Source organism: Cupressus sempervirens, chromosome 2 (genome assembly GCF_028749045.1).
Source record: "Cupressus sempervirens isolate cs-2001-9-10 chromosome 2, ASM2874904v1, whole genome shotgun sequence".
NCBI classification, from domain to species: domain Eukaryota; kingdom Viridiplantae; phylum Streptophyta; class Pinopsida; order Cupressales; family Cupressaceae; genus Cupressus; species Cupressus sempervirens.
Genome location: NC_143119.1, coordinates 290399868 through 290469662, shown reverse-complemented (window position 1 = coordinate 290469662; position 69795 = coordinate 290399868). Strand labels below are relative to the sequence as shown.

Genomic DNA, 69795 nt, shown 5'->3' with positions numbered 1-69795 from the left:
ATAAAGGTTGAATAAAAGTCTGCTATAATAGAATAAATGGAGTCTTTGTTGGAAAACCAAACTTGGGCATTATGTAAGATGCCTACAGGTAAAAAAAAATTTACAAATTAAATGGGTTTATAGGGTGAAATAAGAATATGGGGGTATGAAAAGATTTAAAGTTAGGTTAATTGTAAAGTGATTTACATAGAAAACATGCTTTGATTTTGATGAGATCTTTTCTGTATTTGTTAAAATGACTTCTATTCATATTATTTTAAGTATTGTGACTACTAAATATTTTTATCTGGAACATGTTGATGTTAAAAAATAAAATTATCCATGGTTTTTTGGAAGAAGGATATAAATGGAATCAATCTAATTTAAACTCATGTCCTTATCTTAAGAGATTTGATGATGATGATAGATACATTATTTTATATTTATATGTTGATGATATGATTATATTGGGGTCTAACATAGACCATCTTGCAAATAATTGATCCTTGTATTCAAAGGAAAACTATATATACAATTGAGTTATCATTTCATTTGGTTAGTTTTAGATAATAGAAAACTAAAGCTCGAAAAGATAAATTCAAATGAAAATATAGACGATAAGTTTACAAAAGAAGTGACAAGTGAGAAGATGAATTTCCTTTATCTTCATTTAGTCTTCAAGACTAAAAATAATAAAAGGAGTGATAAAATCCATGGTGCAACACTCTAGTGGGAGGTATAGTAGTAGTGGTATTGGTACATGATCAGTCTCCATGTGGGAGGTGGGTTACTATGGAGCTTGATTATTCCTAGAGTAAGATTTTTGGTTTATGGTGACTAATTAGACAAGTGTTGTATTCTCTACATTTATTATTTGGTTAACATGTCAAACATTTTTGGATTGACTTATCAAGCATTTCCCTAGGCTGTCATCAAGTATGCTTTTAGGGTTTACTTATTAGATGGCATTGTAAAACTATGTAAAGGGATTGAAGTAAATTGTAGTGTAATATAAAATGTATAAGATTATATTTTTCTCTTTAGTGGATAATATTATTAGGCTCTTTGTTGGGTGGACATAGCCCAACATTGGGTGAACCACATTAAATCTTTATGTCTTGTATTATGCTTAGGTTCTCTTTTTCTTTTTCTTTATTGGTTATAGGGTATGTACAATGTGTGTGCATGAATATGGTTTACAAAAAAAGTGGACACAACAAAAAAAGAAAAAGAAAAAAAATGTCAATAACTTGATCAGGTTATGAATAACTTGATCAAATTATTTGAAATTTGAAAAAGCTGTTAGACTTGGTAACCAAGGTTGGCCAAATTTTATTTAAAAAAAAGCTTGATCAGGTTTTAGATGTTCAAACAATCTTATCTTTTTATGAAAATTTTAAAAAGTACATTCAAAACTTTATCGGGATTTAAAACTCGGTCAAGTTTTGAAGAACTAAAAATGAGCTTTACTTTAGAGGCCATAACTTTCATATCCAAAGTCTAATTAATTCTGTTCAAATTGATTTGGAAATGTATTGAAGATGTTTATAACCTAATGGAACAAATATTGTTATTAAAAATTAATATTTTTCTTTCTATCAATTTAAATTAAACTTGATCTAAAATAGGTGGTAAGAGATAAAGCCTAGGAGTCAGTGAGTGAGTGTGCATTTAAGAGTGAGAGTGAGATATAGGGTTGGTTGGGGGGTTAAGGGTTAGTGTGAGAGAGGGTAGACTTAGGAGCTATTCACAAAGAGAGGTTATTATATAGTGAGAGAATGATAAGGTTAGGAGTTAGAGAGAGAGAGAGAGAGTATGAGAGAGGTTATGAATTAGTGAGGGATTGAGTGAGCTTGGTTTTTGTATTTTTTGACTGTGTGTGTGTGTGTGTGTGTGTGTGTGTGTGTGTGTGTGTGTGTGAGAGAGAGAGAGAGAGAGAGAGAGAGAGAGAGAGAGAGATGTGGGTTAGAGTTTAGCATGAGAGGGATTATAGGTTAGTTAAAGAGAGGAAGGTGAAAGGTTATGAGTTATGAGTTAAACAGATGTTGTTAGTGAGAGAATTAGAGAGGTTAGGAGTTTGTGTGTGTGTGTGTGTGTGTGTGGGAGAGAGAGAGAGAGAGAGAGAGAGAGAGAGAGAGAGAGAGAGAGGTTACTCAAGGTGATACAAAGGTTAAGGGTAAAATGTTAAAGAGAGAGAGGTAAGGAGTTAGTAAGAGAATGAGAGAAGTAAGGATTTAGTAGGATAGATATTTCTGGAGGGAGTGAGTGTGTGTTTGAGAGAGGAGGATAGGGTTTACTCAAAGAAAGATAGAGCTTAAGGGTATCAAATTAGAAAGAGGTTATGAGTTAGTGAGAGAATGATAGAGGTGAGGATTTAATAGGAGAGACATCTTATGAGTTATTTAGTGATTTAATGAGTGAGTGTGTGTGCGTGTGTTTGAGAGAGAGAATTAAAAATATGTTAGCATTTGTGTTTACCTATTGGTTGCATATTTAGAAATAAAAATGATGGAAATAAATTTTTTGATGTCATTGAATTGGTTATCTACATCATGTTGTATATATCTTCAATATCTTTCCAACACATTTTGAATGGAGTCAATGAGAATCTGTATGTGAAAGTTATGGCCTCCAGAGTAGAGCCCATTTTTACTTCTTCAAAACTCAATCGAGATTTTAAAATCTAATTGGGTTTTGAATGTATTTTTTGATTTTCATAGCTTGATTGGTTTATTTGAATCCCAGACACTCAATCAAGTTATTTGAATCCTAGAAACCTGATCAGGTTATGGCTTGGTAAAATCCTAGGGAAACAACCTAAAGGCTTGCGAGATTATTTTCCCTCCATTTTTTTCCTTTAGACATTTTTTTATCTGCTTAGATGAATTCTTTCCTTTTCCTTCATCAGGTTTACTAATTGTTAAATGGGTATCTCTAAAATCACCACCATAATCCTACACATCCTCTTAGCTTTCTAACCATATAATTTTTTTAAAAAATTTGGACAACATTATCATTGTAAACTTTCATTATTTTTACTAATGACTTGATAGTCCATTGATGCAGGAGCATCCAGAGGTATAAGGGCAATCTTGTGTCACCCAAAAAAAATACTTAGACTTAGTTTCTATTTCATGTGTTTTCATTTTTGGATACCCATTTGGGTCAAATAAAGGTTCCAACTCTCATAGTTCCACTATCAGTGTTCGTGTAAATCCCGAAAAAAATAGGAGTATATCATTGAGTCATCATTTTGGTGAACTAGGAGGTGTAAATTGGCTAGATGAATGTAATTGTAATTTAGAGCATTCCAGAAAAAGGCCCCATGGTTTGAAAGTTATTGCAATTTTTTGAGTTGTGGAGGCCTCCTAAGAATGCTTCAAATTTAGGTTAGGGGTATTAAATGACCTCAAAAAGGGCTGAAAAATGGGGGACGAGTGAAGCTTGTCTATAGGCTATAGAGCACTTCGAGAGCTTTCCAAAAATGTAAACGGTTCGTCAATCAGAGCTACAATTCAAAAGTTATGCCTCTCGGAAGTTCAGTTACCGTTTCTGGATTCTTCTAGATTTGCATCAACTTCTTACGCAGCTTTTGGAACCTTCTATTTGGCCGGTGGATGCCTACTAGCACTTTCTAGAATGTACTCCTAGTCCTTAACCCTCTGGGGTCTATTTAAGGAGATTTTTGCCATTGTAAAAGGGAGTTCGGAGTGGAGTTTGAGAGGAGGTACTAAAAGGAGAAATTATCTCCACATGTATGCTATTGTAAGCCCTTAGGGCATGTTTTGAAGTTTATTTTCTTTGTACTGAATGTACTAGCTTATTTTTCAGTTAATACAATTTCCCTTTTTTGTTGTGTCCATTTTGTTCTTGGGTTGTGTCCCCATCATCCATATAGACAGATGTCTACCTTTTTATAATAACTTTTAATATAGCTTATCAAATTAAAAATAAATTACATATTATTGTTCTACACTTGAATCTATACAACTTTTTTTTTTTTAAGTTTCCATTTTATTATTATTTAGATGCAAGTTATGCTTAGCACAAAAATAGTTACCAAAATCTCAGGATGTAGTCAGTTCAAAAATTCATTAAAAAAATTACTCATAATTTTTGTTTTTTAAATATACAACTTCTAGGTATCACTCTCAACTATCATCCTACCAAAGGAATTTGTAAAATACAAAATATAACCCTGTCTTTTATGTTGTAGTTGAAAACTACTATGTTTTTTTTTCCTAAAAAAATCAGGATCTAATTTTCATGTGGGAAGGATTTGACCCACCCAATTTTATCCATTTTCAAAAACTCTAGTAGTTTAGAAAGTAGACTAAGAGTGTTGTAATTTATATGTTTCACACATATTGTCATTTTGAGTGGATGCCCACCAAACATCTCGTCCAAGTTTAGGTTTACCCGATTTCAAAATAAAGGTGTCCACTTATACCCCCCTTTTTGTACATCATCTTCATGTGCTTATCCTAAAACATCATGACATACCATCATATGGCCTTGTGTGATAATGAAAAAATAGAAATTAAGGGCTATTCAACCTTATTCAAATATTTGAACATCTTATCAACTTTATGTTGAAAGTAGTAAGAACATAATTTGTAAGAAATTGAATGTAGTTTCTAAACTATTAGGTGTTTTCTGGAAAAAAAAAGTCTCATAGTTGAAAAGTTTAAATGTAATGTAGTTTTATGCAAATTTTAGGAAAAAGATAAAAGTGTATATATGTATGACCACTTTGATCATAATTAAATTGATGATATTTTTTCACAAGATTCTAAATATAAGTAGTAGACCCATGCCTAGAAGTGTTACATATTTTTGTGTATTTGTTTTCCAAATAAATAAATAATTATGAATATTCTTCTATAACTTTTGGAAAAAAAAAAAACTCTCATGTATAACTAGCTTAACTAATTCTAAACTTTACAAAATTGAAAACCATAGAATGTAGCAAATGTTTCTGATTTCAAAAGTTTTGAACCATTCAAAAGTTTTGGTTATTTTTTAATCACTCTATTAACTAGGAATTTAGAGGTAACTACATTAATAAATAAGTAATAATTACATACCAAACCCAAAATTCAACAACAATTATATCAATGGAAAGATGATAATCTTTTTAAGAAATCCCTTTTATTTCATCAATTTTGGGTGAAAGAAATAGCTACATGCTCAAAGTCTAGAGATTAGAGGAACTATGATAAACACATTTTTTGGGTTGACTTTTCATGTTTGACATTGCAAAGCCAAAACTCGATGCAAATATCAGACATGGTAAGCTAATTGAATATCTGATAATATATTAAATATCCAATTTAGCCTAAAATTTTTGAAGTTTCAAAGCTTTCAAATTTCCTATTTAATTTTTGGTTTTTAATTTTTGTTTTTGTCATTATTATTTTTAATAGTATTATTTTATTATTATTTATATTACTATTTTATAATAATGCAATATGAGTATTATAATCAACATAAAATATGACAAATTAGGCTTAAAACGTTATTATTATTTTTATTATATTATATATTTGTATTGCATTGTATTATTAGTAGGAAAGAGAGGGGAAGGGAGAGTACAAGAGAATGTGTTTGTAGGAGAGAGTAGGCGAATTAAGAAGAGGAGGAAAGAGACTACGTAGGAGAGAGGTAGAGAGAAGAAAATGGAAAGAGAGAGAGTTTGTGTGTAAGAGAGAAGGAGAGAGAGGGAGAGGGAGAGACATTAGAAGAGAGGGAGAGAGTATAGGAGTGGGTAGGAGAGAGAAGTGGAGGGTGAGAGAGAGAACTTAGGAGAGAGAGATATAGAAAAGGGGAGGGGAGAGTGGGAGAGAGAAAGTGTTTGCGTTTGTATGAGAGAGAGAGAGAGAGAGAGTAAAACTTACCTAGGAGAGAGAGGGTACCTAAGAGGGGGAGTAGGAGAGAGAGAGGGGCAGAGTGAGAGAGAGGGGGGGAGATAGAAAGAATACATAGGGGACATATTATGGGAGAATTGAAGGGGGAAGAGAGTATAGGAGGGGGAGAGGTAAGGGGAGGGGGTGAGAGTAACTAGAAGGGAGGGGGAGCTCGATAGAACTTAAGAGAGAGGGATATTATAGGACAAAGAGAGAAGGGTAGAGTTGGAGAGAAAGTACCTATAAGGGAGGGGGAAAGAGAGATAAGGGGTATAGAAGGTACCTAGGAGAGACAGATACAGAGAAGGAGAGGGGAGAAAGAGATATAGCTTGGGGGGGAGGGAGAGAGAGAGAGAGAGAGAGAGAGTAGGTGGGAGAGAGTATAGAAGACTAGCAGAGAGAGATACAGAGAAGGAGAGGGGAGAAAGAGATATAACTTGGGGGAGAGAGAGAGAGAGAGAGAGAGAGAGAGAGAGAGAGAGAGAGAGAGAGAGAGAGAGTAGGTGGGAGAGAGTATAGAAGAAAGAGAAATAGAGAGAGCATGAGAGTGGGAGAGAAGGAAAGGGATAAAGAGAGATAGATAATAAGAGAGAGAGTACCTAGAAAGGAGGAGGATAGAGATATATAGAGAAGTGGAGGGTCAAGAGAGAGATAGACAGAAGTTGATGTTAAACCAAATTTTCTCTATGGTGATTTGGAAGAAGGAATATAAATGGAACAACTATGTGGATTTGAGGCCAAAGATGAGGACAATTTAGTTCTTCAATTAAAGAAATGTTTATGTTGTTTGAAGTAAGAATCTCAATAATGCATATTATATTTTACAACTCTATGACTAAGAATGACTGTAGTTGGTGTCAATCAAACCCCTATCCTTATTTCAAGAGGTTTGATGATGATAGATAAATTATTTTATATTTATATGTTGATGACATGATTATATTAGGGTCTAACATAGATCACATTAAGGGGTTGAAGAAATAATTATCACATTCTTTTCCTATGAAGAATTTAAGGGAAGAAAAATAAACCTTTGATATGAAAATTGTAGAGATAGAAAGAAAATAATTAACTATATCTCGAGTTGATCATGTTGAAACGATGTTGATAAATTCTATATGGTGAATGTTAAATATGGCAGCACCCATTTTACTAGTCATTTTAAGTTTTCAAAGGAAATGTGTCCACATATACAAAAGGAGGAAGATAAAATGGAAAAGGTATCTTATGCTTTAGTTATCGATAGTTTAATGCATGCCAAGATATGCATTACACTAGATATTGCACATGTTGGGAAAGTTGTTAGTAGGTATATAAATCATCCTAAAATTGAATACTCGAATGCAATAAAAAAGATTCTCAGATACTTGAGAGGTATGTCTAGATTTTTTTTTAAAATTGGTAGGTCTACTATTGATTTACAAGGCTATGTTTACTTTGATTTAGTAGGGAATTTGGATACTAGGAAGAGTACTACTAGTTATATATTTAATATTGATAGGAAAATAGTAAGTTGGGTTTCTCAATTGTAGAAGGTGAGTTTTTTTACCACCACAAAAGCAAAGTATGTTTCTGCTACATAGGAAACTGAGGAGATGATATGGTTGTGATTATTCATGGAAGAGTTGGGACAATCACAGACTAAAAATTTAGTTGTTTACAAATAATTGGAGTATGATTTAGCTGACAAAAAATTGATGCTTATATTCAAAGGCCAAACATATGTATAGTTGAGTCATCAGTTCATTTGGTCAATTTTGGATAATGTAAAACTAAAGCTTGAAAAGGTACATTTAAATGAAAATATATAGGAAACATTTACAAAGGAAGTGACGAGGGAAAAGATGATTTTACTTTATAATAGTTTGGTCTCCAAGACTGAAAATAATAAAAGGAGCAAAAAAATTTGTAGTACGACATTCTAGTGGGAGGTTAAGTTGTTGTGATGTGGAGCCTAATTAGACTCAGAGGTTTATTCGGCGTAGTTTTTTTCCCATATTATTTCTATAGAGGTTTGGGGGCAGCACCCCAGGTGTGCTCCTTGTCACAGTATAGGGTGTGGTCGAGGGGCAACGGTCCTACAGGGGTTTTCAACAGTAGCATCCCCAAAGCCAAAAATGACCTTATACTATAAAAGGCATCATCTACTATTTTTCTATTATTCTAGCCCTAATTTTGTAAGCAACAAAAAGCTTCTATAAAAGGGTTAGGGTTATGGATTTTTATTATGTGTGATGCAAAAATTGGTTCTTATGTTGGTATTGAGTTGTAGGGGATTATAGATATAATTAGGTTGTAATCATTGGATAATAATAATATTGGACTTGTTGTTGGTGGATGTAGCCCAGGGATTGGGTGAACCACATTAAATCTTGGTGTCTTGTGCTCTCTTATGTGTGATTTATTATTTTTTGATATTGGTAATATTTGCATGTAACTGTTATTTCTGTCTGAGGTTAATCCTAATATAAGCAATAGTGATATTGCTACATGATCAATATCTAAGTGGGAGGTGGTTTACTATGGAGCTTGATTAGTCCCTAAATGAAAAATTGTTTGTTTATGGTGACTAATCATACAAGTGTTGTATGTTCTTCATTTATCATGGGGTTAACTTGTCAAGCATTTTGGTATTAATTTGTCAAGCATATTGCTAGATTGATTCGTTGAGTATTTCTTAAGGGTTTACTTATTATTTGACATTGACAAACTACCTAAAGATATATAAGTAAATTGTAGTGTAATTTTACATGTATATGATTATATTGTTCTCTTCACTAGAGAATACTATTGGGCTCTTTGTTTGGTGGACATAGCCCACTATTTGGTGAACCGCATTAAATCTTTATGAAGTGTATTATACTTATTATCTCTTTATTCCTTTTCTTTATTGGTTATGGGGTATGTACTAGATCATGACATACCAACCTATGGCCTTAAGTGGTAATGAAAAAATAGAAAATCAAGGCTATTCAACCTTATGCAAAAAGTTTAACATCCTATCTTATGTTAGAAAGTCATAAGAAGAAAATCTATAAGAATTTGGATGTAGTTTCTAAATTACTAGCCCTTTTATGAAAAACAATAATCTAATAGTTGATAAGTTTAGATTTCAATGAAGTAGTATGTAAATTTTAGGAAAAAGATAAAAGTATGTGTATGTTTGACCACCTTGATCACAATCAAATGGTGATATTATTTCACAAGATTCTAAATATTAGTAGTAGATTCATGCCTGAATGTGATGCATATTTTTGTGTATTTTTTACAACTAAATAATTAATCATGAATTTTATTCTATAAATTTTGGAAACTTAAAAAACTTTGATGTCTTACTTCCTTAATTAATTCTCAACTTTAAAAAAGTGAAAACTAGTTTTTTTCTTATAGTAGGGGAAGCATAGAATGTAATGCATGTTTCAGATTTCAAAAAGTTTAAACCATTGGAAAGTTATAGTTATTTTTTAGTCAATATATCAATAAAAACTTTATATGTAACTCATTTAATAAATAAGTAGTAATTACTTCCTAAATCCAACATTTTCCATTAGTTATATCGATGGAAACATGATAATCCCTTTTAGAAACCCATTTTATTTCATCAATTTTGGATGAAACAAATGTTGTTAGCTAGACAATCAAAGTCAAGGGATTAGAGGAACTATGTTAGCCATATTTTTTGGGTTGATGTTCATGTTTGTCATTGAAAAGTCGAAACCCATGGAAAAGACCATATGTATTAGGCTAATCAAATATCTAACAATATATCAAATATCCAATTTAGCCTGGAGTTTCTAAATTTACAAAGTTTTCAAGTTTGGTATTTAATTTTTAGTTTTTGAATTTATTTTTTATCATTCGTATTTCTAAACAGTATTATTATTTATATTACTATTGTATAATAATATAACATTAGTATTATAATTAGTGTTAAATATAGTAAATTAGTATTAATCTATTATTATTATTTATATTAAATATATATATTAGAATTGGGTTTTAAAAATTGAGAGAGAGAGAGAGAGAGAGTAGGAGATGTAGGGAAGAGAAGGGAGGGGAAAGAGTACCTGAGAGACAAAGAGTACGTATGTAGTAGAAAAGATGGAGGAGAGAAGGGAAGAGGGAAAGAATACCTAGGGAAGAGAGAATATGAGAGAGCGGGAAGGAAGAGAGAGGAGGGGGAGAGAAGAAAAGAACTTGTACTAGAACAATATGTGAGAAGACATCATGCACCCCAAAAAATTATTGGAGATAAATATTTTGGTGTTCTGACAAGGAAAAAACTCATAAGTGATACATGTTTACTTTGTCAATTTGATCCCAAATCTCTGAAAGATGCTTTGGAGAATGAGGATTGGATACAAGCATTGAATGAAGAAATTAAGTAGATTGAAAAGAACAAAATAGGGACATTGGTACCTAGACCTAAAGACAAAAATGTTATTGGAACAAATTGGCTATTTAGGAACAAGCTGAATGAAAAAGGTGTAGTCACAAGGAACAAGGCTAGACTAGTATGCAAAGGATATGCACAAGAAGAAGGTATTGACGATAGGGAAACATTTTCCCTTGTAGAAAGACTACAAGGTGTTAGAACACTTCTTGCATATTCTTATTAAAAAGGATTTAAGGTATATTAAATGGATGTCAAATTTGAATTTCTAAATAGGATACTTGAAGAATAAATATACATAGAGAAACCTGAAGGATTTTTTGATCCTAGCAAGAATAATATGGTGTACAAGATGCACAAGGCTTTATATGGTTTGAAACAAGCCGTTGGAGCATGGTATGAAAGATTGCACAATTATTTGGTGAAGATTGGTTTTGCAAGAACAAATGATAACAACAATCTATACTTAAACACTGGCAAGAACAATGAGGTGTTATTATCCAAAAAAAATGTTGTTGATATCATATTTGAAGGCAAGGAAGCATTATGCAGATTATTTACTAATGAAATGAAGAAGGAATTTGAAATGTCAATGTTTGGTGAGATAAAATTCTTTGTTGGTTTACAAGTATATCAAATGAAGCAAGGTATCTTCTTTACTCAATCCAAATATATCAAGGAGATACTGAATTTTTTTAGAATGAAAGATTCAAGACCAACTAGTACAGCTATGTTTACTAGAAATAAGTTGTCTAACTACTAATGAGAACTAGACATTATATAGATCAATGATTGGAAAACTATAATATGTTGTTCATAATAAACTTGATATTCCATTAGTAGTTGGGATAGTTACAAGATTTTTTGCAAGTCCTAAGGAGAATCACATGATGGTAGTGTAATGCCCCACCTGGAGATCCTTGGAACAAGGATAAATATAAGCCAAGATTATTTTTTATTTTTTAAAAACAATAATGGATGCGCATGACATTCAACATACAAAGATAACAAAGATCACAATGGAAGACTAAGCAAACCTCCAAATGCCAATGAATCTCCAAACACCACCACTAACCAAAATGACTAATCATAGAGGGATAAAAAAAATATGAACCCAAAAATATACCGAATTCAACATGCAATTTCAAGGTATTTGAGAACACCATAAAGGGTATCCAAAACACCTCACAAAAACTTATAGTCAAATCAAAAAGTGTTTTGTTGTCTGCCTGGACAGGTTTTTCCAAAACCCAGGTAATACTCTGAATCAGCATAGTACAATACATTCTAGTATCATATGACCTTTCTAATGAAGTTGTGCAATACAATTAGGTTTTGGGTGACACTTTTCAAGAAGGTGTGTGATACTTTACAAGTATTGTACAACCTTTCTCCAAGAGACATGTAATACAACAGAGTGTCACACGATAGAGTTTACATGGGCATGCAATACTTTCTAGTATCACAAGATTCTTCTCCTTTGAGTGTATGATACTTTAATGTATCACCCAATGTTAATGCATGGTCACCCAAAGAAAGAAAGAATTACTCTAAGGATCAAAACATGGGATAAAATGGGAAATCAAACCTCCACACCAAGGAGTACTAGATCCACAATTGAGGCAAGGACACTTGAAACAATAGCTACAAGACAAAAAATGCATCTAACCATCTATCATTGTAGTGAAGGGAAAAAATTGAAAGCAACACCATAATGCACTGAAACAACATCACAATAACTAAACATCCAAACTAAGTACGTAGTTCCTCTCAACTATAATAGCATCATGAGACCTCATGGGTCCTATCCATCCCTCACAAGTAACATCCCCTACTACCAACTAGATTGTTAGAGCTGTCTTATGAGGACGTCACTACTAAAATGTGCTACAACATAAGAATAAGGAAATATAACATGCTAAATGTAAAGCATAAGATACTCCTACAAATCAACTCATCATCTAACATATGCTAAATATCATAATACAATAATACATCAATTAAACTAACATCATCTAACATGATAAGAAAGCATTCCAATGAAAGCCTAAATCACAAGATAACATACTCTGAAACCCAAAGTACCAAGTGAAATGCAAGCAACTAGCGTATTGGAATAAAGAACCATCTTTGTACATTGGTCCCTAGTAGTGGTGAAGGTAGCTATACCTCCCAACCACGTGGAACTTGTAGGTCCACTCTTGTCATGTTGATGGAGATCTTGATCTAACCACAAACACATAGAAAGAAAGCATCCATGGCTAACACTCATTCCAGACAGTATGATGACTGAAACCAAGATCATAGACAATGCATAAACTATAGGTCCTAGTTAGACACTCAATGGGCTATTATGTAGGGGTTGACATCATGGAGAGTCGCTTGGCATCAACAAGCCCAATCTCAAATTGTGCATTTCAACTCCTCAATGGAGGGCCCCACACATACATTTTATTATCTTAAGTTTTATCACCATCTAGTATTTTCTTTAGTTATCACTTGATTAAAACTTCCGTTGCCAACCCTTTGGGAAATGGTCACTAGGTTGTGAGATAGAAGCCCCCTCCATATGCTACCCTACCCTACCCATGCTCATCCAATGATGAGTGCCCATAGGCCTACATATTCCCAACCCAACCCCAACCATCATAACTTCCAAAAAGTCTGTAAAATATCAAGCCTCGCAAGTCACCTGAAAAGGTACGCATAGGTACTCATGTGTGGTGCACCACCATCATGAAGATCATAACACAAGGACTGGATGAGAACACAATATAAAAATACACTCAACCAAAAATAGTCTTAGGAGGAAAGATGTGAAATGTATCCTAATGCAACATAAAAGTGCAACAATGGTCTAACTAACATACAAATGGATGATCCAAATCCATGACCATCGTCATGCCAAGAAAACTAGAGAAAATAGGGTGGCATGAAAAATGAGGTAAAAACCCCAAAAATTGGAAAACTTCAAAACTAAAATCCATTTGGTCTTTGGGTATAGAAGCCTAAAAAATCCAATAAAATTTGGGTTCAAACACCGTATGAAAAAATGGCTAGCATAACGATGCAAAACCCCAAACCCTCATCCCAAAAATAAGGAAAATTTTCATACCCGACCAACTAGGAAAAACCAACCAAAAAAAATGGAGGGAAATAGTAGTTCTTAGCCTCCTAACTAACTGGTACTAGAAACAGAAGCTGAAATGAAGAAGAAACAAGAAAATGGCAAAGCCCTACCTAACAGCCAAAAGGGATAAAATGCAAAACAACTAGGTAAAATAAATAACCCATAGATACTACTAAAAACAATAGCAAAGCAATGTCTCCCTGAGATGGGTCCAATGAGTCCGTCCTCGTGAAGATCCCACACCCCTAGCTCTCACAATGAACAGAAGACCAATCCTTCAGAGAAGGATTTCAAAAAAAGCTCTCCAAATTCTAAATTTGCAAAATTGAAAAGTGAGGAATTAAATTCCTCTTTCCATACTTATTCACTTTTCAAGTGAATAATCAATTAGGGAAAATAACTAGCCAACCTAGTTAAACCTTTAGTTGACCCAAATAAAAAAAGTATATTCCTAGAAATAGGAATTCATCTATGGCAAAGCTACCAAAAATTAAATTCAATAAAAATTAAAGCCCAAAAATCCAAAATCACATAAATTTCCTTAACAACTTTCATGAGAATGCAAACCTTTAAATGCATAGACATACTCACTAGTCTAGTCACATAATGCAGATGTAATCACTGAAATGTTTAATTAAACAATTAAATAAGGATATGTTGACCATACAGGGACAATATTGGTAAAATATGAATAGTTGAATCACTAACTTCATGTGCAACTGCTAGGGATATAAATCCTATACACTAAAACACACTATCAAGTAAAATTATATATAATATCATAGTTGAAGCAATAAATGCATTAAATAACTAATTTAACCATTTATTCAATTATACCAAAATAATCCATTTACATCACTCACATTCACATAAAGCATAAAGAGACAAGAATGAAGTAAATAACCATAGCATAAAATCCATCACATAACAGAATCTGAGATATGTCCAAATACCAGATAATCAGATATCATCATAAACCTACGGTCACCTCAAAATGGAATCAACATGCAAATATGATAAACTAAACAACATAGCAGTAAAGCATCTATGGTATTCAAATCAAAGTATAACATCCGGCCCTTAGGTCATCTCAAAGTACAAATAGTAAGAGTATCAAGTATCTCTCGAATCAAAATATAACAAGGTATAGACTACAAACATCAGAGGCACTACATCCTCACCCACTAGAATAGGCTTACTCCTGGAAGCCGACAAAAAGATAGGGATACAATCCTCTCAATCATATAAAATCTTCCTAAGTCATATAGGTCTCATTGCTTGAGTCCCATTGGACCCTTACCTACTCAATGTCCCAACCTCATAAGGTCAGCCTCCGTTGCTATAGGATACGAATAGGCTCCAAAGTAAGCTACTCATCTGCTACCCGCAAAGCATCCCAATCAAGAACATTGGTCACATTGGGAATATGCTATCTCAAAATAGAAACATGAAAGACATCGTGGATGTGTGATAGGCTAGGTAGCAACACTAGTTGATAAGAAGCTAGACCAATCTTCTTGAGGATCTCAAATGGTCTGACAAAACATGGTGCCAACTTAGAGCCTTTACCATAATGAATGGGGCTCTTCCTCGGCCACACTCTCAAAAACACTTGATCACAAAAAAAAAAAATGACAATCCAACCTATTGCCATCTGCATACTTCTTTTGCCTATCTTGAGAAGTAACCAAATCCTCCCTAATACGAACAACCTACTACTCCATATCCTAAAGCATCTCTAGACCTAAAAATACTTAGTCCTCTAAATTATTCAAACTCAAAGGGGTACAACATGGTCTATAGGCCTATAAAGGTGACATACCAAGAGAACTATGATACCCATTGTTGTATGAAAACTCAATAAGGTATAAATAATCCTCCCACTTCACCTACCTATCCATAACATACATGTGAAGCATGTCCTCCTGAACTTGATTAACTCTATCAGTCTGACCATCAGTCTCTAGGTGATAAGCCGAACTAAAATTGAGCTATACACCCAAAGCATGCTAGAGAGATGTCCACAGTGTAGAAGTAAACACTAGATCTCTATCTAAAATAATACAATCATGTCTCCATGATGACATAGGAAACCCTGTGATAAAATCAATGGATATCGTATCCCATTTCCACTTTGCAATGGCATGTGGTTGCAAAAGACCCATCGAATGCTAATGCATTGCCTTTAATCTCTAGAACTCATGACATCAAGAAAAAAAATCAGCAACGTTGAGTCTCATCCCTACCTAAACATACATACGATGCACGATGCACTTCCAACAAAACCAAGGCACAAAGATCACTTGACCCAGGTACATAGATACACCCCAAGAGTTGTATTAGCCCATCAAACTCAAGCATATAACCTAAAAATCTCCTCTCAAGGGTACGTTCAGACTTGATCTCTACCCTCACCTCTTGATACCAAGTGTCACTAGGCAAAGCGTCCAAAATGTGGCTTCGTAAATCCACTCCCAATGACATCACTGATACCTCATGTCACCTCCTACTCAAGGCATCCATGACAACATTCTCCTTCCTTTTAGTGTAATGAACATCAAAGTCATGCTTGCACAGAAACTCCATCCAGTGATGTTGTCGTGCATTCAAGTTTGACTAAGTAAAGATATATTACAAGCTCTTATGATTGCTATACAACTCAAACCTGTGTCCCAAAAGAAAAATGTCTCCAATGAACAAGAGCATGCACCATGGCTACAAGTTCCAAATCATGAGTGGGGTAATTAAGCTCATGGTCTTTGAGCTTCCTCATAAGCAATCACTCAACCATCCTGCATCAACAACACACCCACACCTTCCAACAAAGCATCTGTGCAAACCCTGAAATCACATATAGGATTAGGCACTATAAGGACTAGTGCACTAGTCTAACATCCTTAAAAGTATTAAAGGTTGCCTCACATTGATCCAACCAAACATACTTCTTCCCTTTATGTTTAAGAGAAGTGATGTGATGCACACTCATGACAAATCTTTCACGAAGCAATAGTAGTAACCTGCCAAACCCATGAAACTATGAACTTATGAGACATTAATGGGTACCAACCAATCCATGATAGCACAATTTTTCTCAGGATCCATTGCAATACCATCACCATTGATGATGTATCCTAGATACTTCACCTCTAACTTGAAGAACCCACACTTATGCAAGTTGCCATACAATCAATGGTTTCTCAAGCAATACAATATTTGTCATAAATGGACTTCATGCTCTTCCATAATCTTTGAATAAATCAATATGTCATCTAGGAATACAATGACACATTGATCAAGCTACGTGTGAAATACACTATTCATCAAACTCATAAACATGATGGTGCATTGGTTAACCTGAAGGGTGCAACTATGAACTCATAATGCCCATACCATGCACAAAAAGTTGTTCAATGAATGTTAGCCTCCTAGATACAAAGATGATGGTATCTTGACTTTAGATCAATCTTTGAGAACACTCATGCTCCCTTCATCTGATTGAACAAGTCATTTATCCTTGATAGAGGATACCAGTTGTTCACTATCACCTTATTCAACTGTTGGTAGTCAATGCACAAGTGCAAAGATCCATCCTTCTTCTTCATGAAGATGACTGGTGCGCCCCACAAGGATACACTAGGATGAATGTGGCCCTTGGCCAATAATTCCTCCAACTGCAATCTAGGCTTATTTAACTCTTTAGTAGTTATGCGATAAGGAGCTCATGAAATCAGCTCCACTCCTGGTACAAGATTGATCCAAAAATTAATGTCATGCTATGGTGGCATATGAGTTGTCTCATTAGGAAACACATTTTCATACTCATGGAGGAATGGGTGATCATCAAGTGTCACCATACAACTCTTGGCTTCCTTAAGGTCATAGATAGAAATAAGAAACAACTAACAACCCTTCTGCACACTCTGCTTCAACTAATGAGCTGATATCATCTGAAGTGAGACTAGTTTTGGGACTCCAAAAATTTCCACTTGTCCACCTATGTCATCAACACATTGTATTGTCTTACAATGGCAATTGATATTATCCTGTTGGGTGGCTAACCAATCCATACCCAACACAATGTCATATGATCCCAAAGGTAGAATGCATAGATCCACTATGGTGGTGAAGGTTCCCAAATTCAAAATATAACCACTGACCAAGGAGTCTACAACCACTTTGGAACCTATAGCTAACTCAACCTACCACCTATCTACCTGATGCATTGCCACTAGCCCACATAACTAAATAAGAGATGGTGAAATGAAATAATCTAAAGCACTAGAGTCAAACAAAATTAAAGTTGAAATACCATGCAACGTACCTATACCCTTGACTACTATACCTTGATGCTTAGCTTGATGGTTGTCAACTGTTGTCAAGACTTGATGATTCCTTCTAGCATCTCCCATTGTAGGCTTTGATCTGTTGCAGTCTTACCAGGTTTTGCAGATGGTTTGATCAAACACTCAAAATATTTATGGCCTAACTAGCCACAAGAATAAAAGTTTCCCCCAAAGCTAGAATCTATTCCATGACCACCCTGAGTAGCACTAGGATAAGGTGCACTACCCCTGCTAGAACTTTACTTAGCACTTTGAGGAGGAGGATCCTACTGAGATTTTTGTCCATGGTTTTGGTCCTCTCCCTTCTTCCCTGAGGTATCAGAAGACTATCCATCCTTGGTCCAATACCCCTTATGTCAATCATGATGAGAACCACCCTAAGAGGGGGCTAACTGGGCTTGACCTTTTCTTGAGGGTTGAGTGACTTGTACAAGGTCATGCACTTTGGTTCTAAGAACTTGATCTGCCACTAAACCCCCTAGAAATATTTCTCTTTATGATCCTTTCCTTCTCAATGACAAGTGCAAGTGTCCTTAGTTGATGAGTGCGCGCAAACATCCCCAATGATAGAGTTCCTAAGGCCCCTGACAAAATGTTGAGTGATGAGTGCCTCATCATGCCTATAGCTAGAGTATTGCTTCAACCCAAGGAGTACTACATCAAATGTGTTGATTAGACTATATCACTTCAACCCAAGGGTACTGCATCAAATGTTGTGATTAGACTATCTTACAAATTGATGCAAATTGTCCTACTTTAGGAGTTTCCAAAGGTAGTAATGAGGAAGAAGGAAAGAATGTTGAATTAGTCATACAAAGATGATAGAAAATAAATTCATAACTAATATGAAGATATCTACATAGAAGAGATGCATGAGTTGAAATGTCTTTGGCATTTTTGTCAAAGAGGTAGATAATGAAAATTAGTTACCCATGAAAAAGAGAGAGATATTGTTGTCAACAAAGGGAGAGATTACTAAAATACAAAATTGATGTTGCTAGAAATACATTTGAATCTGATTGATTTTATGACCTAATATAATAGAGGGAGCTTATGTATTGCATATGGATGAGAATAAAAATAAGACTAAAGAAGGAGATTGTTGGACATAAAGATATGAATTAGAATTAAACTAAAAATATTACTAAAGATTTGATAATGTACAAAGAGGGAATTTCTCAAGAAAATTCATGTTTTGGATTGCATGGTAACTAGAGGTCTTTCCATCAATGCCAAAGAGGGAGATTATTGGAAACTACAATTGGAACAATTGTTATATTGTCATTGATGTCAAACCTTGTTGGTAAGATAGTTTTATATCTAATCTAAGTGTTATATCTATTTGATTGATGAAGAAGATTTGAGAATTTGATCATAAAAAAAGTATTTAGAAAGGTTGAGTTATGAAGAGGAAACTAAAAATAGACACTTGATTAGTTGGACTTTGATAAGATAAAATGATTATTTAAATCATGTTGCAAGTGGATAAGACAGTTACACTAAATCCTTGAAGAAAAGATCAAAGATGGACCTAATGCATAGGCTTGACCAAGAAACACAGCAAAAGATTAAGAATTGGAATGATATGCTAGGTGATGCTAGTGTTAACCAAGCCATAGAAACTATCGAAAAGAATTAGTACTGACCGAGCATTAGTATTGTCTAAGTGACAGTATATGTGCCAAGCAAGAAATTTGGTAGTGATTGAATAACCCGATGATTATTGAGTGTCATAACATAGTGTTGGCCGAGGAACATAATTTTAATAGTTAATGAGAAATCATATTTTTTAGCTAATGGAGTTGATTTATTGGAATATGGAAAATGTTTTGAAGATAAGGAAGGATGACCTAGAACATTTAAATCAAGGGAAATCATGTTTACATGTTTCCATGCAAGGATTCAAGGAGAAGTTTCTAGAATACAAAAAGCAAATGAAAGGCAATTGCTTGAAGGGTTGCCAAGTGAAATAGATGCTAAGATGACAATGAAGGCCAGATACTAAAGTGACATTTGAGCCCAAATGAGTATTCTCAAAGTGAGTTGTACTTGACAGATAAAAACATGTTAATTTCTAACAATTGTATAAGTATTTGAAATCCTTTAATCAAGGCTGACCTAACATTTATATGTAAATCCTTTAATCAAGGTGGCATTCTAATGAAATGTTCCAAAGTCCTCTAACAAGGCCACTCCTAATAAGAAAATTAAATCCTTTAACAAGGTCACATTTAACAGTGTGTTTTCTAACCTTTGACAGGGTTGTCTCCTAACAGAGCTCACTTCAGAAGAGTGAAAAATGGGTGACATGTTACTGATGGTTTTTTCCAAATTGTGTTTCCACATTAAATCCTACTTTCAAACTTGTGTAAATTTAATATGTGATTATTTTCTATTAATGTGTACATTCTACAAATCTGTTATATTTAAGACAATGAGTTGCTAGTTGATGTTACTCAAAATTGACTAGAGTAACCGAGCTAATGAATGATAAAGTTTGAAGTTAAGTGTTTATTTATTGAATTGGTATATCTGGACCTTGGATAACTGATTCATCCACCCCCCCCCCCCCCCCGCTCTCAGTTATTCTAAATATTCTAACATTTTTAGACTAGTGATAGGACTACATGGTCTACTAAAGAGTATATTTCAGATCAAGACACCAAGTTTTTTGGAAACTTTTTAACAACATTATGAAATAATTTAAAGACAAATTTAAAATTTATCTAAACATATCATCCAAAAATTGATGGATATATAGAAGTGGTGAATAGGAGTTTGATAAATTTGTTGCAATTCTTTCTTGGAGATAAACCAAAGGGATGAGATCTGATTTTACCATAGAAAAATCACATACACTAATTTTGTCAATAGGAGCACTAGTAGATCACCATTATAGATAATACATGAAAGTTGTCCTAGAAATGCTTTTGAATTAAGGAGGTTAGATAATGGGGAGACAACTAGTGCTAAAGATTAATATTTTGTAGAACACTTGAAGAACATTCATGAGGAAGTGAGGAATATCATTACCAAAATGAATACATAGTACAATGCTAAGGTAGATGAGAAAAGGATATATAATGGATTTAATATTGGATATTAACTCATAGTTCATCTTAGGAAAGAAATATTTCTAGTGGGAAAAATAATAAGTTGAAGATGAAGAAGTTTAGACCATGTAAGATACTAAAGAAGCATGATTTGAGAAATGCCTATAAAGTAGATTTTCTCGATGAACTAAATATTGCACAAGCGTTTAACATTTCAAACTTGACAAAGTATCACAAAGAAGGTGTTGTATATGAGGTCACAAAAGCATAGTCGAATATTCCAACAACTACTTTACGTGTAATGGAGATTGAAGGGATCTTAGATAGACATGTTGGTAGAAGCATAAGAAACATGACAAATAGATAATATTTGGTCTAATGAAAAGGATGACCAATTGAAGATTTATCATGGTTGATAAGGGAGGAGGTGAACCGTCTTTATTTTCCTTTCAACGCCTAAGATGTGAAATGTGTTAGAATGGATAGGATTTTCATTGGACCAAAAGATTGACCCTATCAATGCTTGATAGAACCAACAGTCCTATAGAATCAAATGAAATAGTTAATCCATGTTGCAAGATCATTAGGGACAATGTCCCACTTCTAACATCACTCATCATGACCCTTGGGTTTGAAAACTATGATGAAGCTTAGATAAAAAAGACAAAAAGGGAAGGTTTATCATTGCAACAAAAGATTGACCTTGTCAATGATTGGTACAACCAATAGTCTTATAAAGTTTTAGGAGGTGGTTAAGCCATGTCACAAAACCTACAAGGGATATTAACCCACTTTAAACAACATGGTCACTTTTCAAATTACCTTAGTTGTCAAATGTAGGAGCATCATAGAAGTAAGGGAAATCATGCATCACCCAAAAATATTTTTGATTTGTCTTTCAGTAAGGTTATCTCAGTGCATAATTAGTATTCCTAGATTCTTAATATTTTTACTATGTTGGTTGTTTTAGCTCAAAATATTCTAATTTCATTTATGGTCATTTTAGATATATCATCTTTCTAGTAAATTTTCATTGCAATATCAAGTCTACTTGTGAAGTTATTGAATTTTTAATCTATTAGCAATAGGGTATAAAAACTTTGAACTCAATTTTGAAGACTTTAGGGGCTTTGAAAAGGGGTCAAACCTTGACTTTATAGAGCTTGTGCAAGTCAATAATTGTATACTAGGTTGTGTAATTCATGAAATAGGATCATAGTAGTCAATCAAAGACAATGGTGATGAGTTATGGTATTTGGAAGTTGTGTAAACTAAAATAGGTAAAAATGGTTTTTTTTTTTTTTTTAATTTAAAAGTTTTTAAAGTTGTCTAGGCCTAGCTCATTCATGGGACTGGTAGGGCTTATCCTATGTCAAATAGGGAAAAGGTATGTTGGTCATCACCGGAGGAAGGATGGGTCAAAATAAATTTTGATATGGCTACTAGAGGAAATTTGGGGGTCTCAGGGTGTTGTTATGTTGCAAGAGATTACAAGAGAAACACTCTTACATTTGTGGCCAAACATCAGAATGATGGCACAAATAATGTGGCAGAATGTTGTGCAGCAAAAGAGGCTCTTATGCTAGGAGCTAATCTAGCCATTTGAAAACTCCATCTAGAAGGAGAATTGGAGATCATCATTAATGACATCAAGAAAGGGAGGTTGGAAGCATGGCAACTAGATAAAAATATTTAGCAGATCAAAGGACTACTATTGGAATTTGAATATTTCAAGGTCTCCCACACCTATTGAGAAGCAAATAAGGTGGTAGACATGTTGGCAAACATGGGAATAAATACTGCCACGGGAACTCAATGAAATTTTTGAGGACCTCATATTTTCCATATTAGATTAAAGAGAGAAATATATGATTTGACCACACTAAAACAATAATTTTTCATCCTAGCTAAGAAATTGAGGAAGGCATCATGACTCCAGCCCCAATGGCATTTATCATTCTATAGCACGTAGAGATCCCAATATTTCACACGTGTCTGATTGTTCAATCATTCATCGACACCCTTAGTGGTTACTTGTTTCCAGAGGGTTCAAAACAAGTTAAACTCAAGAGAAAGCCAAGGCAAAGCACATAAGTTTTCAAAGAAAATGGATATAGAGGGAAATTTTTCTTTAGGCTCTGAGAAGTAGATGCAATGATACGATGAAAAGATCACTACTGAGCATCTTAAGAACATATTTGTTTTTGAAGAGCCAAATTTCATGGAGGGCCTCCTACAAATATTTGGGTTGGATTACTTGGATGACTAATGGAAGAGGCACTCAAATTTGGACATGGTGTCTCTGTTTGTGGCTCTGGCACTAATAGTAGCTAAGACAAAGGAGGAAGTTTTTTAGGTAGTTGCAACATGTATGGATAGACAGTGGCTGCAGGGGCTGGAAGAAATTCTGGAAAGAGTTGTTTTGGGTGTGGGCATTGAGATGGGTAAGGAGCCTTGGAGATTGATTGGTAGAGGGGAATCGTCAATTCAACCCCTAGTTGTATTGTCCTTTTTAATCCCTAAGGGATTACACATCCCAAAGGCAGAGCAAGGCTAGAAAAATATCCTAGACTTTCTACAAGGGAGAATCTAGGTTTCAGAGGAGAGCGGGTGAGGTTTCATGAAGGCTACACCACTTAAGAGAACGCTAGCTCCAAAGCAAGGCCTATGTCACCAGCTTGAAAAGAAGGAGAAGCAGGAGGGGATAGGATCCTTGACACAAGGAATCTAGGTGGATGCCTCACTACTTGAAGATGAGGGAGGTAGTTGCAATAAGTGTCATCGGGCTAAGTAGGGTTTTTCAAGGTTGATCTTTGTGTAGGACAAACCAATATTCACTCATGAGGAGGAAGCCTATTGGTTTAAAGATTAAAGATTAGTCTCAGGAAATCAATGGTGGAGGTCGATAAGAGTACGTGCACAATTTTTTCTATGGCATTTTGTGTTCTTAGGTTGGTCAATCTATGCTTTTTGCAAAAGTGTTTATACTCTGCTATTTTGTAATGAAATGTGTATGGCCAAGGGAATATGTATAAACAAGATAGTAAGGTTTATGGCCATACTTTCAATTGTATTTCCTCTCTTTTATATCAATATAATATCCATAATGTAGCCTATAAAGAAAAAGTTTTCTAGACCTACTCTAATCTAATAAAATATAAAAATAGTAGTAATTTAGTGTTGGTTCACCTTAGCATCTAGAGTTAAATTTCTAAAACCTTCTTGGGTAGTTGAAAATTGCCTATATAAACAAGGCTCGTAGGTTGTCTTTGACATATCTAGGATGTTGATGGTGGCTTTGTCTTATAGAATATTGTAAGGAAAATACTCATATTTTCATATTTTATTTTGTAATTCCATACATTTAGAGATAGTAAGAATCTAACTTTATGTTCTTGTAACTTGTTCTCATTTCTCTATTCATATTATGTATTTTTATTATTAAATGGAGTACCCCTCATCATACCATGGGCAAAAATAAGATTGAAATTCCTAAGTATCTCATGCACAAAACACTATGCAATTATTATCCTAACTAAACTTAAGATAGAGTGTAATTAAGAACATTAATTACACCAATAAAATGAAGTATGTTTATAAAATCTAGAAAGAAAATAATAATTTAATTTCATGTATTACCATACAAATAATATACCTTAGTGCACATGCATCAATAACACTTTTTTAGGGGAGATCAACCACTGGATCTTCTCCCCTCTAGGAAATGATACCTTTAAGTGAGCTATAGAAAGCTTATGATAAAATCCTATTCAATAAGTAGACAATCATGAATTAATAGAATTTTTTTTATAGGAGAAATTGGGCCATTCACTCTCCTTTCCCAATACCAACACAAGTAATAAAAACAAACATGTAAACATTAAAACCTAGTAGAAAAATAAATATGTTATCATAGCTCTGAACTACTTTTTATTATTTGGATATAAAGTATATCTAGGATATAAAAACAAATATCTAAACTTTAAAAAGAAAGAGTAAGAGATACCTAGGTTTGGTTTGAATATGTTAATGAACCTTCCCCCCAATGCTTATTGATCTCTTGTTGTCGTTAAGGGTTTTCTTTTTAATCTCACATATTCATGTTGCCTCAATGTTATTATTCTAATTAGAGAAAATCCATAATTCATACATAAAATGAGTTATTTTCTCAACCATCCTGCTTCCACTCTCATTGTAACTCATTTCCATTATTTGAGAAGGTAAACCTACTTTTATTTTCTTACATTACAATGAAGTTAAATATAAGGAATTCCCCTCCCTATTTTTAGTGTAGTCATCTCTTGGTGTCTCACTGCACAAGATAGATCAAACAAACATTCCTGTGTGTGCATGTTCACACCTTTGATAGTAAAAGATCTCTAAATCCAGAATGCTTGACCACACAAAGAGTTGTATACAATGCTTTTGAGTCTCCCACTTCATAATCATTTCTTCCTTTGAGTAACTGACAACTAGTTAGAAAAGAGATAAATACTTTAGAAAAATCTAATAATAAAATATATTTTAATATTTTAATATATTTTAGATTTAAGAAATAAATGAAGAAAAAAATTAATTAATGATTTTTTCTATAATAATAAGTTAAATAAGTTATTTATAATCTATAAATGATTATGTGTCTAAGTTATCTTTTTAAATAAAGAATTATTTTCAAATATGTTGTGTGTGTGTGTGTGTGTGTGTGTGTGTGTGTGTGTGTGTGTGAGAGAGAGAGAGAGAGAGAGAGAGAGAATATTTAATGTTCCACAAAATATAAACATGTTTTGTGGAGAAAAATGCAGCATATTTTATGTTCTAAAAATGTCCTTGTATTATGTTGAATACAAGACATGCTCACATTTTGTGTTTCACAAAATAGGGGTGCATTTTTTAATTCAATAGGTTGTGTCCTTTTTATATTTATTAATAAATTTAGATAATAAGACTAAAGGATTGGAAAATTTATTTGTCTCTATTTTCATGTGTTTTTATATTCATTCTTATTTATGAACTTGCATGTCATCAAATTTATACATTATATAACAATATTTAATAAAAATTACTAGGAAAATATCAGGCATCCTAGATTACTAACTATATATGTATGCAAGTGCATGTATGCATATATGTATGTTTTTAAATATTGAATATATTAACATGTTTTCTTTAAGTTTTACTTAACTAACATGTTTATGTTTTATATCCATGATTATCCTTGGTTCTTGGTAATCTTGCATCAACCAAAAATATTTATTGTCAGTTTATTCATATTTAGTTCAATTTTTTTATTTCTCTTGGCTCCCTTGGTATTTTTCTCATTTTCTCTTAAGGATCTTAATGAAAAAATCATATTCTTTTGTTTGATCTTCATTTGGGTTTGCATCTCAATCCAATTCTTCTTGGTGGAGTTCTTTATGATTCTTGGTTTGACTTATTTTTCATTACATTTTGCATCTAGTTAAAGTTTTTTTTTAAAAAAATTGGGAACCATTTTCTTGTCTTGTGGATCTAATTAGAACATCATTCAATATTCACATACTCTTGGCCAAGCTCCCTATGGGATAAGAATTCATTTAAAATCTTGGTGGAGGAGTTCTTCATGATTAAGGATCTTAACCTATTTTCATATCACATTTTCTCACCTTGGGGACTTTGATATTTCATGGATGACTTTGATGTGTTGTGAATAAATTTTATATTGATGTAATTAATCCTTAAGGAGATAGCTTGATAGTAGAGAAAAATATATGCTATTTGAATAGAGGTTATATCTAGATTTCAATCTATAATTAGTGTTGTATGCCTAGTTTATAAGCATGTATGTTTTTTTCCAATTGTATTTAAATGCATTAATCCATTGTCAAAAATAGACAATACTTATAAGGGAGGGGGAGTCAATAAGTATTTCAAAACTTAACCATATGCAACAACAAATTAATTAATTGAGAAGTAGACCGCTAAACAAAAAGAAACTCATAAAAGCATGATTTATTTTTGAGGAAACCCTTACTAAGGGAAATCTCTAGTGGTGATGGTACCCACAACAATGCACTAATCTGATAGTTCTCTATTAGGATATTTTACCCTTTAGGAGTCATTACATACATTTAGTACATTAGTCCTTATGAGAGGACTAGACCATGTTAGAGGTCTCAACCCTATTAGGATTTGTATGAAAATGAGAGTTCACTATTGTACAAAGATATTAGATCGATACAAGAAAATTATAATTACAATGCCAAAATGGCTATATTGGTATCTTCAATATCTAATTAGTCTTATATATACCTTGCATTTGATTCTTCCCATACTACAACAATATGCATCTAACCACAACAACACTATCATAACATCATATATAAATATCACATCACATTTGAATTCTAACAGTATAATTTACATATCTTCTTTATATACCATTTTAGATATAATTTCCAGTGGGCCTTCATGATGAAATGTCTAGCGTCATCCAAAAATAATTACAAAAACTTTCTAACTAAGGGTTAACATCTAGGATGTCATCCCTACATTTCCAAGTAATTAAATTGACAGGGTGATTCAATTACTTAGGTCAAAATGATCGATCTTTGTCTCTTATCTTGTACTCTATAATATAATACTTCTTATTTATCAACCAAAAAATATACTATTTGACATATTAACACTGTAGATCTTATGATATCATATATAGACTTCATTTATCATTATAAAAAAATTGTAGCCAATAATAATAATCCTACTAAGTTCATTAATCATAACATTACGTTTGTTATGGTAATTTTGTTGGTGTAAATATGTATTTACTATTTACACTTAAGTTTACTTAGGTTAATGCATTATTTTATTATTTTATTTTGTGAGACACTTAAGAGTTTGCACACCTTTTTGAGTTGTCATGTTGACAACACAGAAGTACGCAACTCTATTTCAACACATGGTGTCAACAACACTAGAGTTTGTATCATTCACTGAGTTTTCATGTTGACAACACAATTATTTGCACTCCTCTTTTTAGCACATGTTGTCTACAACACTGATTTGCATGTTATGTCCTCGTAGGCTTATCCTCTCATCATCGCACTTACTTTCGTGCTTAATGGAGGATAACCCATATCTGGTGGACATGTGCCTAGTTATATGACTTATCATGTAGCTTATTATGAGGCATTCTAGATGCTTCTCAGAGGCCTTTATATACAGGCACTCCTAGTGTACTCTTCATAACGTTTATTGAATGAATATTTCATCATTCTGATCATACTCTCTCTTTCTGGTCTATAGTTGTGATTTTGTTTGAGTTCTTAGTTCCTGGGTGAATTTTTCCCTAAGGCAAATTCTTATAAGGTATCAGAGGTTGGAGATTTTCTCATCACATAGCCATTCAAGACCATTGTTGCTTCAGCACCTCAACCCAAATCCATAATACTACAAAAATTGAGAGCATCTAGAGCCAAATCTGGCCTCACCATTGTGTTTGAAATGTTGATTCGGTGAAGATTGACTATAAATTTGACTACCTTAGCCCAAAGTCAACTGTAAGGCAAAAAAAATTTACAAATCGGCACATAGAGGCCCCAATTTGCAGTTTGGGTATGGTCATTTTTAGATCTCATTAATTATATTTCGGATCTATAATTTTTTCTATATATTTTTTTACTATATTTTTGGAAAAAAGAAAATTCCTAGTCAGGCAAGTAGTAGAGAAATTTTTTTGTAGGTACTAGGCTACCAGAGCTCGACCTTGCGTAGGGGAATATTCATTTAAGCAAGTACATTAATCCTTTTCAAATTTCGGTTGCTGAACACATATCGGCTAGCTAAACAAATCTAGCGGTTGTACTACATTTCTCGACCAAGCTACACTGTTGAGGCAAGCGAATTTCGGCAAGCCCTCCAATATCTAGCAGGCTCTTTATTTCAGAGTTCACAACCTTGTGTATAAAAAGTGTAGACTATTCTTTGAACCCATGAATGTGGGATAAAAGAATTTGATTTTCGGTGCTGAGAGACAATTTCTTGCCCACATTTAGACTGTCGGTGGTGCAGAATATTCCATCACTTTCAAATATTTTGACACACGGCATTAAAACATTTTCCCACATGTACAACCTTGCACTCCATGTGGACTCACCACGTTGGACCCAGCTGCCTACTACACAGACAACGCAACAACCCAGTAAGCATCCACATATCTATGCTATACCTACCTGTGAGCACATGTCAACCAATTTTGTATAACCACATTAGCATATGGTTTGATACGCTACCTGGACACGTCAACAGCTGACTAATCCTAATTGTACTGCCACGTATCTATCCATATGACCATATGGCCACATCAGCCCAAGTGGTATTTTTTTTGCTAATGTCAGCCAGTCACTAGGTTAAATTTGATGATCATCTAACCATCAAAATAGGGATTTTTTAACTACTGTAATGACTATTTGATCTTCAAAATTAAGATAGCAATTTTCCTTCTAGACCCCTCTCCAGGTTGCTTTTTGATTTGGTAGCCTGACTTTGCGAGATCATAACTTTGACATCTGGACTCCAATTCAGGTGCAATTTTTTTTGAAATTGGGTAGAATTTCTTAAACTTTTCATTGGTGGTGTTGTTTTCTGGTTTGGGTGCAAGAATTTTTTGAAAATTGCATTTTTAGGCAATTGTACTTGCTTAGTGATTGTACCTACTTAATCTTGCATTCTGTAACTTCAAATGTTGCATACCAACTCATCTGGTCACTTTTTCAGGATCTATTTTTTTCTAAGTGCATTATTTTTTTGTCTGCTTTCTAGATCTACAGTCAAGTTCTAGGGTTGTGTGGACAAAATTCTCACTTTCAGAACTAGGGCTTTTTCTACATTGTAAAGCTTTGATTACTTTTCAAAATTGTTGTACATCTCAGCTATAGTGTTTAGTGATAGATTTGGGCCTCAAAAGGCAGTTGTAAAAGCAAAATCAGAAAGTCCACTTTGTTCATTTTGACAAGTGACCCATTGTACACACACTACTTATAAAATGCCAAAAGCGTCTTTTTTGGGGGGGTCTTTTGATTAAGTGAAAAGGGGGGGGGTGTACTATGTTCTTGTGTCTCTCTTTTGTGCTCTTTTCATTTTCTACATCATGGGTTCATTTAAATGTCCACCTCTAACTTTACACAATTATTCTACTTGGAAAGATATTGCATTGAGTAGATTAATAGAAAAAGGTTACAGTCTTTATGTTGATGGTACAATTACCAAACCTACTGATGCTAAAGAACTCATTGAATGGAAAAAACAAGACCAACATGCTCTAGGAATTATCAGGAGTTGTGTGCATAGAGATCTCTTCTTCCACATTTCCAGTTTCATGGTATCCAAACCAGCTGGTGACAAACTTGAATCATTGTATGGTAAGGTGGATGAAGAAAAGAGATTTCAAATTCAGGATGATCTACTTCTCTTGGATCCAAAGAACATTGACACAATTCAAGATTACATCAACAAAGCCAATGAGTATAGAGCACTACTTAAAGATTGTAAAAATCCCATGAAGGATGAAGAGTTGATTCATCACATCCTGAAGAGACTACCTTTAGAGTATGCTTCCTTTGTTTCAAGTTTTAATACTCACAAGTTGACCATGGGAACTGCTTACCAGAAGCCTACATTTGATGCATTTGCAGAGATATTATTTTTTGAACAATCTCACTTGATGGATTTAGGACTTCTCATGACATCAAAGACCAAAGCCTTGGTGGCTAGTGATGAGAACCAATCAATTCAAGGAGGGAAAATTTCTAGCAAAAACAAGAAGAAGCAATGGAAGCAGAAATCACAATCTGAGACACAAAAATCCTCCTCACAGCAAGGCAATCCTTCTTCCAACAAGAAGGGAAGTAATGAAAAGAAGGACAAACTTTTTTGTGCATATTGCAAAAGGCCAAATCATGATGAGCATCATTGCAAGACTAAAAGAATCCATGATTTGGAAAACGTACTCAGGAACAACAAGATTCAAGTGCTAGGTACTTCCAAGGATTCAACTCCAACCTCTTCAAAGGGTAAAGGGCAAGCACTTATGACAAACTCAAGTTCTTCTTCGGAAAGGATACTTGACTTGGGTGCCTCCTATCATATGGGTTCTTCAAAGTGAATTTTTTCTTCATTGAAGTAGTCAAAGGTACCACACATCTTTGTGGGAGATGATACTAAAAGGGAAGTTGAAGGAAAAGGACATGTGGAAATGGAAAATGGAGAATTTAGAGACAATCTCTGTATTCCAAATCTTAGCTCCAATCTCTTATTAGTTTACCAAATCACTCACCTTGGAGATGGTCATAAAGTTGAGTTCCTTCCAGATTCAGTGATGGTGCACAGTCTTAGAGATGATTCATTGGTTGCAATGGGGAAAGTCAATAATAAAAAGAGGCTTTATTCCTTCTCCCACTTTGTGCCTAAGTCTCCTTCTCAAGCCTTGTTGACTCACTCACATTCACACATCAACTTATGGCATGAGCAGTTTGGTCATCTTGCCTTCCACCATCTTTAGCAACTTTTCTCAAAACATATGGTCAAAGGTCTACCCAACATCAACTTTTCCAAGGGTGAGTGTTCATCATGTTCAGTGGATATGCATCTCGAGGAGAAGTATGATAAAGGGAAGTCTTCATGAGCACCAATTGTTCTTCAATTGGTTCACATGATTTTAGCAGGTCCATTTGCAATGACTTTAGTCAGCTAAGGCTGCTACATCCTCACATTTGTTGATGACTTTTCAAGATACACATGGGTCTACTTCCTTCATCACAAGAGTGAAGTGGTTCATAAGCTTCAAGCCTTCAGGACTCTTGTTGAACACAAATCAAGGAAATCCATCAAGATTCTACTAGTGGACAATGAGAACAGATATGTGGATAGAAGACTTAGAGACTTTTGCAGACTTGAGGGAATTGATCTTCAGAATCCACAAGGATCCAGTCTGCACAAGACAGATGTTGCAGCTATGAGGCTTAGAACTCTCAAGACGATGGCAAGTTGCATGATAAAAGGCAAGTCTCTTGATCCTACACTAAAAGTTGAAGCCATTAGTAGTGCTGCTCATATACTTAATAGGTCCCCTTATAATGCCTTAGATGGGAAGACTCCTTTTGAGGCATGATGTGGCAAAAAACTAATTGTGAGTCACTTCGGAGTCTTTGGTTGTCTAGCATGGGAAAACCTATCTTCCAGGAGATGTAAGGCACCAACACCTAGGCCTTGTACTTTCATAGGATATGAAAACAATGCTAAAGCTTATAGACTTATCTATCCAGAGACACACAAGATTTTTGTGGGGAAGGATGTTCACTTTTAGGAAATTTCGCCCAACTTATCCTCTACTCCTCTTCGCACTTCATACATAGTGGAAACTGATAGTGACACCAACGATAGTGCTTCAATAGATTCAAACACATGGGGTTCTATCGACAATTGCAATGAGAGGTCACATCATTAGTATAGTCCACATGCTTACATTGCCATAGTGAAAGGTCCAACATAGCATGGTACATGTTATCTTCTAGCTCCAACTTCTGTTGATGACTACATGGAAAACATTGCAAGTTTGTTCATGGAGTCACACACCATAGATTTGATAGAAAGCCTTGATGAATTACATCTTCTCTTTGATGAAGATGATCCTTCTACAGTTGTTGCAAGGGCTCACTTTGAACCTCATGTCCATTCTCTACATGATCAATCTTCACAGGTTGGCATGATTGTGGATTCTTATGAACAGTAGTTGTTGGAGGTCTCTTTGTTAGTTTAGGAGACAGATGGTTCATTGGAACAGGTTTAACAAACATCCTTGCCAGATCTACATTCGTTCTTTTCAGCACACTTGGAAGGGGTGACCACCAACATCAACAGAGGGATACTTGAGCAAGTTTCAAGACCAACATACATCTTCAGGATTGTACCTTTGCCATTATTTCTTCCAAAGGGGAGGAACATCATCCAATATTCTTAGAGCAACTTCTTCCTTGGAGCAGCTTTCACTAAGAAGCATTCTTTATTTGGGGGGGGGGGGGTGGGACTACCTTGTCTCTCTTCCTCTTCTTTCTTATGGGGGGGACATTTTCCTCTTATGAGGACTTATTCTTCTCATTCTTCACTTATGTATATACTGGATGTATGTCATAATGGGGGGGTCTTGATTACTCCATCCATCCATGCATCCCTTTTCATCTCTCTTTTTGGGGGAGGGTTTTTCCCATGAGGTTTTCCCTCTTTCGTCGTTTTATGAGAGATCTCATTTCATTATGTACATGGGTACTTAACATGGCCTCGTAGTCAAAACCCATTATGCATTTCATCGTCATTTTCGTAAGCTTAAGGGAATTCCCCTAAGTTGCACTTAAGGGGGGTGTTGGTGTAAATGTGTATTTACTATTTACACTTACTTAAGTTTACTTAGGTTAATGCATTATTTTATTATTTTATTTTGTGAGACACTTAGGAGTTTGCGCACCTTTTTGAGTTGTCATGTTGACAACACAGAAGTATGGAACTCTATTGCAATACATGGTGTCTACAACACTAGAGTTTGTATCATTCACTAAGTTGTCATGTTGACAACATAGTTATTCACACTCCTCTTTTTAGCACATCTTATCTACAACACTAATTTGTGTGTTACACTCTTGTAGGCTTATCCTCTCATCATTGCACTTACTTTTGTGCTTAATGGAGGATAACCCATATCTAGTGGACATCTGCCTAGTTGTATGACTTATCATGTAGCTGATTATGAAGCACTCTAGATGCATCTTAGAGGTCTTTATAGATAGGCACTCCTAGTGTACTCTTCATAATGCATATTGAATGAATATATCATCATTTTGATTATACTCTCTCTTTCTGGTCTACAGTTGTGCTTGTGTTTGAGTTCTTAGTTCCTGGGTGAATTTTTTCCTAAGGAAAATTCTTACAAATTTTCCTAAAAGCAAATTTCTCATCAAATCAAAACCAAATACCAATACACTTCCAAAAAACCATACCATATGATAGTGTTTCCATAAATAAAAATATTCATGCCTTCATAAATAATTACTTGCCCATAATCTCCCCCTTTTTCTTTGATGGAACTACTTAGTGAAAAATTGACTAAGTGTCAAAATTTCAAAATATCAAAACCTTCCTTATCAAAATGTTAACCGAATTTTAGAAAACCATTTATATACTTTGATCATGTTGTATTATCCCTTTCTTCTATTTACATACTTGTATTTTACTCCTATTCTTTACTGATAAATACTCTCCCTTTGACATCAATGGAAAAGGAGAGATTACAATATATTGTGTACAAAGAAAAATTGTGTTTTCTCTTAAAAAGCATTTATGCAAACCTCGAAACATATGCAAATTTTCTCCTCAAAATAGAAAATTCAATGTTCCATACCTCTTTCATATTTTTTACTAGCTAAACTATACCATGAATTGTGTAGACTAAAATTTGTAATCCATGAAGGTTTGTGGGCCTCAAGACCTCATAAGTCTTCTTTCAAGATTTCAGTACTTGCAACCATATTTACATTAGTTCTAAGTTAGGTGATAGTAAACTTTGCAGTAAAGAAAATATTCTCAAAACTTTGTCCCTTTCCTTATGAAAAACATTGATTACATCAAATTCTTTACTTACAACTTGTGCCATGTCTGTAACACCTTGTTATGTCTTAGTAACTCCTTTGCAAGATTTTATAGTGTTCCCTCTTCATCCTTAAATCTTTGGCTCACATCTTCAACATATTTTACAAAATTTATACAAGTCTTTTCCTTCTTTAGCAGGTTATTTTATATTCTTGATATATTCATCCACAATTTTTACATCATTCTCTATATTGGTACATACCTTTTGAAATTGTTCTTCAACAAATTCATGTTCTATATTGGCCTTAGTAGATTATACAAATGAAATATAATGTGCATCAAAATCCTCAATGGCACTTGCCATATTTTTGATACTATCATTACCTTCAAAAGTTCTATGATTGGGCAAGGTCTTACAAAGTTTTTCTAGTCCATGACCCAATATCCTTGCATTCTTCTTAGATTTCCTCTCCAATATTTTCTTAGATTTTACAAATGCATCAAAGATATCTTCATTAATACATCTGTATCTTGATCATACCTATCCATCTTGTGATATCATAAATTAGATTTCTTTCCAACAATTATAGTATAGAAAAAGTAGGAGTGACTGATGTAGGATCGATAGCCTTTTCCTTTACCTCTAAAGTCCATGCAATATCTTCTTGTGACATTGTGACTTGTTCTGAAGGTGTACCAAATTGAATTTCATCTTGTGCATCAGTATCAACTATGATAAAATCAAATTTCACCTTCATTGGTCATGGATCTAACTTTTGCTTCTATAATTACCTCATCTATCTTCTTTTCTTTCTTTTCTTTACCTCAATCTTCATCAATACATTCAACTTAATTGGCAGTCTCTATCATTTAGCCTTGGATTTCATCATTTCTTACCACATTGTCATCAAATGTGTTTTGATATTTCTCCTTTTCTCAAGAGTGGTGTTAAGTGTAACTAGAATACTTGTGACAAAGATATATAGTTGTCTAATTGTACTATAAAATTGATTGACTTCTTGAAATCCCTCCTATGGTAGACCTAATTGTTATATGGTTGATATGCCAACTAGTCTATGAGATGATTTAATATCATGTTTTATCCTCATACCAAGTTCATCGACAACTTTTTCAATAGCCTTCTTAGACCTATTATTAACTTCCTCATGTGGGGTATCCATGATTTTGACTAACCTCATCCTTGTCCTCATTTTAGGCCTTTCTTTCTACAAAATTCTCTTCATTTCATCTACTATTACCAAAGTACAAAGCTCACATAGATTCATTTCCCTTATTCTTTGATATTTCTATAATGCAAGTTGTCTTTTAATATCAATATTTCCAAAGATAGAATTTTGAATATTGCCTTTTATCTCTAGTAGCTTCCTTAAGAAGTTCAATCAATACTTAATAATTGAATTTTCTATTATAGTTTGGTCATCCTCAACATACTTGATATAGTACTTCTCAACCCAATCCAAATTGACTTTATTCTTAATCCTAACTATGACCTTTTCGGATATGGTTTCCACATTTTCCTCTCCTTCTCAATTTTTATTTATGTAACCTTTGTTTCTTCTTCCTTTGCATTTTCTTCAATCTTAGCTTGCTCATTCTTCTTACCCTTATCCAAATTTTTTTGAACCCCTAGTTTTCTTTGGAATAGGGCCTTGTCCCTTTACCTTATATCTTCTAGTTCTTATAGGTATTGGTTCAATTGTCTTTTCTTCCTTAACTATGGGAGGAATTCTTTTGGACCTCCTAGTAGCTCTTTAAGGTTAAGTTGTAACATCTTCCTCTTCTACTTCAACAATTGGTTATTTGGCACTTCTACATTTTCTGGAATGTTGTCTCTAACTCATTTTTCACTTGTGCTTCCCAAGTATTCCTTTGAGGGAACTTTGTTTCCCTTTTTCATCAGTATCCATTTCTATTTACTTACTCCATTTTTTCTATATTTTCAAACAATCTATCTTCTTTCCTTTTCCTAGAGCCTCTATATAGCTATTTTCTAACTTGGATGAACTTCTCATTATAGGTTCCCCATGTTTCTACTCCATTGTCTTTAGGGGATGCCAAAATAACTTATTCTTATTATCCAAGAACATCTTGACTAACTTCATATTCAAGAAGGTGAATAAATATCTCTCTTGGCTCAACAAAATCCATACATATAACATAATTTTTATGAATAAAGAATATTGTATCAACTACTTTCCTTGGTATTCTATACCTTTTCTTTATTCCTCTTTTAAATCATTTCAACAAATCAAACATATCACTTGTGATATTTCCTTCATATTACATATATTATAGTGTTCAATGATCAAATCAATGGTAGGTACATCATCATTCCAGGCATATGGATGGATTTTTGGAAACACTTGAATGATATGAAGGAATGTGTATAGTATTAAAGATCCAAACCTAAGAGGTTGAGTGTTGTCATGGTTAATCTTTCTTATATTCTCAAAAACTTAATTCTTGTGTTTATTTCCACTTAGTTCCTATATTTGTAGTGCATCTTGTTGTAATTTCAAATAGTATCATATGTCTCTCATCCCACTTAGTTCATGTATTTGTTTCCACCTCCTTCTTAACCTTATAGCTTATAAATGAGATTATACTAGCATTGTCTAATCTTGTGACTAGTTGAATCATTTCTTTAGTTATCATTACAAGTCTATCACTTACCCAAAATAATTTTTAATGTTTTTTGCTTAGGACTATTTTTATCCACTCTTAGTCATAAAAATCTTCATAATTCATGTATTGTAGGATGTTTATGTTAGAATGAAATTCCCTCAAGATAACTAAGAGGGGAGTGGGGGGTGAATCAAGTATACTCTTAAAACAACTCTCAATATCTTTATTAACTCTCAAATATGTAAAAAATAGATGTAACACCCATAGAAAGATAACCAAGCATGATAAAACCATATATGTTAACTAGGGAAACCCTTAACTAGAGGTCAAACCCTGGTGGGGATGGTACCTACAAAATAATGTACTAATATAAAAGTTCCTTGTGAAATTATAGACCCTATTAGGAGTCAAAGAAATATAATAAGTACATATGAGTTCCTGTTAGGAGACTTTGAATCCCTATTAGGAGACTTTGAATCCCTATTAGGAGATTCCAACCATGTTAGAAATTGAAAGGACAACTAAATACATTTTCTAAATAGCCTCAATTTATTCCTTCTAAATAATACAAGTATGAAACAACAATTGTCAACCAGAAACTTGTCTTGCCAAACACAATTCCTTGTAAGATCAACTTGCTTCAATCACACCAAACTCTTCTCTGGTATTCATAAGTTCACATATCAAGTTTGCAGAATACATATTACAAAGATATGACTGCATACCACTCCTTACATCCAAGGAAAAAATATTTCATATATACAAAGTCATAAAATAAGTTATTGAGTATACCTTGAGGCTTTCTCAATTTAAAATAATAATATAGGAACATCTTAAGATATTACAATATATGTTACATTATAATTTTACACTTTATCCAAGATTACAAATAAATTGTTGGCTCATAGTCTTCATAGTTTTTCACTCAATGATCTTCGTGTTATGCCCTCATAACCAAGGAATCTCTAAGACGTCTTCAACCTTTATCTTATTTCTCTTAAGCTTGTTTCGTCCTTGTGAGGAGATAGAAACAAAACAACACTTCCCACTTTCTAGAAATGTTGTTTGAAAGCCACCTTTACTAAAATTCTTAAAACTATGTCCAATCTTCATATTTCCATAAGTTCTCTTAAGTATAGCATCTAGACATACAATAGATCATAACCTCAAGTGTGTATAATCTGACCTTCAATCCAGGAACCGTGCCAAATTCTTTTACCTCTATAACGCTTCTAGTTTTTCATAGAACAACCAATATATTGACATTAATGACAAACACTGTCATGGATCCAATACATAAGATCGAAATCATGTCTCTAGAAATGCTAATATACTCCCTCATAGGAATTTCATCATCATTCATGGTAACAATAACCCTATTTGATATTGATGACAACAAAGATGAAAAACATCTAAGTTCATGATTACCAAATACATTTCTTGCTCATATGCCTTAACTCCCCCATTCACGTTGCTCATGAATTTCATTTGTAGGTTTACGTCCATATCCATCTCAGATAGGTTGTAAACAATTATTAATGTTCAAGTCACAACCATGTAGTAATGACTAATCAATATCAAAAACCACTGATGAAAGGTTCTCCCCTTAATACCACAACAAAAAATAGAAAGAAATAATAATACAATTTGAGAGAACAAAATATGGGCTTCTTATTATCGCCACAAATGTAGAATTGTATAATTAAAATATGCAAACCCACATGGGTACCTTCTATTGTCACTTAGATCGCACCCTTATGCTGAAAAGAAACTTCTAGCAATCTAGTTAAATATAGGATGATCCTTGGCCTATAGGTATGCCATGTTAAGGATCAACCTCTGGTACAAAGGGTCAGCTTCTCTTGAATCAACTCTTAAAACTTAACTTAAACTTTGTAGAAAAGTGGGGGGGAGTGTAAACATAACATAGACTTAAATAGGAAATGAAGGTGATTCACCAAAATTGTGAAGTAATGCAACATTGAATGAAACGTACAATCAGAAATGAAAGTAATAGCTTGATCATAGAAAGGTCCTATTAACATTAAGTGCATGAAATGTAAAAATGTGTGAGGTTTAAATGAAGAAAACTTATTCCCATCTTTTAAACCAAGATTACACACAAATTACACTTACTTTTTGAAACTATCTCTCATATGCCTCATAAACACTTAACTTTTAAGCCAATGAATTGCAAAAATCATACTAACTTAAAGCTAATAACACTTAGAAGATAAATGAAAAATTAGATATAGGTCCAAAGAGGATCACTACTATATTATTTTTAGAAGGAGCAAAAGCTCAAAAATTGCATCACAATATGGGACATGAGCTACAAACAAGACAATCTTTGCAAGGAAAAAATAATGCCTCTTGCAATGAGATAGAATGCAAGAACTAGCTGAAAAACACCAAGGAAGGGAGTATAAATAGGTTCAAATCCCCCAATCCGCATTATCCCCTAAATTGGAAACCAATTTAAGATTTCCATCAAATCAATTGAACACTTTAAACTGTCATCCTCAACAATCATGCTCCAATCTGAAACTCAAAAATTGACATCTCCAAAAAATTTGGTTGTAAATGTATGTAACTTTCTCTTCTATGCAATCTCTCCTACCAATAATTTTGGAAAAAATAAATTCCACCAATTCCACAATCTTTGCATTTTTTTGAAAAGATATATAAATGTGATTCTTTATAATAACACCACCCATTTAAATATTTACACACATAAAAAAATGCAAAAATATAATTAAAATTCCCTTATACGCGCCTTGGACTTTGATTCATTAAAATACCCGCCTTGCACACATAAACATTCCTTCTTTCTAACGCCTAAAAAAAAAACTTTTCCCACTGTGCATTTTAAAATGTCACCCTATTTTATTAATATATTAATGCATTTTCATACATTAATGTTAGAATAAATGAATATGAAGAGAAAAAAAGATGCCCTAGCTTGAACTCGAACTTGGATTGAAACAAAGAGGGAAAGTTTACATTGTGATAGTGAGATGAACTGGTTTCTATAGCTTCATTTTTAGAAACAATAAGAACTTGAACGCATAAAGGTATACATTTGACTTTTCTTCTTTCATTTGGTCAATTTTTTGTAAAAATATAGGGATTTCGTGGTTGGGGCTTGATCTATAATTTTCATGGTTGCTTGCTTTTTTTTTTGTTGCCTTTGAAATCTGATAGACATAGGGGTTGCATTATCTATTCATACTAGTTTTCCTTTACTTTCAAACTCTTAACTTTGTATTTTAATAAGGGTTACAACCTACAAGTTGGGCTTTGGTACATGCAATTATTGCTTTGATATATGTTGCATGCTATAGGAAGAACAACTTGATTTTTCCTGTCGCTTATTTGTATATGTAATGAGGTTTTGAATATTAACAGTTATAGCTACATGTCGAGACTAGTGAATCATTTGTTCATATGTTGTTACTAATTCCATGCATATTCACTAGTAAATTTGGGGTCATTTTTTGACCATTATTGGTCAAAATTTTGACCCAATTTTCAACCAAATCTCGATGAAGTTCGACGTCAAAAATTTTCTAGTCAAAATTTTGACCAATACATTGGTGGAAACCTTTGAAACATGTTGGCACAAGTTCTGCCAAGCATTGGTCGAAATTTTGACCAGTGCTTGGTCGAAAACTGCGAAGTATTAGTCAAAATTTTGACCAATGATTGGTCAAAAACAACCAAGCATTGGTCAAAATTTTGACCAATGCTTGGTAGAAAACTGCCAAGTATTGGTCAAAATTTCAATCAATGATTGGTCAAAAATAGCCAAGCATTGGTCAAAATTTCAACCAATGCTTGGTCAAAAAAAATTTTAGGCTCACACTTTTTGAGGTCCACTTCAACAATGGCCCTTATTGTGAAATTGTTGTCTAAAACCTTTCTAATGAGATAATGTGTTATGAGCTCTTCATCAGTGGGATGGAACATGAATCCAGGAGGCAATTGTGCATCACCCATATCATGACTGTAACTAAAGTCAAGAGCCTCTATTATTGAATTCTCTTCCCGATTTCCCATAGCAAAGGAAATGAATATGGGTAATAGGGAAGAGAATTCAATAATAGAATCTCTTAACTTTAGTTATAGTCATGATATGGGTGATGCACAACTGCCTCCTGGATTCATGTTCCATCCCACTGATGAAGAGCTCATAACACATTATCTCATTAGAAAGGTTTTAGACAACAATTTCACAAGAAGGGCCCTTGCTAAAGTGGACCTCAACAAGTGTGAGCCTGAGGGAGGGTTCAATTCCCTCCTTTATTATTCACTATGCGTATAATCCCACACACCCATTTGATATCGAATGATGATATGTACTGAATACTGAGTGTCTGTGTTGAATGCTCCAAAACCATCCATTTCATGCCTTCAATTGTACACAATGTCTTTCTAGTTTCTTTCTACTCACATGCCCATTTCATTTCATATGATCATCTAAAAATTGTGTCACTCTAAGCTCCCAACTGCTTCCTCTTGATTGATCATCTCATAATTTTTGAATGACAGCTTTGGGATAAGCTATAGGCATCCATCAAAGCATAAATGATTTTTTTAGACAGTGTAGATGAAGTAGTAGCATTTCCCTTGGGAGACATGCTTGCAAAATGGAAGCATAGATAAGTCATGTGAACTATTTGACAGGATGCCTAAATGTAATATGGTCACCAAAAGCCATCGTTGTTGGATATGCACAAAATAGATATATTGAGAGAATATATTTGTTTAAGTTGCAACTACCCTGGTAGACATGCATGCAAAATGTGGAATCATAGGTAAGGCGTTTGAACTATTTTATTGATTGCCTCCATGAAATGTCATCTAATGGCAAGCCAATATTGTGAGATATGCATATTGATTTGTTGAATATATCCAAATGATGTAGTGACATTCTTGTTACTACAACCAATGCCACATATGTATAAAACTAGGATTCCAACTCTTGTTGAGATTGTAAATTATGTTGAACATAGTCTCAAGCCATAATAGTTTTCTATCTGCCAAAATTAGAAAGAGAATCATACAAACTTGTGCGAGCTATTTGTATTTTCTTTGATATGATATTAAGGAAAAGGATGAGAAACAAAACTCTAAATAAGTAGGCAAGCTCTTCATGTTCTCTACACCCCACAGGTAAATCTACTCTAATAAAAGAGGCAATCAAAAACTAGTTCACTTTGCATTTGTAACCTTGGGCAGGCTCTTCGCAACATGCTCGCATTGAACATTTGACGTAAAGGAGAAATAGACAAGCTCATAACCCTCGGGAAGGCTTTCTTAGATAAGAAGTTTTTGAGCAGACACAAATCCTCAATAATAATGTCGCTACAATTTTCTTGTTTAAATCCGAACAAAGTTTTATTATCTTGGGCAGAGGAGACTACTGTTGTTTGTGGTTAAGGATCCTTTAGGTCAGTAGAATCAAATGCAAACTAGATGTGACATTGCAGTAAGAAAACTATAATAAGAACTAGGAGCTTGCCTAGTGATTAGGGCTCGAGACTAGACACTGCATGAAGCATTTGTAGGCATTTGAGTCTGAAGTGTCACTAGCACAAAATCAAACGAAAAAGGAAACTTGGCAAATAAAACTAAATAAAAATAGTCCTCTTGAGTATATATCAACATTGTATAAACAATACCGTTACAATGCACTATACTTGGTACAAATATATTGTTGGTTGAGTCCCATGACATAATGCCAGTTCCTAGGTACGTCAATATGCCTACTTATCCAGGTATATCATTTTCTTATGGATAAAGGACAATCTACTGAAAAAAGAAAAGACCACTTTTTACAAATTCACACAGGTATAAACCCATTCATCTTTGAAGGTAATCCTCTTACTACCATTTCACCCCTAGTAAATTTGTTGTAAGTTCCCAAGTGACGATAGCTATAGCATTAGCAGGGAAAGCTCTCACCAATGTACGCCCCAAGCCAGCATATAATCCTCTAAAACTGAGTTCTCTATAAATCTGCCAAACATAGAATTGGGAAATGGTTTCATGTTCATTAATATGAGCACTTATTGCTTTTAAATTCATCTATTGGTTATCTAAGACTACTTAGTAGAATAGATCCTAGACCAAAAGACAGAAGCTAAGTCCTGTGGTATTTGAATATTTAAATTTTAATCTTTTAATTAGAACATTCTATATACCCACTATAAAATAAGCATGCAAACAATTGGTGTTAGTATCGTGAATGATAATTTTTTTATCAAGAACACGAGAAAACATGCAAATAAATGAATTAACCCAATTCAATAATCCAACCATCAATCCTAACAAATATCCTAATTGTTGTCATAAGAATCCAATAGCTTTGTAAAAGCCTAGTCAAAATATTTATTAAAAATTAATTTAAAAACATTTTTTCTAGAGTAGAGTCCATGTAAAAATGAAATTTTATGTCCTACCATCCTGATTGTGTGTATAGGATTTTTGTTGGCATTAATATTTGGAGCTGTTTGAATATGGGTTTTTGCAACATTGAGAGGCAAAACAGCTGACCAAAAATGCAAAGCAAATTACAAGTTTTGTTGCACACATTTGATTTGTAAAAATTGAGTTTAAATACTTAAATTGAAATTCCAACATTAAGGTTACATACCTCAATTCCTGCAAGCCCACCAGAGACAACTCCAACTCCTGCTTCTATAAAAACTTTAGAAGAATAGTTGACAAATTGAGAAGACTGGGAATTCATTTGGGGATTCACCTTATCATGCGTACTAATAAGTGAAAGCATATGATAACGATTCAATTCATAAGTACTGAAGAAAATTGCGTTTCCAATAGAATCCCTTAAAAATGTAGTTAGGCCACCATGAAACAAACCTTGTACTTGGAAAATTATGCACCAATGAAACAATCAAACAGTATCTTGTATAATGAAGGATACCACGTGAAGCATTTATATTGCATGTCTACAACTACATACCAAATAGTAACAAGAATTTAAAACCTTATCCTTTCATTTCTAAGAGTTTGTAGTGCACAGTCCAAAGGCCCAGCATATATCTGGTGATGTTTTTTTAGTTGCCTATTGTCATTCTCCTGAACTTGCAATCTACACTGCAAAACAACAAATAGTCAATGGTATGGAGTCTAGAGTTCAATTTATATACATACAATAGATACAAAGTCTAGTTCTTGTTACCTTTATCAACTCTGTTGGGCATCGTAAAAAACTTATTAATACTCCACCAAAAGCCGTAGAAGGAACAACAATCTGAAGTTTGGGCTTGCCGTTGCCAGGATCTCCTCCCTTTCCAAAGAACCACCATGCCAAATATGATCGCATCAGGACCGCAGACATAAACTACACACTACAAAGAGGAAAAAGTACATCAAATAGTCACCAATATGCCTATGAATATGCCTATGAAGATAAATCAATATGCCTACTTATCTAGGTATATCATTTTCTTACGGATAAAGGACAATCTATTGAAAAAAGAAAAGACCACTTTTTACAAATTCACATAGGTATAAACCCATTCATTGTGGGAAAGTAGAAAGCAAATCTAAAGTACTAGTGATGCAAACAAAAGTATCTAGCATCCAATCAGGCAATTCACCTTGAACATCCATCCAAGTTGCTCAATGCACTCCATAACAAGTTGTTGGTGTGCTAAAACTTTTCTACTCTTCATAATTCTTACAATTGACGCATCAATTGCATAACATCTATCTTTATCCACATCCTCAATCACCTTTTTTTCCTCATCCACTGGTGGGAGTGGAATCTGCAATCAGGTAGAAACCAATTCCCATGTGATCTCCACATGCATTAGTTTTTGTTAAAAATAGACAGGCAAAATAGTATACAATTTGTTATATCAGAGTTCATACCTTAATTCTCCTCATCTTATTAGTGAATTTTGAATTGACTTCGAGGACATCTATTTGTGCCACAATTTTTGTATTGGGCTCTTTATTGAGAATTTTATGTTTTGCACATGAAAGAGAATGTAGCAATCTGACAATGTCTTCATCGATCAAATTCAATTGAGTCTTAACTTCTAAGTAACTTAGCCTTTTGGATGCATTGAATAGCAACAATGTTGATGCCTACGTATCATAACCACAAAGTAAGTTACACAAGGAAAAATAAGTGAATTCTAGATATATTAAGGAAACTGACACTAATAAACGTGATGTATTCACTTTGCATATGTATGGTTTCTATAACACATCAATTTTAGTTTTCCTTTAAATAGATAGCATAAGTAGCAAATGAATCAAATTATCAATGTATGATCATTAACAATTAATGACATTAACCATTGCTTTAACTTATCCCACCCAACTAATTCTTGACCAGAAATTGGAAGAAGAAATTCACAATAATGATCAGTAGAAAATGACTTATAATGCCATTTTATATGAATCAAAGAATCCAACTGTCTTTCAGTAATCAACCAAAAAGACAATTACCTGGTAAATAGTAACAACAAGTTCCATAGGCTTAGGGTAAAAGTTCCCATTAATATTACAAGTACCCAGAGAATATATCCATGTAAGCTTTCTATGCTTTGTCTTTGTCTGATAGAACTGCTTGAACACCTCTATGCATCTTACCTGCATTAAGTAGCAAAGGTCAAAATGTTAAATTACTTTAGAAATTGGCAAATTTAAAAGGTATACTGAATAAAAAATGGGCATACCATTTCGGCTGGCAGGTTAAGATCAAATGATTTTTAACTCGGCCAAAACCCAGTTGTCAAAACTGTCACAATCAAGTCTATGCCAGGATGTGCTTGAGAATTTTCATTAACAAGCCCTAAAAATATAGCATTGTGAATGATATATTCCTTGCTTATTTAATTAAGGCATTTATTTAACAAACACTCTACTTACCTAAATAGCATAGTTATTTATGTAACTGGTTTATTTTCCCTTGCAAACACACATTCATATAAGTGCACAGACATTAAAGTGAGATATTTATGTAACTGGTTTATTTTCCCTTGCAAGCACTCACAAAGCAATCTATTTGGGTAAGTAAACTCACCAACATGTTTTTTGGGGGTTCCTTGTCAAGAAGCATGAGTAAATGGGAAAAACACACCCACTAATGCATAATGACAGTTAACAGCCAAAAAAGCATCAAAACCCATTCGTTTCAAATTTATCGTGTCATGTTTCAACTACTTCAACAATCAGACAACATTTGATGCATTTGCAAGGAATTGCAAAGGATATTTTGTAATATTGCACTAATTTGACAAACTTTTTGGGAGTATTTTAAATAGTATGAAACAATGGCCATAATCGTGTTCTTTTCTCTCTTTTTTTACATCTATTTTATGATTTTATCTCACTATCATCCTAAGGCTTTATTTACTTTTTTTCTTTTTTTAAGTTTCTAGGGTTCACATTTTATAACCTTAAAAAAAATGGGCTAATACTAGTGTTTAAAATTGAAATTGTGTTTGAGTTATAGCATTGGGAAAACAACAAAGCTGGTAGCAACCAAGGGGAACTTATGTGAAAGGACTAGTCACACAAAGATTGTTCTGAAATGATAGGGTTTACTTCTATTAATAAAAAAAACTCTAGGAGAAAAATCACATACAAAAACTTTGAATCTAATTAGACCACTCTTCGAGACTCATTATTAGCATGAGTGATGGTATTATGTGTTGGATCTCTTGATACAATTCAAAATGTGCACAATATCAACTACAATTTATCAAAAATTGTGATCACCTCAATGTGAAAATTCATTTAAGATATGGTGATTAAAAGTTAGGTTTTTTCTCAAAATCACTGCAACTCAAAGGACCAAAGCTTTGTTGATTAGTTTAACATAGATTGGTGAATAGAAAATTCATAATAACATTCTGATGAACAGATGTGAGAGGATGGTTATGTCACCAGAAGAGGGCTTGACCATTATTTTAAAGGACTAAAAATACTTAAGTCCAAGCTAGAGAAGAGGAATATGCAAAGCAGGGGCAAATGATAGAAATAGAAAAAGTAAAAGGAAAACTTTATTTGGGGATAAAACATGATTCATACATTGGCCCTACATCAGAGATTTTGGTGCTTGATCATGAGATTGAGAAACATGAAGACAAGAACAATGAGACCGCAAGGTTCTCAAGGTTAAGCACTCACCACTTGATGAATAAAGGAAGCACCTTGCGGTCTAGCAACCCAGGTGAAGTACCCAATTAAGAGGAGCCTACTAGAGAGTTGGTTAGCACATTCTGTTTCATTGTTGAGATATTTTAGAAACCCAGAACCCCAAATAGCAAAAGCAAACAAACAAATTCAAGACCGTTTAAGCTTTACCCAATAATAATATCCCAGGAGTCCAAGAACAACATTTGAATACAAGGGTGGTGACGAGAAGTGTGGGGCAACATCCCTTCAAACCATATAAATTCTTCTATAGTTCATGTTTTGAATGCCATAAAAACCTAGAATTAACATTAGAATCCATGGTTTGAATAATATAAAGTCTTAGAATCAATACAAAATCCATGGTTTGATTGTTATGAAAACTTAGGACCAGTACTAAATTTCATGCTTTGAATGCAATAAAGATACAGAGTAGTCATATAATGTTTTGTAACTCAACAGATTAAATGCATTGCAGTAATTACCAGTTGTGATGTAGCAAGATGTGCATGAACCTACAATGTTCATCATACCAATGGAAATCATCTCTTTATTTCCATCAATATTGTAGTTCTTGAACAGTGCAAAAGTTCTACCAACTACGATTCCTTCCTACACGGGACTCATTTAAATCAGCCAGAGGTAATAAGTGATGATGCCAATTATCAGTCCTGCCTTCACAAGAATCTTTAAATATTTGGCCTCGAAAATAAAGAATTCAGCGGTCAATGGGTTCAAACCACTTTTTAAGTGACCAACCTATTTCAAGGCACCCACAAAAACATTAGCAAAAAAAACATGAATTTTAGGAACAGAAAATCATGTTTAGAACAGCAATTAGACATAATATCAAACAAATTGTTCCATACCCATCGTGTTTCAAACACGCTAAATAACTAGTATCTTTTGGGTAGTGATACTGAACATGTACAGATGTTTAAGAGTTCCAAGTCCATGCTCTAATGACCCAAATAAGACTTGCATACCCACAATCTATTGAATCCACCAAAATTAATTCTCAACATTGATTAATACAACATTATTCATTATTATGGATATCAAATTTTCAAGCCCATAGCTGTTATTTATGGGAGATTTGTTTTAATTTTTTTAACATCAGTACTTCAGATGTAAGAAAGCTCAGGGAAATGAAAAAATATGGAGTGTGATCTAAAAACTCATCTTGATATGACATTATGTTTTGATTATTTATGATTTTTCTTTGATAATACTTAAGTTGCTATCAGTAATTTTAATTTTAAGATTTTTTAATCAAATTCATTTACCCATTTACCCATTTGACTTACTGTAAGAAAATATCCCCTATCTTAAAACTCATGAACGTGACATTATAATATAAATTATTTATTCTTTTTAATACTAATATTTTAAACTATACTTTATGATACATCATTATGATGTCATAACTATGAAGAAATCAGTTATTATAAAATGTTATAAAAAATGTTAATGATAAAAAGCTTCCCAATTTGAATAAAAAACAGATTGCATAGAGACAATTCAATCTCCCTAGTTCAGTCTCATAGATCATAATAATAAGTGATTTGATAAGTGATTTATTCTACCATACTTAGACATGAGTGAATTGAACACATTGTGCATATATGAATATAAGACAGTATAAAATAGTTGGTGCTAGAAACTCATACAATCTCAACCCCGTATTTATCAACATGTGTAGTGAACACCAGCACGCTACTAAGAATTACAGATGTCAAAGGAGAAACTGCTGATATCCAGAAGAGCTTAGGATTTTTCTTACTCCGTCAAATCAACCCACAAGAATGAAAAAATAGATCAACACTATATCAGACATCAGTCATTCCATGTTGTTTCTTCTTGTCATTATGAAGGCTAGGTATTATATGGATAGAAAAATGAAAGAGAATCACGAAGTTATGTTATAATACTAACAATTTGACGAGTGATGAGTAGAAAAGAGAGAAAGCATATTCCAAGCACTATGGTCTCCCACCTCCACTGCACATCGATACAATTACAAGAAGACAATAACAATAAGTTGGCAATATACTTTATTCAAGAACAAATTATTTACTCCATATGTATTCAAATCACGAGGTTGCTGATTCATTGCATATAAATATACCTTGTGAGTTTGTCCCCATACTGATCTCATGGCAGACGCTATGTTTGTCTCTATAGTAAAATGTTGAAGACCAAGAATGCCTTTTAGCTATTGGAGAGAAATTACAATGGTTGCTCCAGCCATGAAACCCACGATAGTTGCATGCAATAGAAAGTCTATAATGAATCCCAACCTATAGTAGAATCATAAATGATGTGACACATACTATTAGTGACCAAAACCAGCTGTTTGGCTCGACTGAAAAGATTCTAGTGTTGTCCATGAACTTTAAATAGTTATATAAATCAGTATGACTTTCTCATGCCATCCCAAATAAGTAGAATTACATAACTAAAAATAGAAATATGGGACTTGTTAAAACCATTGAATTACACGAGTTTACAGTGCAAGCCTCCCACTCAATTATGTACAGTCACATGTATCTTCTCTATAAAAGAAGAATCCTTTGAAGGATAGACATTGAGAGTCTTGCATAGTGACATTATTGCATTATTAGACATGTAAATCATCAACTTGAAAATGCCCATGCTTGCTTGAAAAATCCCAACAAAAAATGTTGCAGTCAGGGCCAAGTGCAAAGCCAGTTAAGGATTTTGTGTTGGGGAGACCTCCTTGGCAATCAATGATCCTATAAGAAGTGACACAACAACCACAATTCCAATTGCAAGATCCCTTGAGCTCCCCAACATTGCATATATCAGAGGTGGAACAAAGCTAGAATTTGCAGTTCATGAATACAACATTAGAAATTATATAATTAGAATCTTAATCATAGAATATTTTCACAATTCACACAAAAATTCATATGTAGATTATGTAGATTAAGATTGTGTTTATTTTAAAATTTTCAAATCACACTTCATGATTCATAATTAAGATGAAAGAGAGTTCTAATGAAATACATTATAAGATAGTTAGCTGCAGTGTTAGAACTAAATAAAAAGATAGGTGATAGGATAGGAGAGAATTAATCCATATGAGATACTATACAGGATGTAGCTTTTTAGTCACATAGTACATTGTTGGTAGTCATTTTTCACTATTCATTTTGATAAAGAGATTATTTTTAAATTTATTTTATATAATTTTTACATCTACATTTTGAATCACACTTCATAATCTATGATTATGAAAAAGACTATGGTTATGAAAAAGATTATGATTTCATAATCTATGATTATGAAAAAGACTATGATTATGAAAAAGATTATGATTATGAAAAAGAAGATAGTGATGAAATTATGAAAAGCTTAGGTGACCAAGTTTTGGAGAATCATTATACCACTCATTCTATTCTCCTCAAATTAAAATGAAAACTATTGAAGTACCCAAAGCATTCAAGCACATAAAGAAAGAAGAAAAGTTAGTACGGTGCATCTGTCATAAGTCATCTCTTCTACTATTGCACTGATTTGACAAACTTTTTGGGAGTATTCTTCTAAAATATCACACACTTGATTTTTTTCCACATCTTGTTCAAACCATATAATGAAATCTCATCTATGAAGTGTATTAAAAGCTAACAGAGCATCTTTGTTAGCTTATCTCCCTTGCGAGCTCAACTGAAAGAGAATTCCTAAAGAAACTTAGTCTGCAAATCTATTTTTTGCTGAAAGGAATTGAAGCGAAAACAAATCCTTATGCTTCTATAAGATAGTTTATAGCCTCTTCCAAATCACCTAAGAAACTCTAAGATTAGAACAAATGCAAAAGGAAATCTATGTGATACCCTTCCAGAAATAATATATGATAGCCACTCTATGGATTCTATCAACAAAGAGTTTATACCATTTGACATTGCCTCTATTGCTTTTCCCTTGGCTTCTTAGGTAGAATCTCATTGCTCTTCAATTACTTCAACAGAGGGATTTCCCATGTGTCAGTAACTACATATGTTAATTAAGGAGTTGATGTTAACAACATCAATCATGTAGAAGCTCCAAAAGCAATACTAACTCAGACTCAGAATGTACTATGACATACATATTTTAGTTTTCAATAGAAAATATTATCAATCCAAGCCTTACTTGCTATGGGGGGTCATTGTTTGGTTCAACAACTCCTTCATTGTCAAGTTCAATGTCTGATTCAATAATCTCATCATCACTGACATTTTCTTCTGGCACTTTTGGTGTAGCGCTTGAAGTACCAAATTGTTCATCGAGATCTATATCATCATCACTTTCATCCTCGAAAGTACTTTTTTAGAGCACATTTTATAGAAATTCAGTTAAAAAAATTGCAAACATTTTGGATTCTCATGAATTTTATAATTTAGATTAGTATAAAACTCCATAGAAACTGATAAAATTGATTCAACACATGCTTGCTTTGTTACAATTCCTAGTTGAAACTCCTTGGAATAACACTAGTAAGTTCAGGATGCCCTCATTTTCCTTTACTGTCTTCAACTATCCCTTTGAAAGGTCTAAGGGATATCACCAAGAAGTCGTGAGCCATGTGCTGAGTGCAGGTCGCAATGAGGATGCTAGACGATATTGCTAGACATGAAAGGAGTAGCAATGCCGGAGCAAAGAGGAAGGTGCTTAGATAGTGGGGATGGTGGTATCAAACCAAGAGGTGTAAATCTAGGTTTAGGGTTTTGCCATCCAACAAAGTGGCAAGATTTTTTGGGCAATGGCAAGGGCTGTCAAACTTCAACCTTGGATAGGGTTCCTTCCCAATGGCAGAATACAGGCACGCTGATTGCAAATGACTCAGATCTCCCTGACATTTCTTCTATTTTTCCAGAACACCAATAGTTCAGCCAGCACAGGACCATGATTTTACCTAGATTTTTTCTTCAACCCCAGTTGTTCAGCCAATCAAATCTGCCCAAGTTTCTCTTCTGTTCCAAAAATTCTCTTTTAGAAATATAAATTCTGGAGGGATGAAGATTGTTAGAGATAAATCAATTTTTAGTGGGAAGGCAATTGTTCAACCAGCCAAATCTTTCTTCCTTAACCTGCATTTTCATGATCAACGGTTGGGGTTGAAATCTCAAGCTCCAAGTAATGTAACTTCCAAGCTTTGGACAAAACCATCCACTTTTGAGAAAGTTAAGAGGTTTCAATCCAAAAGATATCATCCATCCACGACACAGAGAAAACTTAATCACTGGCTTATTAATACGCAGCCCATATTTGATATCTGTGAAGGAGCTCCTTTTGATTCTTCAAATCACTTGCAAGATAGTTTGAATCAAAACAAGATGGGTACAAACTCTAAGATGTTTCTGAATGTCAACACACGAGCCCCATTGATTGTAAAAAAGGTTTGGTGGAACAAAGTTTCGAGTAATGTTGATCAATTTCAGAGTAATGTTGATCAAGTTCCACGAAATCCTAAACATGATCTCAATCAATTGCATGTCAGTTTTCCTTGTCACATGTTACAACATTCAATTGATATGCTTCGTCAATCAGCTCTCATTGGTAAGTTTTCTTCTTCTTCCTTGTTGTTTTTGGATATTAAGAAATGGGCATTTGATTCTTGGTCTGGTCTCAAGGATATTTTCTATATTGATCCCGAATCCAAATGTTTTATTGCCATTTTTACCACCAAAATAGAGAGAGATGTTGTTCATAAGAAAAAAGGTTGGTTTTGTCATGGAGTTGGATTATATACTATGTTTTGGGTTCCAAATTTTAATCCTCGTGATATATCTATTCAATTTTTTACTCATTGGATTTCTTTTCCCCACTTGCCACTAGAATATCATGACTGAGAGATCATTGAAATTATAGCTAATAAGTTGGGTATTTTCTTAAAGCATGACCTTATTCCTTTTGAATGCCCACATTTGGAAGCTAGAGTTTGTCTGCTGATTGATATGCGCAAATCTTTTCCCTCTTCTATATCTCTCATATCTAAATGGGGAAATTAGTCACAATCAATTAAGATCCAAGATGCAAGTGTAGTCAATAAATTTCAAGATAATCTTGGTCATTTCAACAATATGTGCCAAACAGGGCATGTGGATGTCTTAGCAGTATGTTCAGATCATTTCTCTGATCCAAACAACTATTCTTGAAAAGTTTACAATCAGGATGTTCAATGTATGTCAGAATTTCTACCTAAGGATCATCAATTAATGGCAGGTGAACACAATTATTTGCACAATGGGCTAGGTATGCAAATCCCATTTGCATTCAACCATATGAATATGATTAACTTTCAACAAATGTTTTGGATCATGGTTTTCTTCTAGCAGGCTTTTTATAGATCTAAGTTATTTTTGTTGGATGCTTTGGCTGATGATTTGGGTTCTCCTATTGATGTGACCCCAAGGTTATCCATTTTGCTTGAATTTCATTATTTATTGGTTCCAAATTCATTGCAATCGATTACCTTCCAAAATAAGAGTTTCTCCTTATTAACATGGCCTATTTGGCACTTATCTATTCAACCTTCTCCTGTAATATTGAGCTTTATTTGTGATCAAATTATTACTAAAATTGCCAATTCAATCATTTTTGGTATTGCAAGAGAAGAAGGTATTCGTGATGAGGAATATATCTCGCCTGTGATTGATAAATTGGTTAGAGAATTTCAATTTTGGAATACAGTGGTTCTGGGTCAGATCCCTAATAGCAAAAGCAAGTTTGTCCAAGTATCTCAGTTTAATGGTGCTACAGGTGAATTAGTATCTCTAGAAGACTCTATGGGGCTAGAAATGATTATCTATCAGCAAATACAAAAATCTACTGATTTGATTTCTCAAGATCCCTATTATCAACATGAGCAAGTGCAACCCTTGCAGGATGATGCTACTATTATTGAAGGTCAAGACAATTTCAAGATTCAGCCCTTATCAATTTTACAGACTCCATCCAAAGTGATTTCCAATATAAAAACTCCTGATTCTAGAGGTAGGCCAAAGGGTTCTAAGACTAAGACTGAGATTGTTACTAGTATCCAAACAACATTGGATAGTAGTTTTATTGTTTCTAAAAGATCGATGTTCTGCTTGTCCACAATGAAAATCAACTCATGGAATGTTAGGGGTATCAATGCCTCTGACAAAAGGCATAGAATTAAACAATTGGTTGATTCTATGCAAGCAGATATTATTTTGCTTCAGGAAACCAAGTTATCTCAAGATAATTTTGACAAAATAGTAGCAAAATGGCAAAAATGGAAATCTTTTCATGCTCATGGAATAGGAGCTTCTGGGGGTCTTGCTACACTTTGGAATCCTCTCACAGTTAATGCACAACTCATCCAACAAGATAATAATTGGCAGATGTTGCATATATCTGCATTTGACGTATCATTTATTTTGATTAATATCTATGGACCTTCTTCATCTCAAGATAAAGCATGTTTCTGGGAAACTATCACTCATTCTATTCAGATTCAAGAACTACAACAAGTAGTTATAAGAGGTAATTTTAATGCTTTATTATCTCAGGTAGAGAAAAAAGGAGGTATCATTCCTCCTCAAAAAACTCTACAAGATTTTAATTGTTTTGTGGATAATAACAATCTCATGGATATTCACCCAAGGAATGGATCTTTTACGTGGACAAATAAAAGGGCTGGATTTGCACATATCGCTGCTCATCTTGATAGATTTCTTTTATCACTTAAATGGAAATTGAGTTGCTCAGATATTCTCTCATCACCAAGATCTAATCATTTCCCTATATATTTAACTCTCAATTACAAAGACAAAAGTAGTGAAAATCAATTCCATTCATCCTTCAAATTTGAAAATATGTGGCTTCGTCATCCAACTTTTTTGAAGAATGTTCAGCATTGGTGGAATGAGGCTCCTCATGTGGATGGATTGAAAATGCATCAATTTGCTATGAAGTTGAAATATGTTAAGTCTCAAATCAGAATTTGGAATCAGCATGTATTTAAAAATGTGTTTTCTCAAAAATCAGCAGTCAAACAAAAACTAGAAGATGTATATAATCATATCATTCAAAATGGTATGAATTAAGATACATATGTTTCTCAAAAGAATCTTCAGCAAGATTGGGATGAGTTATGTGCAAGAGAGGAAACTTATTGGAGACAAAAGTCTAGAGAGCTATGGCTTCAAGATGGAGATAGAAATACAAATTTTTTTCATGTTTCAATTAAACAAAAGAGAGTTAACAATTCAATGTTTCATATCAAAGATGCTATTTCAAGTGATCTTATTACTAATGAAAATCTTATTCAGAATGAAGGGGTGAAGTTTTTTAAGTATCTCCTTGCACCTAATAGCATGCCTTCTCTTTCTAACTCAAAAATGAATGAACTTCTTGATTCAATTCCAAATATGATTTCATCTCAAGATAATGACATGTTGATGGCACCTTTCACTATTCAAGAAAACTCACAAGGTCATTTTTTGTTTTCCTCCAAATAAAGCCCTAGGCCTGGATGGTTTCACTGCTATGTTTTATCAAAGTTGTTGGGATATCATTGGATGGGATTTATTGGCAACTGTTGAAGAATCAAGAAGGTGCAAAACCATGATTAAATATTTTAATACCACAAATATCTCAATTATTCCAAAGATCAAGGATACTCAAACATTTGTAGATTTTAGGCCAATTTTACTATGCAATATATCATAAAATATTTTAACTAAAGCCATATATCTTCGAATGCAACATATTATCCCTCACATTATTTCTCCTGAACAAGGTGGATTTGTTCCAGGAAGGGAAACTATGGAAGGGGCTATAGTGACGCATGAGGTTCTACATTCTATAAATTCAAATCATTACTCAAATTTTGTAATAAAACTTGATATGATGAAAGCTTATGACAGGGTTTGTTGGAAATTTTTGCTACAAGTGCTTTCCAAAATGGGTTTTTCAAAGAATTGGTGCAAATGGATTAAGGCATGTTTTTCGGGTGCTTGGTTTTCAATATTAATAAATGGTAAACCGGTGGGCTTCTTCTCTTCTACTCAAGGGATTAGGAAAGGAGACCCCCTATCCCCAGTTCTTTTCATCATTATGGCTGAAGCCTTTAGCAAGACCATTTTACATCAACATAAGCTCAGTAATTGGCATGATGCGCTTATTTTGGGTACAAATATTGCTATAACACATTCTCTATTTGTAGATGATACACTTTTATTTGGATTGTCAAATGTTCAGGAAGCTAGGCATATTCTTCATGTTCTCAATCTATATTCAGCAGTGTTAGGTCAAGCCATTAATGCTCAAAAATCAAAAATCTATTTTTCTTTTAACACAAACAAAGTGATTTCTGATAAAATTAAACAATTATTGGGTTTTTGAGAAGATTTATTACCTTCTATCTATTTGGGCATCCCTTTCTTTATGGGTTCAAATAAAACTTCATACTGGGACTCTGTCATTCAACGTATTTAGAGTAGAATCACTGCTTGGAAAGTTAGATGGTTGTCCTTGGCTGGGAAAGTCTTGCTGATTAAATCAGTATTAGCTGCAATTCCAAATTACTTTTTTGCTTTTCTTAAAGCTCCCCCCAAAATTCTAGTTCAAATTTAGAAAATGATTAAGGGCTTCTTATGGATAGGTAATATGGATGATTCTCGTAAGATCCCACTTATTTCGTTACAGGACATGTCACAGATTCCAGCAGTAGGAGGGGTAGGTATGCATGACCTTACAAAAAGAAATGAAGCATTTGGTGGGAAATTGGTTTGGCAAATGTACACTAAACCTCAATCCACTTGGTGCAAAATTATGCAACAAAAGTATCTGGATAATAATGATCCTTCTAGAATTCTCTCTATTTTGGATCCTCCTAAAGGTTCAGTTATATGGGATTTCATGACAGCTTCTCGTAATATTGTGGTTAATTATGTTTCTTGGGAAGTTAATGATGGTACTAAAGTTAACTTTTGGAGAGATTCTTGGAATGGTCAAATTCCACTTTCCAATAATTTGATTTCTCTAAATATTATTGAAGTGTAAGAAATACACTGGGGTACTCGACTTTATCAATATGTGGCATATGTTTGTGAACTTTCAGGGAAATTGTTTTGGAAGGATCCAGCGGTTTTACCACTTTCATCTTAGGAAATTAGACAATTCAAAAATATTTTGTCTTCCAGGCAAGTCTTCTTTTTTGGATCTCAAGATAGGATTTTATGGGCTCTAGCTAAGGATGGAAATTATTCAGTAAAAGAGGGTTATAAAATTTTGCAGCAAAATGTTTCACATAAAGTTACTTGTAGGGCATTTTCATTTTGTTGGAATCATATTGTACTTCCAAAGGCAGGTTGTTTCACTTGGCTTGCACTAAAACATAGGATTTTGACTAGTGACAGATTGGCTAGATTGCACATTGCCTCCTCTTTTAACTGTGTTTTTTGTGATGAGTGTGAAGAATTAGTGGATCATCTTTTTGTCTCATGCTCATTTGCTTATCAATGCTGGAGTTTTGTCTTGAATAAGTTGCACTATAGTACTCCTCTCCAAAATAATCTGTGGGATCTTTTTCAAGCTTGGCCAGTCCTTTATCCCAAATCATTATTTGCAAACCTTTGGAAATGTATCTCGGCATTGGTTGTTTGGGCTATTTGGTGGGAACGTAAAAAACACATTTTTAGAAAAGAGAGTCATTCCTTAGAAATTGTTTTGGAGGGAATTGAAAGATCTATCTCAGAGGTGACAAATTCAAGTTTGCAAAAGACAAAATTTAATCCTATTGTTACTTCTTGGGACTCTCAAATTATTCAAAGATGGAAACATTTATTCATTCCAAATGGCTGGAAAATTTTTAATTCATCAACTTCTTCATTATCCTGTAAGCAAACAAGATGGAGGCCACCAGATGAGGGATATTGGAAATTGAATTTTGATGGCGCATCAAGAGGTAATCCTGGCCCTTCTGGTTTTGGTGCCTGTATCATAAATTCAGATGGAGATGTTGTGCCAATTACAGTATCCCCTTTGCCTATTAATACAAATAACATGGCAGAGGCACAAGCTCTGTTAGCTGGTCTTATTTTAGCAAAACAAGGTAATTTTTGGTTGCTACATATTGAAGGGGACTCCTCTATCATTATTAATGCCTATATTCATAGGACTATCTTCTCCTGGAAGTTAAAATATATTCTTATACAAATTTGGAGGCTCCTAGATGAGTGCTTGGATGTTTTTATTTCACACACCTATAGGGAAGGAAACCATGTTGTAGATTTTCTTTCGAATTTGGGTTGTGATGGGTTGTTGATTTCATCACTTCACCCTTTATCCATAATTGAGAAACATGTTTCCCTCAAAAAATTAATTCAGGAAGATAAGTTTGTTGGATCGTGCTCATGTATACCAGTTTGAAGGAAGGTGATATTTAGTTCTAGATATACTGAAGGGTGGTACTTGATTCACCCTTTGTAATTATTTGTTCAAAATATCTAAAATTATGTATACATTAGGGATGATGCTGGGTTTTCTTCACTGATTCTTTCCTAGTTGACCTCGTTGAATCAGATTAATAAAATATTACAGTGGCTTGCCACTTTTGCCTAAAAAAAAAAAAAAGTTCTCAAGTGAGAATAAAGTTAAATATGGGAACCAATTTTTATTTAGAAAACTAACTAATATAGCACAAAATGTACACAAAAGAAAACTTCAAAAGCACAAATACCAACAAAGATGTTTGGGACTCAACTTTGGAGTACAAACATATGATATTAAGATATTTTATAAACTGTAATTCTAATATAAACCTGCCTGCTAAATCATAATATGCTTGTTTGCCTCAAAAACACACAACTGAATCCTAATAGTAAGATCACAATTTGACTTATTGTGTAAAATATCTCATACTTATCAAGCTTCAAATATCTTAATCTTTTTCTACTTTACTTCTTCTAGTAATGCTTGAGAATTCAATGGGACTTAAATGTTTCAATTTGAAACAAGTACAAATTTCCCGATATCTAAGTGTCCAAGTCATTTGCTATAGTCTACACTAATGCAATGTCTTTGTTCCTCATATATTTTGCCTAAGAAATTAATTAAACTAACTAATTAAATATCAAATTGTCTTGATATTACTGATATTCTTTCATTCCATCCATCCCATATGATGATTATCAGGAGAATTTTCCAATAAAATTTAAAGGTTTTCTTTCAATTTTCAATGTCTATCCTTCTATAAGGGACTTAGTAAATTTGGACAAGGTCCTTTCTAGGTTCAAGTATTTTCACAAAGAGGAACATGAGAAAAGTTCGGTCATTGAGGGGGGGTTCCAGATACTTCTATGCTATGAAAATAGTATTAACTATTTAAATTATTACAAGCTCAACACAATAACCACAAGTACACTTAGCTAGTTTGCTAAAGTCTTGATTCCCAATTAATGGGTTGCATTAAATGCAAGCATGCTGCAATTGATCTTAATATTATTGTTAGTAGTAATTTGTTGTATTGAAATCATAGATTGGTGAAGCCAATGGCAGGAGCTGTTTATTAATGAATTTTTAATTGAAATCATGTATCACTGAAACCCATGGTAAAAGCATTCAAGTTACTAGATGAAACTTATTCTGTGAGCCCGTATATTTGAGTTGCGGATTTTTGCCACACAATCTTTCTCCACATCATATATTGACCATATTAGCTTCATGCAAAATTTATACAACTGTGGTACTCAATAAATAACATTCATTCCTTCGCATTTTCTTCATCTTCCACTTCATTCACATTGACTGTGAAAGTGTACTTTGATCACACCCAAGCTATCAATCACACATGAAATATAGTGTATATGTCTTCTCTCCAAGATTTGAAGGTGTAGTAAACCCAAGCTTGACTTTAGTCTTCCTTTGGAGCAATACCCTCTTAATGGCCAGTAGTTAATTGCTTTTTAAATCCCCAATTACTAGCCACCATACTTCTTCCTTTGCTTTGGGATACCTTGGTGCATCAACTGGACCCAACTCATGTCTACCTTCAAGATCTCTTTCTAGAGTGACATGCACTATTACATTCTCTCCAGCCCTCACATCATCACTGTCAACTATGTCATATGCCAGATCAATGTTTGGAAAGTGATTACAAAAATGAGCAATGTCTAATAGTTGTGAATCTGTCATTTGTAACAATTCACGCCTTTCATCATCTTCCATCTCAACTAAATAAAAAATAGTTTCAATGTTTTTCCTTGGATTTTCATGGCACTTCTTAGCAAGTTCCTTGGTGAAATGTGGAAGCTGTAACAGGACAAAATCACAGTCCCAAAGACCTTGTGTATCCATTTGGCTCAATTTCATTGCTACAAGAGATGGATTGAACCAATCATTACCAAAAATAACATCCACCATAGCTTGAAGAAGTCAGTTAGTAGAAAGAAGCTCGTTGATCTAGTGTTAGGTTGCCAGCTATGACATGCCTTGAAAAGTGAGCTCACAACAATGTATTTGCCTTTACATGTGGATCGATATATTTTGGTTTGTCAATAGTAAACTTTTGATGATTTATCAATTTTCTTTTTGTTTCTTCTTCACCTGGCCGTATGGGAAGCTATGAATACTCTAAGGCAGGAGCAAGAATTTCAAGAAGCTCTTTTAGCTTTGTCTTTGTAGACAAGGATGAGCTGAAGAGTTCAATGGTGGTATAGCTAATATAGTAGTAAGATCCTATCATCCCTAGGTTCAAAGGAGAAAGATACATATCATCTTCTATGGTAACACATTTTCTTGATTCCAAATCACTCAACATACTCTCTATAAGCTCAAAAAGGTGGTCTAACAAATGCCTATGGTTGAAACCTTGAAGATTATAAGAATTTGGATTTTGTGTGAGTCTTCAATAGAAGAATGTCCAAGTAAGATAGTCTACAACATCCTGCTTACTTTCAATAGTACCCATGACAACTTCAGCATTGATATTATCATGGAGAAAGTGATCTAGATGACTCTCCACGAGAAATGGATCATATAATATTTTTTTATAATATTCTTTATGAGGTGCATGGCATAAAATTACACACTTTCTAGCATTATCAAGCAGAGGTCTATTGGCATGCCCCATCATTTGGAGAATATCAATTATAGAATAGTTTTGTGTGAGCATTTTCCTATCCATCCTAATACTATATACCCATGACAACAACCAAATGAGTTGACAAAGAAAATCCCCAACTCATTGAACTTCTTGCAATGCACACCTAAATTGCCCCTGCACTGAACAATTGGGCTACAAGTTGTTGTTCTACCAAAGTGAACATTATGATGAAACTTATTGATAGCCTTAAACAATCATAGTTCAAAGTAAATAAAAGAGAGAATCTAAAACTAGGAAAGAACTATAGATTTGAGTAGATTTTTCTCAAGCATTATGATTAAAAAGTTTTTGTTAATAATAGAATTGAACAATCATAGCTCAAAGTAAATAAATGAGAGAATCTAAAACCATGAAAAAATTCATACAGATTTGTGTAGATTTCTTTTAACATTATAATGAAAAAAAAATTGTTGACAATAACATTGAATAATCATAGTTCAAAATAAAAACAAAATTCTCAAAAAATCTTAGCAAAGGTCAAATTTCTTGACAGGGACCTTGCCTACAAGTTTGAGTGGCTTGAGAGGATTGGGGGTTTTGGATCGCTGAGGTAATAAGCTTAGAGATTCCATTGAGACGTTCCTATTTTCACACCTAGAAATGCAACAACTCAATCTACCACAGAATAGTTATATTGTGCCATTTTCTTAACTTCTTTCCACTCTTCTTTTCTTGCATCTCCTTCTATGTCTATCTTTTCTACCATGTTTTCCACTTTCCTTTTCCTAGTACAACTATATAATTGTTCTCTCGCCATACTATACTTCTCTTGGTAGGTACCTCATCTCTCAGAAGTAGTGTCCCTAGGTGACTCTAACATCACCTTAGAATACCCTTCTAGCATCTCTTGTGTCACTTCATAACCCATAGGATGTATGAAGATATTCCATGGGTCAACTACTTTCATGTAGGTATAATCGATCTATTTCCACAATAAAGAAAATGTTCTCTACATACTTCTCTATAATTACCCTTGGAATTCTATGTCTTTATTCCATATTAATCTAAAAACCTTTAATCATTCCAAAGTTACCTTCTATAATTATAGCCTTATCCTACATGTACTAATCAGTGATAAGTTCCATAGTGCATTTATCAGACACCCAAGATGAATTTGACATATTAGGGAATTTATGTAAGATATGAAAGTATATATACATAATCAGTTATCCAAATCTAAATGGCTGGATCTTTTCATGTTTGATTATCCTCACATTTTCAAATAGTTGTTTCCTTATGATCTTGCACACATCAAAATTTTCCTTTGTCTATAACTATCTTATATGTAGTTTATATGACTCCTACTATCATTGATATGTGTCTTGAACTACAATATATTTTATATCCCAGAATCTTGGCTAAACATCTTACACTAATTTTCCTAATATAAGACAATTCCATTTCTCTTCAATCCCATTTAGTCTCTATTTTTTCTCAACTTCCTTCTTTATAATTTCAATTCAATAAAAATATGTATCGATTCCTTAGTTTTCAAGGTGGTTTGGTATCCTAACCAAACATATCATCATGAATTTTGCTCAGAACAGTTATTAAATAGATTATTGAGGTTTAAATTATCCATTGTTTTCTGTGGCACAACCTTCTACCAAAGTCCACCATTCTCACAGGACACTTGAGTCCCTTAGTAAAAGCAATAGCCTACAACGTCAAATAGTAATAGTCAATTACATATGCATAATAGTTTGTTGTGTTGAGCCTACACAGGTAGATGAGTTGGCTTGAGGTTGTGGGTAGTTCTCCATGGTCTCCAAATTGATCTTCATATCTTTGTTCACCTCACATATAAGTTATTTACAATAATTAGAAAATCAACCTCTAGCACTATGACCAATGCCCTACGACCAAAATTTTGAAGGAACAATAACATGCAATTAGACTTCTTGATGTATAAATTGGGTTTTAAAAAAATCAATTTCCTTTGGGGAAAGTACTTATTTGGTTTTGAATACTAATGTCGTGGAGTTTGTTTCAAATCATATAGTATATTTTCAAGTGACATACCATGTGTTCCTGTTCTTTTCTAACAAAATTGGGTTTTCAGATCTTCATTTAGGAATGTACTTCATATCTATTTGGTGGATATTCCAACTATGATTGGAAATAAGCATTGTCAACATTCTAATCATAATTATCTTTGCAACTAGAGCAAAGATTCCTCAATCTTCAATTTGTTTCTCTTTAGCTACTAATCTTGCTTTGTGCTTGTCAATTAAAACATTATTTTTAAACTTGATCTTAATACTTTTTATAATCAATGGCTTTCTTTCCGATGTCTATCTCTTGACTCAACACATTTTTTCATTTTTCTTTCCTTCTTGCTTAATCATAAATACTTGGTTCACAAGCGCTTATGATGTTCTTCTTGCTAATATTATGAAGTCGACAATGACTTTCAATCTAGATAATCAATTTATTCTCTTCCTTCTATAGATTTAATGGGACTTTCAAAGTTTGGCTCAACTTTTTTGGGTAAGTGTAATGATATGTAGTGCAGTATAAATTTTCTCTTCAATGAAAGGATTAGTACCTCTAATTTTCAAATGGCGATCAACCAGAACTAGCTGACAATCTAACCTTAAAAATACATTTTATGCCAAATTCCAATCATAGTTAAAGACATTTAGCTATTGGAAAATGGCAAGATTATGTCTTATTTCAGATATGCAATAAAATGGGCAAGAAATGTGGAAGAAATTTAAGTTTTTATCCACCAAAACATGAGTAAAATTGTATAAACTGAATGTATTTTTAAAAATAATGTCAATTCCCTTCAAAAGAAATATTTGGCATGCAACTTACTTGCTGAAGATGTTTCAAGTTCAGCAACTCTTTAATCACAAGATCCACAATAGTTGGAAGCTTTGACCTGTCTGTCAGCTGTGGCTTGGCCTACGGCAACCAAAAATTCATTAGTATATGCATCTCAACATTTAAAAAATACATCAAGCAATTCAGGTTAGTTCCAATCTGTAAATTAACTGGCATTTGTTTCTTCTTTAACATATTCAAAAATCAAGTACAAGGTTTTTTAGTTTGGACTCGGCCCTGATGAGCATTGCTAATCAAAGTTATAAACTTCTTAAGGCTTCTAATGAGCATGTCAAGATCCTTCTTGGTAAATTGGAGAATTCTAATGAGGATAGAGCCATTATCCAGCTCACTGATGACATTGCTCATCCTGTGACAAAGAATCCTATTGGACTAAGTAGAAGGACTAGAGCCAGCTATAAAAGGAAATAGTCTTCTGTGACTTATGAGGTTAAAGAGCTGAAGAAAGTGGCAGAGAATATGAACAAGCTTGCATTGGAAGTGGCTGAGCTACTCAAAAATTTTGGGTAGCTATTTGTCTGCGATTCTTCTTTGTGTTTTGTTGTCTTGGGTCTTTGTGTTGGGGATCCCGGCCCTTGCTTTGTTGTCATCATCTCTGGTTGGCTAGCCTATTTTGTTTTTGTTATGTTTCTCAGTTAGTACTATAATTTTGCCTATCTTTAGCACTATTTTGTAAAAGGTTTCAAGATCCCTTCAAAAACCTATTTTCAAGAATCAAAAACATATTCAACAATCAACTCACTCCCTATAAACTATAGTATATTTTATAACTTTTTAATTTAACTGGTAACACCATTGCAACATGTGCCTTGGTATCACATGGACTAAGAGAGACTAGTCCTTGTGAATTCATGCTTTGCCATTGAAAGCACACACATTTATAACAATAGTCTTAAGACCAATGACACCAATCTCCTTCAAAAATATGTTAGTACTCTTTCTTGGCAACTAATACATTGAATTTCCTAAGCTAAAACATAAAATGATAAAGCATACCTAGGTAACAAGAGATAGGCCTCCTTCTAGCACTGATTTGTCTACAGGCTTTCTTCTAGTAATCAATTCCAATAGAACTACTCCAAATGCATAGACATCACTTTTTTCTGTCAATTTCCTTGTCATTGGTTACACAAAGATAATTCTGTCATTGGTTGTACAAAGAAAATTATCTAAGTAGAGGTGAATCAATGTCATGGGGGCATTCGTAGCATACAAAATTAATATTAATTATATCTATTTTCCTACGATGTGATTTTTTTGGGAAGCGGATATGCCATAAACATAATTTGAAAGCTCAACCTAGTATTTGAGGCATACCATCTAGAAGGTATTTTGGAGCTACATATCCCAAGGTTCCCAAAACTTGAAAAAAAATTGTGTCCACAACTCCTCGAACTATTACAGCAAGACCAAAATCTAAAAGTTGCATGCCGTATTAAATAGGCAAGACTATTATGAAACATACTTTCTATGTGAAAATATTCCCTTACAATCAAATTTACTTACTTTGGCATTGTAGTTTCCATCAAGGAGAACATTTGATGATTTCAAATCACAGTGAATGATAGATGGATCGCAGTGCTCGTGCAAATGCTCAAGCACTCTGTAATATATAGGGCATAATGACTTTAGATTCTATTGCACTATCTTTATTTTTACAAAAGAAAAACACGGAGAATATGCTCTTGGCTCAAATCATTATCACTATTGGCTCAAACCATTTTCACTGAAACTAAATGAATAGGCATTAGAAAAGAGATAAAACAATGCCAAAACAAAGGATGGTCTATTTAGAAGTTTTAACAGCCCATAACTGCTTTAGGAGGCTTATTGAACCTATTTAGAATTGAAAGTGAATAAAAATGGGATAAGGTTAAGAATTGAAAGAGAATAATAAATAAGTATAGAATCTCACTTGAAAACAAATATAACTAAAGATTTAATGTGATGAAGAAGACTGGAAAAGAAAATGCCAATGAATAGAGCAAATCAGGTTGTAATGATCGTGTGGTCAAAAATACAATCAATCCATTACTCTTCCCATTGGAATAAATTCTGAACAAACCCTTGTAACCGCTTCTCACTATTTTTGTTAACACCACAATGAACAAGAAAATTGACTCTGTGGAAAACAAGAAAACTCTTTGACAGGAATCTGTCTCGAGACAAAAAAAAACTAAAGTTGTTATGTGTTTTCCACAGTTGCATATATTTGTTATAAGTATTTGTTGTTGCATAAAAAATTTGAACTATTAATGTCAAATAGAAATGGTAGATTTATTCTGATCCATGGCATGAATCTCAAAAGAGGCATTGACTACTAAATCGACAATCTCAACAGTAATTTATTGACAAAAGATGCAGGGATGCAGGGTTTCACGGATGGGAATGAGGGTTTAAATTTGGAGATGGCAGAACAATGGTGGAGCACTAGTAGGGGTGGTGTTGTTATATAATATAACATCTTTGTGAGTTTTCATGAAGGTGGCATTCTTATTAGAAGTGGTTAAATCATGTTACAAATTCTGAGGGAAGTGCTTACCAATTTGTTACCAATCTAGCCTTTGACATTAATCAAAAGGACTCAAATGAGATCGAGCTCTGATATCACTTGTTACAAATTTTGTTACCATTACACCAAAATATCGACCTCTTAGTGCTCAATACAACTAGACTTATAAAATCTACAGGAAGTAGTTAAATTGGATTTTGAAAGGAACATTGACGAATTTGCCTAACAGATTTTTCTAGAGTACACATTGGAACAGTAATTTCTTATATATATTCAAAAGTTATTTCAATTGAAATTTGTAGTTAGTGACTCAATGTAGTACATTTGAAGTAACATTCCATTAGAAAAGCAAAATGTTAGCCATGGACAACATGAAAAAAATTAGTAACATAGACACTTCAATACTATTGAAGCATTCCTAGTCAACATGAACAATCGAGTCTGTATATTAAGATATTTGGACAAATTATATAAGAAAAGGGATCCCATAATTATTAGTCATTAAACCAAAAAGTGAAACAAGAAAAGAGATATCAGTGTTATTGAATCATCAATTCAAAAGCGAAACAAGAAAAGTGACTTCAGTATTACAAAAAAGTTAAGCCATGTCATGAATCCCAAAGAAAAACATTGATAGAACAGGGCTAATGTAGACAATTAGAATTTTAATTTGCATACCTAAAATTCTTCCTCTACCTGTTGTCTATCGCCATTCAACTTCTTCACAGTAGCACAAAATCCATCATGGAACTGGGCTTGATACACACAACCAAAGCCACCCTTTCCCAAAAGATTATAACTACTGAAATTATTTGTTGCCTCATGCAAAGCAAGGTAATTGATTGTAGATGCACATTCTCTCCTCTTTGTAATTTGGAAAGAGCTCAACAATTAATCAACGGCCCAAGTGATATTCCCTTACTGCCATCTAAAAAGACAAGTTGGTTCAAAGTTTTATTAGTAAACTACTTTTAATTCCATTTGGGACCAAAAAGGGACTACAATAAGAATGCCCAAAACTTCCTTTAATGGATGTATTTGTGGCCCTAAATCCCATAAAGAGATTATGATGATGCTTATTTGAACTTCACAAATTGTAATCTTAACGTCTATAGAAGAGGATCCCACAGGAATTTTTTCAACCATTAAGAAAAAAGAAGAAAACCTGAACCATCAATGTGTACTCATCTTTCATATGCTTGAATTTGAGATGGTGGATGAACTAGATCTGAATTTCGCTTGTGCACCCAACTACAATATGCAAATAGCAAGATGGCTCCAATAAGGAATGGTGCAAAGATGATAGCCACAAGGATTAGAGCTCTAAGATGGTGGCTTTCATGGCTTGCTGAATTTTTTTGTTCCATTTCTATTGCTGAAACATTGTTTTGGAATAATAAAAAACATAATATCTATCATATGGCACAAAATGTGTTACTAGATTCAGGTTTCTGTAATATCTACACAACTTGAAATGTTAGAGGAACAGATAAAATTAGAATGCTCTGACTCTTGGAGCACCCATAATTCAATTTCAGTAAATGAAAGCTCCTGATAGAGAATGAATAAGTTCATTTACCCATTGTAGAAGAATGGTAAAGAGTGTGTGAACTGGGAGCATGTAATGGTGCATATGACAGGGAATGAGTCCTCTGCCTTTGAGGAAGATAAGATTTTCCTTATGATCTCTTGCCATTAACATACTTGAATTGAAATGTTCCAATGACACAACTTCCCCAAAATAAAATAGCCATCAAAGCTGATTTTTCCATCATATTTGATTGAATAAACTAAGTGGCAATAAGATGCATTAAAACAAGTCCAAACACACCTTGAGAAGTAACAAATAGTTTCTTGTGCTATAATACCCACTTTATGCAATCTATGCACCTTCAAGTACACAATCGAAGTTCTTCAAAGTTGTATAATAAGTTCAATTCCTTCTAAGGGATTCCTTCTAAATTATTATGCACGGAGATGTGTATGTGTGTAAAAAGATAAAGATATTGTTAAGAAGTGGGGGGCATTGAGAAAGACTGGATGGATAAGTAATGCCTTCATTTTCCCAATCCAAGCATTGTTACAGAAATCGATTTGTATGAAAAGTGGCAAATTTGGAGAGGACCCATTTTTGAAACTTCAAGAATTGATTCAGCTCACCATAAAATACCCAATATCTACCATTAAATTTTGGGTTATTAAATTTTGGGTTGCCCAATTCAAGCACGCTTATTGAATTATCGACTCAGGGCTCTCAAATTGCCAAGTCTGCAAAAATATTTATGAGTCTACAACATGAGAATTCATGCTCAAGATGTTAAATTTTGGATTACCCAATTCAAGCATGCTTATTGAAAGGTGTTACATTATTGACACAGGGCTCTCAAATTGCCAAGTCTGCAAAATATTTAGGGGTTTGCAACATAAGAATTCATGCTCAAGATTTTAACATTTATACTTCACTTTGATAGCCTCTCTTCAATTTTTATCAACATAAACTAAGGTAGCAAGAGTCTAAACCATGAACAATGTAATCCAACCACTGAATCACTTTGTTGTTGAATCAGAGGCACACGTTTTGTATACTGAAAGATTTTATCGATAGATATAAGTTGCTTTAAGGGTATAAGGTGTAGGCACCAGACATAGACGATATAAGATACTGAAAGATTTTATCGACAGGCACCATACATAGATGGTGATTTTAAAGTCCCAAAAGTGAAACAAATGCATTTTGAATAAATGATCTCAATGGCCATAAACTACAAGGTTGTTAATTCTTACCTTCTTTCTCCTCTCTTGTTGACCTTGTGCCAAACTCCCACCCACTGTAGTCATGTGCACGAAAACAAAATTAATACTATCATGCCCTTTTATATTATCACATCTTATGTTCTCAAGGTTGAAATTTTGACAACCAATTTAACCATGGTCGAAATTTTGACCATATCGGGCCCATTTTTAAAAAAAAGAAGAATTTAACAACCCAAATAGGCCTTTGGTCAAAAAAATTTGGTCAAAAATGGGGGCCTAATGTACTAGTGATTGTAGGC

The 69795-nt window shown here is 33.7% G+C and overlaps 1 protein-coding gene and 1 pseudogene across 1 annotated transcript; both read right to left on the bottom strand.

Annotated features, from left to right (window-relative positions):
* Positions 1–42950: 42950 nt before the first annotated feature.
* On the bottom strand, positions 42951–44427 carry LOC149572210 (mitochondrial arginine transporter BAC1-like). The gene is made up of 5 exons (XM_089815788.1): positions 44269–44427; positions 44078–44183; positions 43720–43952; positions 43526–43624; positions 42951–43082 (listed from the first exon to the last, which is right to left on the bottom strand). Exons 1-5 carry the CDS (start codon positions 44425–44427, stop codon positions 42951–42953), a joined length of 729 nt encoding a protein of 242 aa, XP_089671914.1.
* Positions 44428–44665: 238 nt separating this feature from the next.
* On the bottom strand, positions 44666–60638 carry LOC149572209 (cullin-1-like; annotated as a pseudogene).
* Positions 60639–69795: the final 9157 nt, after the last annotated feature.

What these genes read in the sequence shown, in the direction of transcription:
- LOC149572210 (XM_089815788.1), bottom strand. Translation starts at nt 44,427, where the DNA reads ATGTCTGCGGTCCTGATGCGATCATATTTGGCATGGTGGTTCTTTGGA. An exon ending in GCCCAACAGAGTTGATAAAG is followed by an intron (nt 44,184 to 44,268) that starts GTAACAAGAACT and finishes GTTGTTTTGCAG; the next exon opens with TGTAGATTGCAAGTTCAGGA. An exon ending in GTGGGCTTGCAGGAATTGAG is followed by an intron (nt 43,625 to 43,719) that starts GTATGTAACCTT and finishes TTTGCTTTGCAT; the next exon opens with TTTTGGTCAGCTGTTTTGCC.